At 44.5% G+C, this 60,948-nt stretch overlaps 2 protein-coding genes across 2 annotated transcripts; both read left to right on the top strand.

Moving 5' to 3' along the window:
• The first annotated feature begins 1,205 nt into the window (after positions 1 to 1,205).
• LOC131289695 (synaptosomal-associated protein 29) lies at positions 1,206 to 3,508 on the top strand. Its single transcript, XM_058318994.1, has 2 exons — positions 1,206 to 1,627; positions 1,759 to 3,508. The coding sequence occupies exons 1-2, from the start codon at positions 1,529 to 1,531 to the stop codon at positions 2,866 to 2,868; spliced, it is 1,209 nt and encodes a 402-aa protein (XP_058174977.1). The 5' UTR covers positions 1,206 to 1,528; the 3' UTR covers positions 2,869 to 3,508.
• An 8,076-nt stretch (positions 3,509 to 11,584) lies between these two features.
• LOC131288270 (LIM/homeobox protein Lhx5) lies at positions 11,585 to 49,695 on the top strand. Its single transcript, XM_058317390.1, has 6 exons — positions 11,585 to 11,627; positions 15,320 to 15,515; positions 18,268 to 18,482; positions 31,800 to 32,212; positions 48,958 to 49,222; positions 49,334 to 49,695. Exons 1-6 carry the CDS (start codon positions 11,585 to 11,587, stop codon positions 49,693 to 49,695), a joined length of 1,494 nt encoding a protein of 497 aa, XP_058173373.1.
• Positions 49,696 to 60,948: the final 11,253 nt, after the last annotated feature.

Genomic DNA, 60,948 nt, shown 5'->3' with positions numbered 1-60,948 from the left:
TGTAGCTTGCTGTGTTGATGACTTTGGCGAATGCTGAAGCTGTTCACTTGTATTCACATCTTGCAACTGAAAAATATGCAAATTTGAATGAATTTTAATACCTATTGTATTAGGTCATTAGGTATCTATATCATTATAAAATTATAAATTTGCAAAAATGCGCTTACCTTTGTATCGCTTCCATCATTCCATCGGGAGTTCATGATCGGTATCTCGTCATCGTCCGAGGGTGCTTCAATTTTAACGTCCACATTTTCAACCAAAACTCTTAAGGTTGAATGATTCATCAACGAATCCAACATATTGGACGGGACCTGTGCATTATTGAACTCTTCATCCATTGTGTTGTCCATTACCTTGGGTTCATTTTTCACTGCTGTTATTCCAATATCGTTATTTTTACTTTTTTTACAATTCGAGGGAATTTCAGCATTTTGTTCTGCATTGCCTTCAGGTAGGATACCAGTAGGCAGAGTTGTATTCGATTTATCTGCGCCTCTTCGGTACAGAAGCTCCTGGTTCGATTCCATCTTCAAACTAAACTTACAAAAGTCCACCATAGTTAGTATGCAAGCTGAGCAAACCTGCTCCGGAAGGCCAGGAGAGTCGGTTCTCTTAAGCGTCTGGGAAATCTAGTTATCAGAATAGAAAATTATTGTCGGTTGCTGGCAATGGTCAAGATGTGTTCGACTTACCTTCGCAGGGAACACTCTGTCTATCACCGCGCACAACCGTTTGCCCGTTATCAGGGAGACATAGATACCGGAAGTTTCACTCAAGCACAACCGACAGCAAGCCATTGCGACGAAACTTATGAGATTTTAGTTTTTAAGGATATTTTTCCTCTGGTCTTCTGGAACAACAATCGCATGTATGCTGCTGCCACCTCGGCTCGCCCACAATGTTTGAGGCTGTCATCATGTTGGGAATGTTTTGTAAATAAACAACGTGGTGTCTATCAACCTTGGAGTTGTTTGTAATAATTTGTTTGTAAAGTTTTTGTTAAGGAAGTTCTGTATAAGGTAAAAGCAATTTAACTTTTTTTAAGGGTAAAACGAAACGATTGACCTATTTTTCCAAAGAAGAATTTAGTCTTTGTTGCTGGCCATTTGATTTGAGAACCACCCTGTAAAGCACATCTTTTCTAAATAACCTTGTGCATGTCATTCGGAAAAGACAGCGAGTGACAAGAAGCGAAGAAAAAAATACACACATCACACCCCCAAAGTATCGTCTGAGATTTGAGGACATTTATTGCTAGAGTAAACGTAAAACAGAAAAGATTTACATCTAGGCAAATACAGAATTCAAAGTGCAAAGTACACCCTGCGCCAAGGCAAATAGGAATTGCTGCTCGCACGTTCCAGCGTTCGTCATCGGATTTCCATTATCGACTGTTCCGCGTACCTTGTAGCGTGAAAGAGAGCTACCATTGCAGCATTCCAACAGCAGTGGTGGAGGAGAAAGGACTTCAGCACAGCAATTATCCACGGTATCGGCGGTACGGGCCTGGTGCGGTGATACGGTAATGTCCGGCCATCAATACGTACCGAACCCAGCGAACCTGTTCACGGACGATGACGACATTGACGATGAGATGTTCCTCCGGAACACCCCCCGTCGTGGCGTAAGTAGAAGATGGAAGAAAACAAAGGAGCTGAGTCAATGCATGGCAGCAACAGTGTGTCATTATCGAATGTTGCTTACTCATTGATAGTGCTGATAAATACAATTTCCCTGTTGTTGCTTCGTTTTTAGGACGCTTATCTACCCGGCGAGGACAAGTACGGAGTGTCGAAGGTGAGCGGGACGGCGTACACCCGTCCAGATGTGCTCGGACCGACGGTCGGTTTTGACGTGTCCGGTGGGCTTGCGTACGCTGGGAGCAGTGGAAGCGGGGGTGGCGGAAGTGTCATTAGCGTGGGACCAGGCGGGTACGTGATGGACATGCCGGCGGCAGCAGCGTACGGCGGCTATGGTGGCGGTGTTCCTAGTAAACCTTTGGCGTACGGCAGCTCGGGAACCGTGTACTCCAGCCTCGGTCCCGATTCGGCCGGTGCCGTGGACGATGAGATTGCACTGCAGCGGCAAACTTTCGAGCAGAGGCGCCGAGAGCTGGAGGAAAGCACGCTCCTTACGTCCCAGCGGTGCCTGGGGGTTTTGCGCGAGACGGAGCAGGTAGGCATTGCGACGGCCGAGGAACTGCACCGGCAGCGGGAGCAGCTGGAAAAGACCAAGAAGCAGCTGGACGAAATCAACAACTCGCTCCGGTTCAGCCAGAAGCATCTGAACAGCTTGAAAAGTGTTTTCGGTGGGCTGAAGAACTATCTCTCGGGGCGAATGGTGGCGGGAGCAGGCGGTGGCGCTGGCAGCAGCGGCGGGCCCGCTGCAGGTGGCGTCGTGGCGCAAGGTGGAATACCCCGTCAGAACATATCATCCCCGACGCCAACGGAAGAAGATGATCTCTATCCGAACCCGCAGGACTATCGCATCGCGGATCCGTACTGGACGGCGGATCAGTCCCCGGTGCCGCCGCCGTCGCAAGTTTCCGGGGACTATCAGCACCATCATCCTCACCATCCACACCACCACTCACAGCAGCATCTGCGTCAGCAGCAACAGCAGCAACAGCAGCAGCAGCAGCAACAGTTAGCAAATGGCAGCGGCGGAGGCTTCAGCCATCAGCTGGACCAAAACCTGGATGAAATGCGAGGTAATCTGTCGCGCCTGAAGAATTTGGCTTTGGATTTGAATCAGGAAATCGACAGCCAGAACGATCTGATCGACGACATCTCGGATCGGGTGGAGGATGTGGACGTCAAGATCGGCAAGCAGAACAAGGACATGAACCGACTGTTGCGGAAGTAATCGGAACCACATCGTATGTGAGTTTAATTTTTGCTTGTGAAATGATCGACCACCCGAGAGGAGATTTTGGGAGCTGATCGTTCAAATTTAATTGTTGAAAAAGGGCTACTAGATGTGTATTCTGTGTACAGTATTTTCATCGGAAGTGCAATCGCATCTACAGCAAAAAATGAACAAACGGAAGGAACTGTACGGATCTGAGTTTGCCATGAGGTAACGACGGTGACGGGATGAAATTGTTATTGTTGCCAACGTTGCTACAGGTATCGGACGTAATTTGAAGGGTAGAAGAAAAGATGGCTGTTATGTTTTCCTAGGGTGATGTTTGCTTTTTTATTACGTTTTTTTAGTAGAATCATCTCGAACGATGTCGGAATGTTTAAATTTAAGTTAAGATTTAAGTTCCTAGTTTCTTACTCCTATGTCTCGTAGAGCACTTCTCGTGCACGGTGCATCTTAGGCACGAATTTTTTCGACCACTTAGCGATAGGGAGAGAAGAAGACCATAAAAAATGAAGAAGAAAGGAAAACTAACGAACAAAAAACAAAAGACGTTACAAGTATATTCTAATCATATTGCATGAAAATTATACACAACAAAATATATCTACATCGCAAGAAAAAAAACCAAAAAACCAAACAAATGGCAACGTAAAATCCATACGAATATTTTACTATCTTGATAGATGTAAATAATCAGCTGGTGTTGGGGAGCGGGGAGGCCACCAGGGTAGAAAAACAGGAAGGAACAAACGAGAATTGAAGCCGAATGAAGGTTCAACTACAGAAAGCTACATCGTCATATGCCAACGATTTGACTGCGGAACTGACCATGCTGTTCGAGTTTCTGACCCTCTCCTTTACAGAACGCTCTTGTCTAACTCCTGCGACGAACGGAAGATCGTACAGAATGTTACAAAAGCGCCGTACACCGATCAACCCGTTGGTTAACTCCGTTCTAAATGTGCTGGAAACCTAAGAAATAGCCACTGTCTGACTCACTAGAATGCAGATGCTTATATACGAATGATCCAATTATCCTACTAAATAGAAGAGCAACAGCGTGAATTCCAGCCACTCTTTCCAATCTCTTTTCTACACCACAATAAAAACAAATGAGAATAGACGAGAGAAACAAAAAAAATACACAACCACACGATGATAATATTGTTAGATAATCCGATTGAAATGGTAATGATAGATGAGAAATGAAGTAAAATAAAATAAAGTGTAAAACAATACAAACAGAAAAATATTACAAAGTAAAATTTACACGGACGGAATTAGATAGAATGCAACAGCTGACACAGGTGTCGGCACTTTAGCTTTAGCCAGAATCAGGTTGAAAAAGAAGCAAACACACAAAGTAATGCATCACAAAGTATCACTCAACAAATCATATACAAAACAAATAAATTAATAAATGAAAAAACAAATCATATATTTGTAAGGGTGCGTAGTTGATCGTCATAAAAGGGTGTTCGAACACCGGAGCGAACACCGGAAGCCATGACACGAAGCAACCGAATGGAATCAGTTGGTAATCATGGGTGGGAAGCAGGCCAGCAGAAGCGCAGAAACGTTCGGCAAGGGCAACGCTCAACTAATACCACTCATCCCTCAACACTGGATTGTTTAGCAATAATTATTACAATTATTACGATTATTATTACCGGGTACCGGGTGGCCGAGACAGAGGGCGTAAAGGCACGAACGGGAAAAGAAAACATCGTTTACCGATATATTTGAATAAAGGAGAAACCGTTACAATTTAGCCAGAGGAGAAATTCACACTTACGGTGTTGTGTGTTTTGATTTAGTGTGGAATAGTGGGGATTACATAATTTTCAATTTACTAACCGTTCGCAGGAAACAACAAATATTTAAATTGAATTTTTAGCAAACATATGTTGGTCTCGGAAATATTTATGTTTATCAGCCGCTCTAAACAAAATACAAAATTTCAATTATTTTACGAGGGCTAGAAGAAATTGCTTGAGTTTAGGAAATACTTTGTAGTTTTTACATCTTTCCATAAGGGCTTTTTCAGAAAAATACGTAAAAGAGATGCTACTCTTCAGCAAACTACTTTGCAGTATCGTTTTGTTTGAATTTCCTGAGAATAAGATTATCTTAAGTATGGTTTTCTTATGTAAATCATTCAATTAATTCAACAAATAATCCGCAAGTTGAATTTGCACGCATGATATCACGTATTGGGATTCGGATTCGAAGATCCGGATCTAGAACCGGATTTGAATAGACAAATTCGAATCCCTACAAAGATTTGATTTACCCACCACTAGCATGATAAGTGTTCGGCGTTACACAGCGTTACGTTGCGCAGTGTGGGATGCAAAATAGATTTTGGACGTTGCTCTATTCGATTTTGAGTTAATACTAAGTACATAATTTATGGAATTTTTGTGAAATAGCGCATGGTGGGGTCAGTAATCTTTATGGAGTCAAAATATCCTGCAGGACAAGCGATTTCCATGCATTCGGAAATTATGAGTGGCAAAACTTCTAGTGGCTTCTAGTTTTGCCAGGCTACTTCTGCTTAACTTATTCTATCGAGCGACTTATGAAAAATTCATATGCCCACAAATTTAAATTTTATTAGTTTGACTAATCTGATTATTGGTCTAATTTTATCTTAGCTGATACTGAAGTTGTTAGCTAAGGTTTCGAAAAATAAATTTGTTTCATGTATTATTTAAAAGTATGGAGACGATTTCTTGAATTTTGTATTCCTCAATGAAATGTTTCTTTACGAATTCTGTTTTGCATAATATGACAAGCTCCAAACAAGAATCATATTAAACCATCAGAACATCAACCGATCGTACGTGTGCTTGTCTCAGATTTTTCAGCTTAACCCGGTTTAATGTTGTCCCTTCTCGTTTACGATGTTGACTTTTTCCTCGGCAGTTTCTTTTTTTTCTTCTAACGAGACCATTCCCGTATCCCAACGCTCTGTTGCCGAATGCGGCCATTCTTCGGCTCACGAGCTGTCTGTTTAATAATTTCATGGTTGTGATCTTTTGATTAATTGAGCACAATTATCACCGGCATTCGAGTGTTGCCCAGTTCTTTTCTTTTTTGCTGGTCCCGAATGATTCCTTCTGAGCCTTGCTTCGTTTCGTTAGGATTCCGATTCGTGGTTGGCTTGGCGTAGCTTCCGTTCGGATACGCATATGGATGACTTTTCTTCCTTCTCCGCCTTCCGTCTCCACCTTTTCCAGAGGTGGCCATATGGAAAAATTGAGCTCACGGCGAGGTTGACTTTACGCCCACGGTTGCGTGTCACTTGCTACGTCTTCATTCTGTGTTCACCTGCTCTCCCTCTCTCTCTCCATTCATACTTATATCTTTATCCAATTTTTCCCCATTTTCGGTTATGCTTCCGGTGGAAATGGCCAATGTGGAACGTAATTTTACGCACATGTGCGCCTCGGGTCACCGCCCGACGTGGATGATCTGTTGCTGGCGACATCGTCGGGTCCCAGTTCAACGCGCGCGCTTCGATGGGATTCCTTCCGCTGCCGCTGCTGCTGCTGATGACGATGATGATGATGGTGCTGATGATGCTGTGTCGTTGCTGACGGGGCATGTAATTGACAGTAAGCGCGAAGCAAAGCGACGAAATATTCCCTAGTAACTTAATTTCATAGATCCATAGATCGCGCAGTTACGCAGGTGGAGGGAAATTGGAAATGAAGCGCTGAGAGTATGACCGTTTTCCGACGAAATGTCAAATTTTCTCATCAGCGATGAAATATGAACCGCAACGAGGACGAGGAAAATTCCACCGACACCGACTTTTTCTTCCCTCGTAAATTCTTTGATGTGGTTCCGTTTCGGTTATGAATTGTCGTTAGAGATTTATATCGGTGTTTTTTTTCGTTGCTCGCAATCCGAAACAAATTGAAGACTCTTGTTAATGTGCTCTGTTACCGTCGAGCACGTGTAATTATGATTTGTCGTCCGTTTGTTTTCCCCATTCCTCCATAGTTTATCTATCCTTTCTTGAAAATTAAACTCCCTGAGAAGGATATTTTGAAAATGGGTCAAAAAAGAAGCTTTAAAAGAGACATAGAGGGAAAAATTAACTTCTTCACCGTAGATTGGAGTTTGATTGAGATCAATTGATTTCATCTTTTTACATCGTAAAATGAAGAATATACAGGTTATACTTTTCTACATGGTTAAAATGTTTTCTTCTGAAGTTATTTGATATTTTTTGAATGAATTTATTGTTGACGTTGTTTTACATCCCTTACCCCAATCAAAAACCGTTAACATTACCATTTACTTTAAGTTCTACACTGCGTCTGCTTAGCGAATGTGCAACTTTTGTTCACGAGAAGAGTTATTTTAAAGTTAAAATCTCCACCAGCTTGAAGTGGATGACTTTTAGACGTAAACCTCTTGGACAAATAAGGAAATAATCCCCATATCTATATTGTCTGATCGGGATCAAGTCGGTCCAAGCAATGATTTTCCCTTCGAGTAAGCAAGGTTTAAAACATCTGTAATTTTTTCAATCAATTTCAATCTGTTGACACCTTTGCTTGTGTCTGTAACTTTTTTTGGACAAGAAGAAGCAAAGGTAAAATTGATCCCCCTAATTTCCCTTTGGAACAGGTTAACAATTACATTACCAAGAAATTTAAAATGATGGGCAAAGAAAACACTACTAACAATGGTATAAAGGAAAAACCCTACTAACGAACGAAAACGCTTTTAGGACGAATCGGTTTGCTCCGTAATTCCTTAATTGTAGGTTGCACGAACCATTACCAGACTTTGAAGGGAAGGACTTTTTTCAACCGGCCGACAAGCTCGACTCGAGTAGCAAAGTAGAGATAAATAAGACAAAATGGCAGCTCGTTGTTTGTAGACGCGTTGTTTTCCTTACTTGTAACTTTTTTCCCGTTTCAGCTCGCTCTTCATTCCTCTGCCAGTGAATTATGCAAATTTCTGCATTCACAAATTTGTGTTCACCTTCCGCTCTTCCATCCGAAGCCGAAGTCCTGGTGATATCCCTCCAGCCGGTCCCCTCCCAGCCGGCCGACCCACAGCGCGAGTGTGCACACATTAGCGATTATTAATTGGTATTTAAACGGAACGATTTAGACATGCCGAAACGGCTCTTTTAATGACTCTTTTCCATCCTTCTCTAGCTCGCTATCGTCCTTTTTCCCCGTTTCACTCGCACCCACGGAAACTGCGACTGAGCTTTTACTCGGTTAAATTTCCTCCTCGATAAAGCTGAACCCGGTTATGTTTGGCGAGCTTTAACTGTGTTCTCACATTTTCAGTTGATTTTCGTCCTGTGACTGTGGGAAGGGGCTGAGGGTGTTGTTGTTCCGTTTTCCGAAGCCGTTGTCGCGCACTTTAATGTGTTTGAATGTTCTGTATTAAATTAAAGTGTTCTGCACGCTTTTCCCATGGCAGAGAATGGTCTCGTTTGTTTTGTTTTTTTTTTTTTTGATAGATTTCAATCTACAAACGATCTTATCCAATGTTGTGTGAGATTGAATGGCTTTATCTGCTTTCGTTTTAGTTGCAGTGTTTTTGTTTTGTACTGTTCGGGTTATTTCAAATGCCGTGTAATTATTTAACTTTCAAATTGAGTTGTTTGTTTGTTTGTTGCGTTTAAGAAATATCCTTTCATGTTCCTTAGCTTTTATAAACACATTACGCATACACTTTATTTAAAACTAGCATCGGAATGTTTAAGCGATCCGGTGTAAAACAACTTATTAAAAGGAATTTTTACTTAAACTGTATAGAATTGGTTAAATTTATCATATATTAAAAGGCGATTACAACTCCCCCACCGTATTATGTAGTGCAGTAATATACTTAATTAGTAATTTTTATGTCCGGTACGCACCAGAACGACCCCCTCTCTTTAATAGCCGTTACGAATGGTTGTCGTACCAATGTCCATGTCCTTTCGCATCCGAATGCCGACAAATATTTTATGAAGCTTTAAGCGCCATCCCTGTCGTCACATTTAAAATGCACACTGGTCGTCTGGGCTCGGGGTGTTGATATTTGGTGCTTACGTGAAATGGGCAATAAAGAAGGACACTACAATGGGCTACACGAAGTAGCAAAGTAAATCTGCTTCCCCTCGGAACGTATCGATTTCCAGTGTTTCCCGCTTTCGGATCAAACCCATTTATATACTCCGTTTTTCCACTTAACTGGCGGCGAATAATCGGCCGGCCTTTTCAAGGGCACCCCGTACGAAACGACCGAACAACAATTCATTCACAATAAAAATCACACACACACACACACTCACACAACGTGCAACTTTGCCCGGCAACAGACAGGACAAAGCGGCGTCTGGGGCCGGCTGTTGGAAAGAAACTTTTCCCATCGCCCACGGTCCAAGAAAAGTGTGTCGCCAGCGCCACGGCTTCGGGCTCGTTGGGTCATAAATAATCGAAAATACGCAATAATTAATGCATCATCCTTAAATTGCACACGCATTCGTCGTCGTCGTCGTGTTCGTCGTAGACGGCGTCGTTGTCGTTTTTGCCACCAAAAGAAAAAGGAACACCCAAAACACCACCAACTGGAGCGATCTGTCTCTGGGAGGAAAAGTTTCCACAGTCCGGAACGGCTGTGCTGAATGGCTTTGGGGGATGGAAAACTCGGCCGAAGGAACTTTTTCCCGCCCCCCCACGATGTTTGGGAAAAACGAAGGAAAAGGAAGAATCGCTGGGTTGGAAAATCAAAGTTCACTGGATCAATGGTGTTTGTGTTTGCTTGCGCCGGACCTTTTTTCCCGACCCATACGAGCCCGTCCTTGTATGTGTGCCTATGATTCCTCTTTTACGGTTCCTCTCAAGTCCACCATTGAGGGGAGTGAAAAAATAAATAAACAAACTGTCCCCATCAGGCACATCCGGTACCGGAGCACCCCCCGTTGGAGGTGTTGGAAAAGGAAAAACCGTAAACCGAAAGAGGAAAATCTATTTCCCTGGCGTGTGCAACAGCTGCTGGGGGTTTCGAGAAAAAGCTAGTAAGGAAGCTCTTTAAAGTTGGACTGTTTGCGGCGCTCGCAGTAAATTAGTTTGTGACTCGCAGGACCAATTTTGTTCAGTTTCGCGACGACATTCGCATCTGCTTTTGTGTGCCATTGGGAAACTGGGCGTGTGTTGGTGTCGGTGGCGTTGGTGTGAGTGACCAACACACTGAACGGAGCGCTTCGATTGGTTCACCAAAACGGCAATTACCGTTTGGGAATCGGTAAATTACCGATTGAAACGGGTTTCGCACGTGCGAAGGACACCGAATCGGTAACGCGATCGTTCACCAATGGCGGAGGCGGAGTTAGTGCACGTTCTCTTTCCCCCGCAGATGGTGTACCTGCTCTCGCACGCTTTTCGAAGGCCGAGAGCCAATCAAATGCCTCGCAACACAGGGTGGCGACCGGACTCTCTGATGTTGCCCTGTGTCACCCTGTAGCTCCCGGTGCGCCGCTGTCGGGATGTCGGAACGGCCAGCAATGTGTCAGTCGACGTTCGTTCACTGTTCAATGCGGTTCGGTGTAGGTAGTGGAGCGTACGGAAGAGCGTGAGATTGCGTGTGAGCGGGTGTGTGCGGTTCTTCGATCTCGTCTTCGAGATCGTCTCGATTTTCCAACGTCAGTGGCCCTTGCGGTGGAGTGGTAGAAGGGGCAAACAAACACAGCGCCTCTGGTTCGGTAACATTTTGGCTTTATTTTCCTGCTCCTGCTGGCCAGTTTTCCGGGCATTGTTTTTCGCGTCTGGTGATTTTGGTGTGCGTCAAATAAAAGGGAAAACCCCGCGAAAGGAGGTTCCGGTGACGTGCCAGTGATAAGAGGAAAGCTGCTCCTTTCCGGGAAAGCTGTGTCTGATGTGGGTGGTTTGTTCCTTTTAACGAAGTTTTGCTTGGAAATCCGGAGAAAAGGAGGATGATCTTCACGCAGGCATCACGAAACAGATCGACAGTAAAACGACGAAACAACACCATCGCTTAGTTTTCCCGGCGCCGATCGGCAAGTGCAGTTCGATTTTCTTTCCCGAGCCGACGGGTTACGTTGCGTGCCTCCCATGGTTTGTGTCTCACAGAATGTGACCAGTTTGTGTGTGATGAAATAAAATCTGAGGAAGAAGAGTGAAAAGAAACAAGTGTGCCATCGGAAAAAAACACCATCGAGGGCAATGTAAACCGAGGAAGTAACAAAGGATAACAGAGTTGAAATCATTATTCGGTGAAAAAATGTCTCTCGTGGAAATGGAAAAATAGTTTACGCGGAAAAGAAGAGTTGAAGCAAACAAGCAACGTGGTGAGAAGTAAGGAAAACCTGGAAAAGGTGATCGAAAGGCTGAAACGCCCAAGGACCTCCTCAGGGTAGGTCGTGGTGGTCGGCTTCTGAGTCGGTGCTTGAGTGACCACGTGCGTTGAACGTAAACACACACACATACTCACGCACGCACAGCACCGTCTTCCGGCGACGGCGTACGGGGAAAAGCCGGGGACGAGTCACGCGGTGCGACGGCGTGACGGCGGGACGAGACGGATCGAGGCTTCGGCGCGGTCAGTGAAAACGGATTTCAAAATTTTAACGGAAACCACCAAAACGCCCCCACGGGCAGTCGCGCTGGCGTCCTTTCTCGGGGACAGTTTCGCAGCAATCGGTGCCCGGGCACCGCCGGCGAAGGACCTGATGGCGTTCGGTTCGGTACTGCAGCACAATCAGCACAATATCGGTTCGTTCTGGTTTTATCACTCCCTCTAATTTGCTTCCCAATGTTAGTTATCTAATGTAAACTACCTCAAATCAAGTGATCAGATGTCGTTCGGTGGAATACTTTTCATTCACTGTAGGATAATTTAAAATGTAAAATTAACGTCTTCATATTGCAATAATAAAGTGTTAGAAAAACGTTTTAAGTAACCATGAAAAAGAAATCCTTCTATTATGCATCACAAACCACTATTGATTAATCTTTTATACTAAACACAATGTTCTAAATGTTTCTTCACTTGAACTTCTTCATCAATTATTAATATGAGTTGGAGGATGAAGCAGGATGTTACAAGAGATGATAAAAGGTATCAGAATCAAAATCAAAAGAGGAAACAAGGTTTGAATTTCTTAAAAGTTGAAACATAATCGCTCAGAATTTAAACCTCAAATGTTAAGGAAGTGATCTTAAAACATAAACATTATAACTACAAATATATTTGTTTCGCCTTTACACTTACTTTGACACATAAATAGTCACCCGTCGTTAAAATTAGGAAGTTTTGAAGCAAAGTTAAATACTTTAACTTAAAAACAATGAGAAAGAGTGACATTTCTATACATTTTTCTTCTTTTAAATTGGTTAACTACCAAAGGAAACTCTATGGTGTGGAGGTGAAGTTCAAGTAAAATTAATGATAACATTACTTCTGAGCTGTAAACTTGATAATTTTTTTTTAGTAGGAATCATTGTACTGTTTTTCGATGATTGAATTCAGAAAAGAAACATTTTTCGTTTCTTTTACTGTGACGGATTCCTATTTCTATTTAAAAAATTATAAATAGTATAGGCTTCAGTTAAGTGTTTATCACTGACATCGTGTGAAAAATAGGTCACTTTTGCAAATAGTGAATCGAATAATCCCCTACCAAATTGAAAACACCATATCAAAACTAAGATAGTTCGTTTCGGAAATGCTCTTAATAGATAGTGTTTGATTATTTATCACCCTGAGGGTAATGGAAGCACTAATTGAAGTGATGGTTATGGCATAAAACAAAAACCGGCTCCCAAAGTTGTGTCCTTCCAAAAACCCGACCGCCTTGTCCAATTACCTGGATGCAAACGTTGATGGATCCGCCAACGGAACGGACAACAACAACACACGGACAGTACAAACAGTACGCTCGATTAGATCGGAAACATCCCGTCCGAAGCCCGCGATGGTACGGGTTGGACACGGCGTCTTCGAAAGTGATAACGATAGTCATTTGCTTGTGCAATGTCTCGGAATGAAATGTATGTCCGAAGGATTGTCCTTTGCGTTGCTCCGCTCCCGAGTCCTAAGTAAACGGAACGCAATGAGTCGGAAGGAGGACGATTTGCAACGTAAACGCAAATCAAGACTAGGGATACGGTAATTAGCATATCTAATTTGAAATGAAGGGCCTTTGAGCATTTCGGACATTATTTTAGCATGTTTTCATTTGGTGATTTTGTGGAAGTAGTTAGTAAAAATTACTCCAGACATTTCGGCTGAGGGAATTCGGCAATGCTTGGATGACGGAAGCTGTGGCCATCTTTCGGTTCATTCAAAGAGTACGTTTCGCAATTGTTATTCCAAAGAACACAGCGCCATTTTCTCACCACGGATGCAATATTCGCACGCCATAGGCCACCGTGTTGTCGTATCGGATTTCGAGGTGCTTGGCAAAACAAACCGCACGTCAACGAGGGACACGAGAAGGATCAAATCAACACCAGCACATCAAAAAACCGCCGCTTTTTCCCTACCAAAATTCACCGGCAAAGGGGATCGTTTTCCTTACCCGACACCATCCGAAGGGCCACTTTCCGAATCCGAGTGGCTGTAAAAACAACCTGGTGCGCTTCCTTTGGCACCGCTTCCGAGGCCCCTTTGGTAGCTGTAAGTACGGATTCCGGTAACCGATATCGTCGTCCTGGAAAAACAAGCCGGGTAACCCGGCCACCGAAGGAAACACATTCCCGTGCGGCATTTGATGTGCGCAAATCCGTAACGCATGTGTGAAAATGCACGTTTTTTCCCGTGGTGTGTATAACGTACGGTCACGAGGGAAAACAATCTCCTCGAAAGTCCGCCAATCGGGGCGCGCACGCTGAAACATGATCCTTTTGTGGTTCCGTGCTTTTTTTGGCGGGATGCGCAAATCGAAACGGGAAGGTCCTTGGCGGAGGACCGCACGACGGGAGGGAAAGAGTGAGAGAAAAAAAAATAGAGGGGAAAACGAGAAGGCCCGAACAGCAATTGGCGATCGCATTTGTGGCTTGTCAAAACAAAAGTCAAAATTGCGTTGCCTGATGACGGTTGGCAGCTTTTCGGTGGTTTGTTTTGCTGTGGACACGGATTCGGCTGATCTTTATATTCCCTCGGTTCAGCATCGGACTGGCTCCATGTGTCTTTTTTTTCCTAAATCGCATTATTTTGATTGCGTATGCCCTGGTACTAAGTAAATACTGTTGCCTTTAAGGTAGGGTTTTCAGTTCACATACCTTTCTTGTTTTAAAATAAGTCTATGAACCGTTTCTGGTAGAAAAGTCCAAACAAATCATTCCAACGGGGATGGTATTTTGTTGTTAAAAGATAAAAAAACCATAGGAAAAGCAAAACTACAAAGGAAGGCATTTAAAAGATACTGTAGGTAGAAGTAAATAAAGCTTAGTATACTACTAATTTCCTAACCACAGAAATATGTCACTTGTAAACTAATTTTCTAATAGTAACATTAGTGCAGGAAAAATAAGTCATGACAAAGTATAAGCAAAAAAATAATCGGCTTTTGAAACAAACTAGTAAAACATATTTAACACAAACTGAAAAGGACACTAAAAAAGTGTTTAATAAAATCACCAACCTATCATAAATGTCTTTAAAATAAGAATATCAAGTTTTATCAAAGTGGTTTAACCGTAATACAAATTCGCATGATAATAACCGTATTTAGAAGTGAAGAAATGATCAAGAAAAAAATATATGACCATTTGGCAACATTACAGAATTGGTTTTATTTTATAATTTGGCTATGATGTAAACAAAAAATTTCGATCTGTTGTAAGGTTGACAAAATATTACGAATAGGCTAGTTGCTGTTTAATATAACAAGAGAATTTGTCCTTAAAAATTACACAGAGCATCTATTCTTCTACTTCATTGTTCTTTTAAACTTCATCTTTTTTACAACTTCGTAAATACCATTGACTAACTATTCCAATATTTAGTGTTACGCGTTTCTGGAATACGTAAGAAGACGAAAATTGGATCCTGGCGAAAGGAAATTCATTTAAAAATGTTAAACCCAAACAGTAACAATTTTAGTTTAGGTTAGAAATCAAGTAGGTGAAAATTGAAGATGAAAAATTGAAGCAAAAGGCTTTAAGTATCATTTACCAAACCAGGAAAGTTGTTAGTAAATCTTAGAAACGTAAAAAACCCACCTGTTTTTATTTTTTTATGAAACATCATAGGAAACTTTAAAAACACCCCTATTGACAGCGTAATAATTTTGCATTAGTATTCATTCGTCCTTCCCCGAAAGGAAATGAAATAAATTGCTTGCATGTGATGTGCAACAAGAAGTTATTAATGGGACTTCCGATGGTCGTCCTACGAAAGCGTCCCCCGCGTCCCGATGTGTCCCATTTCACCGTTTTTCGTTCCCCTTCCCCCAACGCAGGTCGCGGCGAGCCACCGTCCGGACTGGGCGATCCGTGCGCCGGCTGCAACAAGCCGATCCTGGACAAGTTCCTGCTGAACGTGCTGGAGCGGGGCTGGCATGCGGCGTGCGTCCGGTGCTGCGAGTGTCACCAACCGCTGGCGGACAAATGCTTCAGCCGGGAGTCGAAGCTGTACTGCCGGAACGACTTCTTCAGGTGAGTGAGGGGAGCTGGGTAAAGCTGATCGATCGAGTCGCGGACGGGAGCGCCCCGGGGGGGCCCCGAGAGGGCGGCTACCGGAAGGCGCAAAATCATGGTTTTCGGGGCACCCCGAATTCAGCTCGGGGAGTGGCCGCCGAGTGGTGCAGGGCTATGATTTACATACAATAACCGCCATTTAAACGGTAGGCAAAACAGACCCGCCCGACTTCGGGGCGTCATAGCCGCGAGGCTGGAGGGAAGCGAACGCACGAAAATAAATGAAAAAATAAACGAAATTTATGCGAACCGAACGGGCTTAAAGCCACGAGAAGGTGGAGGTGGAAAATTGGCCTTCTTTTCGGGCCTTGTTTTGGTTCCAGCCAACACTCGAAAAAGCTACGCGAGAAAATAAAAGAATTATAATTATCATCTCGCGTTGTTGATGATGGTGGAGGGGTTTTTCCGTCGGCAAATTTATCTTTTCTCATCCCTTTTTACTTTTCGGGTGGTAGAGGGAAACAAAAGTGAGAGAAGAATGGAAAAATGGGAAAGAAAATCGTGCTCCAAAGCATGATAGTGGAAGTAGTTTGAAGATCTCTTTTGTAGAAGCTCGAAACGCACTGTGTGTGTTCGTTGTGATCGAAGGAGGCGTCCTTTGAAGAAAAACACCGAAAAAACAAAAGCCCCATCTCCGGTTTGTGCCCTCGGTAACCTCGGGGAAAAGTGCCCCAAACCACGAAAGTGCACCGAAAGCCGGTAACGCCTCGATTTCGTTGCGTTACAACCCATTTATATTCGCTGATTTTTACCCGGTTTTTTTTCCCATCGAAATTGTCTCAAATTGATCCTTGCGGACATATTTAGTCCCGGTGAAGACCCACCCGGTGCAGACGGGCCATTTTGAGTCCCTTTAACTCAACCTCCCCCCCTCGGTTTTGCCTTTTCGTTGGGAGATCCCGGTTCCGAGATTGATCGTCTTCCGGCTGCTGCACCCGCTTCTGCCTCCGGCTGATTGTTTTCTGTGAGTTTGAGTTTCGGGTGCGTCCTGACACAACTCAACTCTCCATCACGGAGGTGTTTTGGCTCGGAGGAACCCGGACCCGGCGGTGGACAAGATTCATTGGGTGCGATTTTTCTTCCACTCTCGACGAGGAGAGGAGTTCAATCATCAGTCTCGTTTTCGTCCTCCGCAACGAATGGAGTTTGTTGGAGTGGAGGCTTCCTCTGCGCTGCGTTCAATTTGGTGGCGAGCAAATGCGGCAGCAAACATTACTACACTCCACGGCCGGAGGTCACATTCAATCATCGTCTTTCCACCCGGGTATCCTCCCGTGAGCCTTGGAAAGTGATCGATAGACGGACGGGGAGACCGTTCATCCTCCTCCACTGATGAGCGACCATTGTTGCGACGGAAGGATCACTTGCGAACAGTTTTTTGGTAGAGGCAGCTTCCTTCAAACCTTCGATCATTTGGTTTTGTTTTGAATAATTCGATTACAGCTCCTTGCGGCCGTTTTTTTGGCAAGAGTTAAAGGTTCGAGTACCAAAAGTACAGCAGGGGGTCAATTGGTGTTAACCCTTCCCCGGCCGACATTTTAAGCCAAATTGGACCAGAGATTGGTCGGGAGATAATTTTTTAATGAAATCTGAACAGCTCGAGTCTTATCAGTCGGGCGTTCCTTGAACGGCACAATTAACAGGATTGTTAGATTTGTTTCTTTCCTTTTCTCCTTAATCAGGCAATTTATATTATCTATTTTATTTTTAATTTAGGGTTTTACTGAAATTAACTGAGAACAGTTTTTAATGTTAGGCTGTGAATGTTTTTTACTTGTATCTAGTAAAACTCACAATTGAATAGGCTGAGAGAAACCAAAAGGTCAAAAATGTTTGATATCAGGTTTCAGGTTCTTCACTCACAAACAGAAATAAAACTACTGGTATTTTGTTCAGTTTTATATATTTTTTACGGCTTTCGAAAACCTTTAATGTTCCTTCATCTTCAATACACTTTTCGCTATCACAGACTTCTCAAAACTGGAGAATAACTATTATATGTCATATGAATAATTTTGAGGATTGGCTTTAAAGCCGGCGGAGCCACCTTTATATCATTCTTTTAGAGAATATACGGCGGAACTTGAAAAGAGTAATTTGAATAATAGAAAAGTTTCCATTAAGTGGAACTTTCTGTTAGAAATGGTAATTTTTTCTTGCAGAATTGCAGAAAAATGATTAATTCGATTTCTCAAGAATCGATTTTTAGATATTCTAGAACTTTTATCTTAAGTTTTCAAAGTTGAAGGCTCACCAAATTTAGTTTGTTTTTCATAACAATAAGAACAAATTACGCGATAAACTCGATTGAAAACTATCGGTAATAAAGTATTAGATGGTTTAAGACTAAAACATGACTTAAACCAGATGCTGTTCTTAGTTTAGACGTTGTACAAAATAAAAAAAACGAACAGCTGTTGGATAATGATAGCAAACGGATAATTTTGGCAGAAATATGAAAACATTTTCGCTAAACTTAGTAGAAGTCTGCAAAACAAAAATGAACGGTCATAAAAATGGCCAACTTAAGCCCAAAAGAAGAATGATGGCCACCGTGGGTAATCTTTGCGAAGAACTTTTCCAGTAACTCGCCTGTATTCACCTGAAGACAGGTATTGATGGTCGATGCTATATTTTCCCATACACTAACATTGTTCTCATTCTCTCGCTCTCTTTCTCTCTCTCCCTTCTCTCCTTCTGTCACTTTTAGGCGCTACGGTACGAAGTGCAGCGGGTGCGGGCAGGGCATTGCGCCATCGGATCTGGTGCGGAAGCCGCGCGACAAGGTGTTCCACCTGAACTGCTTCACGTGCTGCATTTGCCGGAAGCAGATCAGCACCGGCGAGCAGCTGTACGTGCTGGACGACAATAAGTTCATCTGCAAGGACGACTACATCCTCGGCAAAGGACCCCACCCGATGACAGGTATGTGTCACTTTCTCCGTGGGAGGTGGGGGGAAAGATGAGGGACAGGGATAAGGATTGAGCCGTATCTGAAGAAATCCATCTTGACGTTTGTTGTTGAGAAAATCGATTTTCCGTCGACGCCGACGCCACGGGGCGAACAAAAGTTGGGAAAAGTTCCCGCAAGTGGACACGGCGAGAGGGTGGTTTGGGGAAGGCTCAAGAACACACACACACACACATATACATAAACGTGCTCGAAAACAACGTGCGCTCCATTTTGGGGTTTTTCGTTGTGTCGCATGCTCGACCCGTCCTTCGAGAGACTCCATCTTGCAAAACCATGCGCTCCGCTTTTCCGTACGGTTTTCCGCGTGTTGGTTGGCTGGCGCCGCCCGAAGGGGGAGGGTAGGGGAGCACGCGTCCGGTCGCGGCTTTCCTCATGTGGGAGCATGCGCACCGAAGCGGTGGAAACCGGGCGCTCTCGTTCGTTCCCATCTCGTGTGGGTGGAAAAGCGTCTGGAAAATGGAGCAGTAACGTGTCTTCCGTCTCGTTTTCGTTCTCTTACTTGCGCCAACCGGTCTTTCCCCCCAAACACGTACTTTTCCATGGAAGCCGTAGTCTTCTTTTTATTCTTCCCACCATCCACCGTACACATTGCTTTTGTATTGGTGCGAGAATTGAGTTTTCATCCCGTAACACTGACTTCTTTTGACTTTTTTTCTTACCAGAATTCGTTTCCTTTTTCACAAGAAGATGTACCCGGCCATGATGGTGAAAACGTGCATATTTTCATTTGTTTTTTTCCTGTTAGTGTTTCGTTTTCGTTTTGTCGACGGGAAAAATTGATCCAAAGATCCGACCTTTGATGGAAAAGGCAGCCCGAATGGGAAATTTCCTCGCTTGGTCGGTAATCACGTTCTTTATGGATGACATTTTGGTTTTCCGTCCCCCCCAACAAAAGCGTGGTTTTGATGTGCTTGTCGTTCTTTCTCGTTTTTCCTTTTAAGACAACATTTACACTGATGAAGAAAAAGTCAAGGATTTCAGAGTAAATTTATTTGTTCTTGGCAATAAGAAATGCTCTATTAACTGTAACTAAGTTGACGTCTGTTAACAATTTGTTTGTTGTCTTTTTATGAAGTTTATGTGTTCCCTCTCACTGAAAATTAAAGTTTAGTTTCTATATTCGATATATTTTTGTTGTTAAATAATAGTATTGTTTGTAGAAAAACCTTTTAAACTAAACAGTTCAAATTGATTAATCTTCCATGAATCGTTAGTTTCCTTAGTGTATTTCGTGCAAAGATAAAGTAGAAAAGTTTTCGGATTTAAAAATCCTTTAAATGTTGTACCGTTTCAATTGTCGTATGTTTTACTTTGAACGAAATTGCATTCCCACCATGTTAGAAGAGGTAAACTTTCGGTCCATATCTTACGCTCGCAAGACACCCGACCCCGATGGTGCAGCATTGCAGCCGGGGAAGACATTTTTATGAATTCGGTTCCCCACAGCATCCGCGGATGGCCACCGGGACCGGCACTTAATGGTGCCGTGGAAATGGAAATTTTCTGTCAATAAACAACGCTTCGAAGCATCGTTACTGTACAGTGGGAGGAGGGAGGGGAGGAGGGTGGGTGGCAAGGTATCACCAGTAACGGCTGCATCATAGCTTTTTCTGCACACGATTCGAAACCGGCGTCGTTATGCTGGGCCATTTTTCTCGCAGGAACGCGTCGGGACGGCTTTCGGGGGGAAACATTTCGGCGATAAATTATGTATGCGGAAATGTGTGAGTGCCTGTGTGCGTTTGTATGGCTGGCATGCCACGCTAGGTGGCCGTGGAAAGCATAAAGGCCGCGGACACCGCAGGATACATGGAAGGCAGCCTGGTGGAAAGCAAGAAGGAAAAGGCAAAACACAGTCCAAGCCGCGAGGAAATGGCAGGCAACAATTCTTCTTTTCGTTTGCAATAAATCGATATACAACATTATCGAAGTGCGCGCTTCCTCCCGCCCGTGGTTTTCCTCGCCTCGCGCGATCAGGTGCGAGAAAAAAAAAGTACGGATTTCCGAGGCCACGAACGGGAAACCGGGAACCGAGGAAAACCGGCGAGTGGAACCCAGCGTAAGCTTATGTTTATGAAATAGCCCATATTTCAGTGTGCGAGTATTTTATGCGAATCGTTCGTTGCGTTGGTTTCGTTTTTTGTTTTTGTTTCCTTCTCCCAGTGTGTGAAATTTATTTCACAAACCGACCTCCAGTGCCCGTTTTCCTCCCCCTTTTCCGGTTGGAGCTGTGTCCGCGAAAAGCGCTTTTTTAATGTTTTCCACGTTTTTAACGCGCGTCAAACATCGTGTCGGACAATCCGGGACTTCTAGCCGGGGCGTCGGGTTTTGCTTCTTCCCGATGTTGGCACATTTCGCAAAACCACTGCGCGCGCGCTTGCGTGTGTGTGTGTGCATGTGCATCTTCTTCAGGACCAGCACGTGGAATGCAAATATATTCTTCGGGAAAAGCTTAAAATGGTAATGAGTACAGGGTAATTCAACCACACGAATTGGGAAAAAACCGGGGAGAAGAAACAACATCGTCAAAATAAATGCTGACACGAACCAGGCGGTCGGGCCGGGAGGGAGGATTAGCATATTTAAAGCATAATTTATGCTTCTTTTCAACGGTGTGGTCAAACGCGCCAACTCTGGACATGGGGGAAAAGGTTCACATATACTAAAGAGAAAGAGAAAGAGAGAGGTTTTTGAGGAAAAGAGGAAGGAAGTAAGGGAGGAGGGGGGAGGGGTTGAAGATGGGTGGATTGTTGTTGTTGTCGCGCTTGTCGTTTGCATGTTCGCTACACCGCGCGTTCATATGAGTGTGTGACTTGCATTGTTTTCTTTTCCTTATTCAATGGCGTTTTCCCTCCCCATCGTCGTGCTTTTCACACACCCCACACACCACCCTCCTGAGAGAAGGCTCCCGTCCCGTTTTTATTGTTGCCGCAGGGTGGCTATGTTGTTGTCACTTTAGGCTCCAATCGCGCTCTTCGTTTGTTGGAGTGCGGGCTTGCGAGTGTTTGTCCCGGGCCCTTTTTTCTGCGACAAATGAGTTAAGTGTGGGTTTTTGTTATCCTGTGAGTCCTTTTGTGTGTAGGTGCGGGCGCGCGTCGGATGCCGACAGCGTGTGGACAATAAATCCTTACGCACAATTGTGCGGTACAATTTATCGGTTTCTGTGCATTTGATTTTGCTTTTTATCGCACCCATTTCGGATTCTTTTATTCGTGCTCTGTTCGCGTTTGTTCGCGAAACGGTTAAGGGTTTTTTGTTTGTGAAAAATGGAAGCAAATATTAGAAGGATATCAAACGTTAATCCTTTTATTGCCCAACCGGTCGGATTTAAATCGGATCGCCATATTTCAAGGGCCAGTTAAAGCGAAGTCCTCCCTTTTGGAAGGTTCCACAAATGGATTTAGTTTACGAGGGCATGATTATTTCAGCGAATTCATACGAAAAGAAATAATGAGGAACGAGGCAACAACATCCAGCAGGTCCTTGCAGGTTTATGACTCTATGCTTCCACGATCGGTGCAGTTTCCATGGGTTTTTGAATGTTTTTATTTTTATATGTTCTCCGAATCGAGACTTTGGCGAGTTTTTAGGCTTTGGTATTTTTTTTTCGGTGGTTCTGAGTTTTGCCGTTCCGTTAAACGAGGTTCGTTTTGGTGGCAATTCAATGCAACATAGGTTTTTTTTTATCTTTTCCTCCCTATCTCGTCAACGTGATGCACATGGAACTTGTTTCTGGAGCTTTTTGGTTTCGCGCTTCGCGTTTCGTTAACTTGTGAGCATATTTTAGATGAGAATGCCAAATTTTTACTCAATTCCCGACTCGGAACGATTCTTGCGAACCATCGGAAGCGAAACGTGACGAAGTTTGGAAGAGATAAGGAAAGGGGAGACGGGTGTGCGGGGAGGTTCGAAAAAAGATAAACCAAGGCGAAACCCAAAACGCAGCAGGGGAGCCTCGGCGTGGATTTGGTGATTAGTTTTGTTTATACATTGTTAATGAATGTAACGTTCCGTTTCGTAAGGGGGAGAAGTAATGGAGTGAAAAAAAACCAAAGACAGCAAGAAAAACGCACAAAGTGGTAAAAAATCGAAGCACAAACCCTCCCCCCAAGCGATGGGTTCAATCATCACCACACGGCTCCCTCCCCCCATCCCCTTGAACTGAACTCGTTAAATGAAAAATGAGCGAAAAACGAACCATTACGCCACCACGTGCTATTTTCGCGTTCCCTTTTTTCGGTACGATTTGGTATTGTTTTTGTTTTTTTGGATGTTTTTTCGCCAAAAAAGGGTTAATTTTGGCAACTTTTTGCCCCTTCTGGAATGCACTCGCGCGCTTTGAAGTGTTACGAATGCATTCGAAGAATTTATGTTATTTTAAACGTTTGATGTTTTGGGATTGGTTCGGGTTTTTTTTTGTCTCGGCTTTCAATGTGTTAGCCAATTTGTTTGGAATCTTATCTGGGATAGAATTTAATGTAGATGACTTGTAGGTGTGAGTTGGCCGGCATAGACATTTTTTGTTTTGCACAAATCCTTGTTATAATCCTCCTCTTTATCACATATCATGAAATAAATTCAGAACAAGAAATTGATTCATCTCCGATGGTTTTACATTTTTTTAGCATTTAGAAATTACTTTTAAGTTTAAATTTGTTTTCTATAGCCTTCCAATGATTATACAAATTTTATGAAATATTTTAAATTGAGCTTGGTTTGGTTTAAAAAGACTTAATTAAAAAAGGTTTAGCCTCAAATAAATTAATTTAGATTTCGTTTTATCCCTTCTTGAAAATCATAACTTTATTCGAATCGTTGACTCTTTTTGTTAGAAAATGTAAATTTTAATGTGGAAACCATTCGATTCAACTTAGTGAAAACTTAGTTTTAAACTAAACTTTGGTTTCTTGCATTTCCTCGATTGTAAACATGTGTTTTCTGTTTGGCGACTTCTTTCGGCCAAAAAACAACCTGCCAACCGTGACTAAAGCAATGAAATGAATATCCTAGATTATCATTACCGTTGAAAAAACAATACCTGCCCCTTCGGGAAACCTCCGGGAACGACATTTGCTAACCGAAAGCTGCCTTCGCTTAGGTAAAGCCTTGCTTCCCGGTGGTATCGTGTCGTTTTATTAGCTTAAGGCCCGGATTGCCATTTGCATATTGGATATTGTGTCGTTAAGGCGTCCGGCAAATGCGATCATCCATCCCGGATTGATTTTCCTTTCGCGAGGCCTTTCAGGTTGTGTCGTTTCCTTTTATTTTCCGTAAAAGAACCAGGAATTCGTACTGGGGAAGGGAACAAAGCGTTCGTCAAATTGGCAAAGTGACAAATAAACCTCGTTATTTCCGCAAAAACCCCAAAGAAGTAAGCCGTTTTCGGAACGATTGTCTAACACGTCGCTCGGATACGATTTCGGAAGCAGAATTAGGATGGAAAAGGAAGGTCCAGTACGGAGGGCTAAGCAAACACATCAGCAAACGTTCGGAATCGTTTGACCGATCGGAGAGAAGGGAAACGAAAAACAACGATACCATTTTCCACTGGCCATCAGGACCCGCGCTCCCGATCGTCGACGGAAAGCTAACCAGATTTACATGTGTAAATCTCCGCCAAGACCCAAGGGAAAGGAAAGCCGCCCGAAGGAAAACCTTCGGTGTAGGTGACACAAACGTCTGTTCACACGCTTGCCAAATCCCGGTGGCTAGCTCGGTAATCCAAACCGGGCCGGGATTCCGATACTTTTATCCGTTTAGCATTAGGATCGGCTTTTTCTATTGGCTTTCGGCCGAACCTTGGCAGATTCCGATCCGGGGAGACTTTCTGCTCCGAAAACCGATCGCAACTGACCCTTACCTTTTTGCATCTGCGATGTTCATCGTCCAATTGGCCACTGCTCATTTTTCCCAATTTCGTTTTCCCTTTCTTTCGCCGCACGAAAATCCGCGCCACTGTAAGCGTTCCTTGATCTTTTCCGTTTTCTCCTTCCCATTGTCACCGTCTTGCTTCTCATTCACACTTTCCCTTCGGGGAGGAAGCAAAGGATACCTGCTTCACCCGGCAGAGCCCTTGCTACGTACAGTTTGTCACCATTTTGACTGGGGTTTTCCTTCTTTAGATCCAGCTTTCATTCATTGTCATACGCAGAAGGCTGCTCAACTTCTCGTTCCTTGTTTCTTTTGCATATTGGATGCGTTACTACTTCTCTTTCCATCGGTTGGATTAGCAAACCATGGTTGCTTTGTTATTTTTTCCTCATCGCAGCTTTCCATCCACCTTTTTTTTACCTTCGCAACCGGATCATCTCCTGCTGATCTCATTTCGCATTAGCGAAACGTCAGGCTAATATACTTTTCCTTCTTTTTTCTGCTTGTTCCTGCGCTGCATTCAGTCGCACGCCAATGCCCCCGGGTCTGGCAGGTACGCGGGGGAAAAGGTGGAAAACTCCCTGCCGGCCACACGCACGAATGACTTTCGCCCGGCCCACACGATGCCTGTCCCGAAGCGAAAGTCGATAAGCCACTACCCCAAATGTGCTTAGCGTGTTGATCCCTTTACCGGAGCGGTGGACTCACCGGGAGGGAAGGAGGCAGGCGAGGGGGTTTTTCTTGCGCCCGTGCACCTGCATCCATCCCGGGGTCCCTTGGTCCGATTAGAGGAATGTTTATGCGAGCATTTAGCATACATTATGGACGGTTGCAAGCGTCAACCGTGTTTACCTTCCGACCAAAAGTTCATTAAAATAATCTTCGTTGCCGTTCGGTCGGTAACTTATTTTGGATAGAAGTATTACTTTTCCCATGTGGTAACCTATTTAACGCTTACATAATGGAACCATGTTAATTTTTAGATAAATTTAATTTGAAACTTCATTTTTCAATTGAATTATAATTAAAGTACTTAAAACTTGACAAACATTGCTGTTTGTTTTGATGCAACTGTAATTAACTTTCTTGAAAAGAAAATTCTGTAATCGTTTCCTTTTCAATTATACTTCGTTTGTAGCTAGTGAGAATCAAATTAAAACATTTGGTTTGTTTTCATATTTCACTGCAGCTAATTTGTGTTTTCTTATTCAAGCTGCAAACGATAAAGAGCTACATAAAATGCAACTGTAGCTAGCAGTGCGGTACAACAAAAAAAAAATAGAAAATCAAGGTTGAGGCGGGTCCTTTTGAAGATGTGAAATCGTGTTGCTCTTTCAAATAAAAAGAAAAAAAAAACCCACTGAAATGTAAAGGAAGGAAGGAAAAAGACATGAAAAACCAAACCCACCGAGGAAAAACATCCACGCTTCGTAGGAAAACTTGGTTGACTATTTCACGCTCCGCTCATATTACTTCACCTCTTCGGTTCGGTACGGATGAAATGCGAGTGGTTTTCTAATCTTTCTTTCATGTTCTTACACTGCGCCGGTACTGAGGTTCGCGGTTTCAAAGTGCTTTTTCCGCGTGCGGCGGGAAGTGACGATTCGCCACGCCACCGCTTATCATCCGAGGCCCGGGTGTGTGTGTGTGTGGTCTAGGCGGCAACATTAAGCAAGTGAAAAATGCCACCCAGAAGAACGTGGAACATCCTGCACTGAACGTTGCACGGTGGTCAATGCTATGGCCAGCGAGAAAGGGACAAAGGAAGGCTTTCATATTTTTTTATACTTCAAGTAGGAAAATATAAAATACACCTTAGTGTTTATTATTTTGAAGCTCAAACTAAATTGTTCGTAAGCGATGTAAAGTAAACGGCTTAAACATTTTAGTCATGAAATAATGTTTATGAGGATTGAGTATTCCTCGATACCCACTGTGCACATCTCGATGCCCACTGTGCACAAGAGGTTGGCATATTTTCTATGAAAAGTGCACGGCTCCACGAACCGCATAATCGATATACAATCTACATGAGGCGGCAAACGTAGACCACCGGAGAAGAAGTTTTGATATTTTTTTTACTCCTGTTCAGTTTTGCTTTCCTCTGGTTTGCCCTTGCGCTCGTGTGACATTCAGCTAGCTTCAGTTTTCCCTTTTCCAAAGCCACCGTGCACACGAGTTTATGACGCCCTCTCATCCCGTTCCGGGAGAAGTCACACATCGCACGCGCACCATCGCTCTGCTACGGGTGTGAAGATTAGCCATAAACTATTCTCGAACCCCTCCCCATCGGTTTTCCTTCGTTTCCCGGCCGCGTCACGGCGGATGGCAGCGGGAGATAAGACGTTTCCCCAGCCGTCGCTGCTCGGACGCTCATCGAAAGCGAATCAAATGCGCATTGGAAGCTCGTGGATCTTTCTTATCTCGTGCAGCCACAGATCACCGCATGCATGCGCTCATCCCACTCCACTCTCCCCCTCTCATGGACCAACATCGGAAAAGAAACCACCCGGCATGCCCCGGGAAAATGTACCGTTCGGTTCGGTGACCGACTCTGCCGAACCGACCTCCACGTTGCGCAGTTTTGCCGGGAATGCAATTGGCGTGTTGGAAGTTTATTTCGTCACCGACGTCAGCGTCTTCCAAAAGAAAACATGTACCTTTCCCGCTCAGGATTCGACGGATTTGTGCAGATTCGTTTTGGCCATAAGCCGCTTTCGTTCGGGCTTGAGCGACACTGTCACCGAGAGATATGGGAATGGAAAAGCATACACCCCGTGAGGGTGTGTGTGTGTGTGTGTTTTACTATTCCTTCGTCTTCGACCGCCGGCCTTAATCCATCCGTCATTTCATGGACATTTGGGACATGGTGCAATCATATCCGTCATGGGTGGAAGACGTGCCTTTACTGGAGGCTTCTTACTTTACGGTTTTTTTATGGGTAATATTAAGATTCTGTACAGACGTCGTACTGTTCGATGGATTGATTAGAGGGCCACTAAATAGTAGGAGAATGTAAAATAGAAATTTCTAGGACAAGTGAAGGGATAGTGTAACCCCAATACGTTTCTTTTCTACTGGTGTGCAATTTTTATCCAACTTCAAGCTCTGAAAGAGTGGATGAATATTTATAGTTGAAATTAAATGTTTGAAAGCTTACAGTTGAATACCATGCATCCCATGGATGGGTTGATTGGAAGGCAAATCAAAGGAAAGAGAATGTAAAATAGAAATTGACGAAGTTCTTTTTTAGGACAAGTGAAGGGATAATATTTTCCCTACAAATTCATTTGCGAATGGTGTGAAATTTCAAAATTTGAAAGGAAAGATGAGTGTTCTTAACATGAACAACCATGACGATGTTAACCTTACCTAATGTGGGACTCTAAATGTACAGTTGTCTGTGAAAAAACGTATTGTTCAGTACCTTTTTGTTGTTTTTACGGTTATTATATAGATAGTATTTAGTGTTCAAATGATTCATGTTAGATACCGTGGTCAAATGTGTTGATTGAGAAGATACAATATGAGAGGAGAATGTAAAATAGAAATCTCTGGAGTTCTTTTCTGGGACAAGTGAAGGGATAGAGTAATCTCCTCTAGGTGTGAAATGATTATTTTACTTATAGATTTTAGAAAGGTGGTTGAGCGAGCTTACTTTGAAGAAAGATGATAGTTTTAAACTTCCGCAGTATGAGACTCTAGATGAATAGTTGTGAGAATACATTGGAGGCCAGAAATAATTTTATGATGAGGAATTATACCAGAGTAGATAAAGATTCATGGTCTGGATGAAAGGGAAACATTAGGTATAGTCTAAATAGATAAAGACTATTTATCGATTTAACAATTGTCCATGGGAAATGTCTATGCCTTTAAAATAAAAACAGTATCGTAACAAACAGTTTTTGAAAACTGTTGTGTAAGTGCATGAAGATCTCTTCACAAACCACATCGCAGAGGGCAAACCGAAACAATACAAATAGATAGCCTGCTGCTGCTGTTGCCTCCCAAATCCCCATTGTGAACAACTGCCGATGACTGTCCGGGGCAATTAATCTTCGGCCGCTCGTCGATTTGTTTGGTTTTGCTTTCGACACCTGTTGGAATCGATTTCAGCCAACGGCAGCGGATGATGGTAGCAGAAGCTGCTTGTGTTGTTGTGTTAGCTGTAGCTGATGATCACGCTGATCGGTTTGCACGTACTCACCGTCGACATATGTGATGAGATCTGCGCATACCTTCTTCGTCAAACAAACGCACGTCAGACGTTATGTAGGTTTCGCGGCGGTTTGGTTTCGTTCCTTTTTCTTCGCTACATTTGGCCTGGAGTTGGGTTTTTTTTCCCTTTCAATTCGTCTGCCACGCTGAAATGAAGATTTTACCATTCCACCTCATCAATCATCATCTCGGGGCCCCGTTGCGGACATTATCCGGAGGGCGAAGTCTTCGTTCGATAGGTTAGTGCGCGGATCTGACCTTGCGCCCGGCAAGGAAACGTCCGCAGAGGAAGTCTCTGATATGATGGGGTTGGGAAATGACTCGTGAACTCGTGGTGGTTGGGTGTGGTGAGGTGAGGGGAGCGTGCTGAGCTCCGAACAGCCTCGTGACTTATTATTGATTCCATCGGCTAAAACAAGGTGGAATGGACAAGGACTAGGAGTTAATGAATGCCTTCGATTGTTTGTACCTTAAGAGTTCGAGAGATTTATAATGTTTAACAGAACTTGGCTAGACTTTGAGATAGCTTTTGGTTTCAAATTACCTCATTCTCTTATATCTTAAACCTTTAGTTATAGTTCTATGTGCTATCAAATGAATCATATTGATGGTGTTGACCTAAACAGAATGGAAACTAGTTCATTAGTACTAGATATCCAAATATCCATAACGTGTTACGAGATCTGGTTTGGGAAGTTTAGAATCCGCTGACATTACGTTTAGTAGTTCCTCCAAATTATTCAAATTCTAGTGACTAAACACCGCAGCACATTCTAAACACTTGTTCCAAGGCATCGATGCCTAAAACTTATGGAGTATCAACATATCTAGTCAATCCCAGGGCTAAAGTTTGGCATGCGAAACATTTTAAACGCTTGTGCTTATGGAAAAGTGCAAAAACAACAACATCAACGGCTACAACGATGGTATGTAGGGGAAGGGTTACGATAGGCTCACGTGCACGCTGAGCATGACGGGTCAGGGTTTCCCACCGGTCCTCGCCCTCGACACCCGGTACGGGCCGGTGTGCGTGATCCTTTGCGAGCAAGGATCGCCTGCCGTGTTCCACGTTGGGCAATCGCGCTTCGAAACAGAAGGAAGTAAGAAATGCTTACGAAAGCAAAGCCTTCGTGGGAGCAACAACAAAAAAAAAACACATACAAAACAACAGACCGACCGGCAACTGACAGACAAGCCGCCTGCCATCGAACCAACCCCTGGGCAAGGGGATACCCGGGAGTCGTCAGTCATACTGCGAGGTCCCGGCGACGTGAACCGGCACGGCACAACCTGTCAGTTAAAGTAGGCGATGGTTAAAAACGGGGAAAAATACAAACTCGCCACACAGGCAACGTTACCAGAAATAGCGAGTCGCTAGGATCAGACGGTCGGTAGGTACAGGGGAACTCCCAGGGCTTCGGGAACGCGTATGTGCACCCTTTTATTTCCGTGTAGGCCCGACCCAGCAGGCGACCCCTGTGGCCGGCGGCGGTGAGGCAGAGAGAGCGAGTGTGTGTGTGCGAGCTGCACTCGCTAGACAGCTGTCAAAGTCTGAACCACGCCACCATCGCCGGTGCTGCCGCCGCCGTCGGTGTGTACTCCAGGATAGCTGAAGGTAGATATACTAGAGGAGCTGTCAATTGCAGCCGATAGGGAACCCCGCCGTTTGTTGTTGTTGGTGTGCCGCTCGGATTCGGACTTGAAATGCCGGTGTGTATCACCGTCGTGCGGAGGAAGAGCGAGTGACAGTATCATCGCAACGCCGTTGCACACGCAAAACCTACCAAAAAAAAAAAACAGCAGCAGCTATGAATCGGGAGCTAAAAAAAAGGCACGAAAGCGAGCGGGTTGAGGCGATGGAGCAGTCGCAAAACAATACACCCGCTGGACGTGCTGTCTGGGAAGTTTCTCGCACGTCACGTCATCGGCGGAGGAAAATAAACCCGGGCCGTGGATCCCCGTATCTATTGCTTCTGCAAAATGGCGGTGCAAATTGTCAATCCTGCTGTCTACCTGCTTGCTGGTTGTGAGAATGACGCGAGTGTTCGTGCTCCGTAGCACCAGCATCGGATCGATGGCGTCGGTTCCCAGCGAAGGAAACCCTAACCTCACCTTAAAGCCGGTGTTCCACAGCTGCAACTGTGGTGCAATGCTTGGAAAAGTTGGCAAGTGCAAACAACAACTGTTTTTACACGATGTTGTTGGACGTTTTTAACCGTCGGGCGTTTGAGGTCCACCTCCCCCCCTCGGGAGAAGGTGTTCAACCGTGGTGGTTTCGTAAGCCTCGGGTTAGTCCTCGTAGCAAAATTGCGCGAGTTCCCGGGTGCTTTAGACTCTTCTCTGTGTGTTTGTTTTCTGTGTGCCTTGAAGCCATCCCGCGCGGAGTGTGTTGTTGTATGGTAGCACAGCAGAAAAACAAGGTAAACAGCGGAATACACATCGACCCCGAGGCGTTCCGTCCTCGGCGGGAAGTCCTTGAACGGCGTGTACTCAATTTATTGTAACAATACGGCCAACAATACTCAACCGACGACGGGGGATCGAGTGGCTTCGAGAGTTTTCCCTCCCCCCCACCCCTGCCAGAAAAAACGCTTCGCAACCGGAGTGCGTCCAGATCAAGTACCTTGCCATCCTTCCTCCCTCCAGGATGGGTGTTCTTTCTGTATTCGGCGCGTGTGTGTGTGTGTGTGTGGAGCTGTTGATAAAGAGATTTTAAACGGATTCCATCGGCCCTCTGTGGCCGGGGAAAATTTCGGGAAGTTCATTTTCCTTTCGCTTTTCCTAGGGACGGAAGATGTCGGAAACCCGCAACGGCTGACATGTCCCCTTCTCGAAGACGTTGAGACTGGGGGAAAACGTACAAAACACACAAATAAATACGAAATGTAGCAACGAGACGGGAAAGGGAAATATCGCTGACAAAAGCAACGCAAACGGGGAAACTGGGTAAACATTCGTACGCTTTGATATCGTTTTTGGGGGAAAGAACGATTTGGTTCGTTTTTCCGGGGAATCAGGGAGTTTGTTGAGGGAGGGAAATAAGGGAGGAAATCGATTTAGGGATACGATTCACTTGTTGTTTTCCCCTCGTGACGGGTGTCCTAAAGTGTCCTTCGCCTTCGTTCACTGGTTTACTGATCGGTAAGATGTTTCTCCCACTTTCTTTCCTTTTTCAGACTCCCTCATGGGTTCGGCCTCAGAAGACGAAGACGAGGAGGACCAGATGAGGCCCGGCGTGCTGGCCGGTCTGGTTGGCGGTGGTACCGGTGCGGCAGGACTCCACCACGGCGATGGACCGCTCGGCGCGTCCGACCTGTCGGTGCAGAGCATGAGCACCGACAGCAAGACGGGCCACGACGACTCCGACCAGGGCTCGCTCGACGGCGATCCGGACTGCCGAGGGGACTCGCAGGCGGAGAACAAGAGCCCGGACGACGGCGGAGGCTCGAAGCGGAGAGGACCCCGGACCACGATCAAAGCCAAACAGCTCGAGGTGCTGAAGAACGCATTTAGTCAAACACCAAAACCCACTAGACACATAAGGGAACAGCTGGCCAAGGAGACGGGACTGCCGATGCGGGTGATACAGGTAAGTTTTGGGGAACTCCTCGGCGAAATCCCGGGGAGACAAAAAAAACGGACCCACCACGTTCATAGTTCAAGCCATCGTTTCATATCTTCCTGATGACCGCTCCGTAGCGCCTCACGTTTCAATATCCCCAGCGGAACCCAGCGCTTCGGTTCTCTCCCAAAACCTTCCGGCCGGTCTATTTATCATAGTCTGGAGGGATTTCAAAAAAAGGTTCATCTAGAGCTAGAACCTCCCGGTCCAGGCTAAACCTGACATCTAAAACCTCCCGTCTCGAAGAAAAGTCGATACCAAATCGAAAAAGTAAAGAGTCAGGCTGTTCGGGCTGAGAGTGGAAAAGACATCAAGGGGGAGAAAAAGCCCAGGAAAACACCGGGTAATAAATCATGTCCCGAACGCTTTCGAAAGGGCCCGAGCATTGGGCCTTCACCCGCTCTCGCCCAAACTCGGGGGGTACCTTTAAAGTTTCGCCCAACACTGACACTGGCCACATTGACTGGTCGACTCACTTGACCGGGTCGGTTTAGTTTGGTGAAGTTTTTTGAATAATGATAATTATGATGAAGATGACGCAGTGGATTACCACGGTGTACGGTGTACGGGTATGGTACCTACCACTTCTTGTGTTCCTTTTTTTTGTTTTGAACCTTATTGGAACTCATCGGCTACAGTGACGAACAAAAGTGGCGCAGAGAAACCCTGTACACCCCGCAGGGATTTGTAGGGGCGGTTCGATGAAAGTGTTCCCAACGCAGTAGACCATGACGAAAGGATGCTTTTATTCTTCCCTTTCTTTGAACTATTGGAAAGGTTTTTGGCAAAGGTTCCTTTGTCAATGTTCGGTTTTGCGAATACAGTAATCTTTCCGCAAAAAGGGCAAATTTAGCCTCGAGAACCAACTGTTGTGCCTTGTGACCCGCCGGGACTGATTGGGTTTCTGAAAGGAAAAGGGTCAATTGCTCGTTTGAAGCACATTTGATTGTTGTGATAGTGAAATGATATTGCAATTGCTGCCGCTCTTTTCCTGTCAGCCACTGTTCAAATGAGCTTTGGGTAGAACGATCAATAGCTTGGGAGATCAACCATGGCGTTATGATCGAATTAAGTGTAACGAAAAAACTAAGAAAAGACACTGGTAACATACACACACACACACACACTTCAATGACACGCATAAGGAAAACTAATTTCGTGTACGAGTACTGTAACCGCAGAAGCAAAAATACAAAAAAGGGAATCAACAGGGCGTAAAAGAAACCTGTGGCTAAAGACAAAAGCGGTTGCTGTTGAGAGAGTGAGAGAGAAGGGGAGAGGTGGGGGCAAAAAGTACAGCCAAGTCTGGAGTGTCTGGCAGCGAGTTTTTCGTCCGCCGAGTCTTCATAGCCGGGCCCCGAAAAACTAATGGCGCACAACAGCAGTAGAAGCCAGTAGAAAATGGGTACGCATTCATACGAAAACCATAACTCATAACGAACGAACGAAAAGGTCATTACAGTGACGCCGGTTACTGTTGTGTCGTTTGGAAAACGGGGAGAAAAAACACTGCTGCTTGGGATTTAATGTTTTTTGCGCTATGGCGGGGACCACCACCTCGAGGGGAGACCCCAAACCCGGGGTGGTGGTGGTGGGGAATTGGTCCAGGCCGTTCCCGACGGGGATGCTGGATGGGTGCTTTCATCATCATTTATTTGATAAATTGCATACGGAACGCGTCCCTGGGCCCGCTCGGGACGGATGGATGCGTTCGACGAATTTGACGAAAATCATTCATGCTTTTTCCCGGGGCCCGAGATTTCATCCATTCCCGGGTGCCCCGAAGACACCGGACGAAACCCGTCGGAAACCATAAAGCGACCTCATTTTCGCTTCGCGGTGTGGCGTCGGTTTTTCGGGCGAGGGTTGCCCGGGACAGGAATGGCAGGAATAAATCGTCCATCACGTGGTCGATTATCTCGTTTGTCTCAGCCTCCATTGCCCTCCTAGCTGTCGTCGTCAATGGAGCGCTTGTAGCTCCGGACGTGCGCCAGCGTCAAAAGCGGGGTTTGTTTTGGGACAGCCTCCCGAAAAGCAATAAGAAGCTGAAAACGAGCTGGTGGCTGGCGTGTACGTGTCCAATTGGTATTTTAACTGGAACAACGTCGACGGTAGCTGAAACATCATGTCGGTCTTGCGGGCGAAAACCTTGGGACTCCGCGTTCCGATCGCGTTGTCAGCGATCGCAACAATCTGCGACGGTTGTCTCGCGACCAAGAATTAAATAGGAGCGTGTCAGAATGTGGCGTTTTGGTTTTGGTAACTGCCGAATGAATCATTTACGGAGAATTGGCTTATGTCAGTTGAAAAAAAAGAAATCATAAATACTTGAAGAATACTGAATAAAAGAAGATGAGAAATTTCCAAAATCACATGAGTTTAGCCTAAGAAGAAAGTAAAATCTTAGAGATCATTTCTAGAAACATATTAGAACACAATATATGTATTTGCTATCTCAGTTCTATTTCAATTTTCGAACAAGCATATTAAGCCATATCGAGGGATTAGATATCGGATTCCATATTCAAGAGGTACTGCCTCAATTCTCGATCAACAAGGTTATGAGTTTTTATATTTTCATGGTTCAATTACGTTACTGATAATTGAAGTCTTCATGAAGGTTATTATATTTGCTTTGAAAAATTTGACTGAAGAAGTCAGAAGATATGAAACACAGAATAATAAAAATAGGATAGAAACAGAATACTAAACATAGTTTTAACCAGATAGATTATTTTTAAAGGCGCAAGACCTCCGTCAGCCATATTCAATAGACTTTGGCTATAACTTTAGTCTCAGTCTGTTGTGTCAATATTATCATTCGTTGTATACATTTGGTTTCACAACATGCCACCGGTTCGATCGACGTGATCGCTTAATTAAGTTTATTTAAGCCAATCGGCTTAAACCGGAAGAGGAAAGGTGCGCACCTTCCAAAGCCCACGCAATCCCTTTTCACCGGAATGTGTATCGCGCCGGATCGATTAGGATCTTCATTGGACCTCGCATTGTTTCGGTGGCTCACGGCCGATCCCGCAGCTTTTGCCGGTGACAAATGTCTCTATAATCGAGAGCCACACCGAGAGGCCGACCGTGCCCCTCGCAGCGTGCATTCCCCGGGCGGCGTCCGAAAGGTCGACGAAGCGAAAAGAGGCAGAAAGAAGGTGGAGAGAAGGAACCCGAGGTACGGTGGCAGCGATGACAAATCACTTGCCACGTTTCGGGTGTGACACACGACCAGCGAGGGATACTCGGGAACCGGCACACCTCCTTCGCGCGACCCGGACTTATTCCCCGGGCCGGGTGTCAAAAGTGTCACCGTAACGTGATCCTTCATCGCTCCGGAGTCGGGTAGAGAGTTGGGTCGGGGGTAAAAAGAGGTAGCACTTGGTTACTGAAGCTCGAGTGTCATTTTCACCGGCTCTTAGAGGTCTCTTCCCGTCACCGCAGGCACCGAAACCGTTAGGTTGAGGATCTCCCGTCTATCTGTCGGCGTCGGTGGCATTTCTTTTTGAAGTGGCAGAAGGTTGGGCAGCTTCTAAGGAGTCGGTAGCAGAACTACTTTTGCCGCATCCTCAGAAGCGCGTTTTTTGGACACCAACTCTTCAGGTTGAACCTGATCTTCCAGGACTTGCGAGGAACCGAAACTGTCACCACTGGACCGTGCGCAAAGGACATGTTAAGGTGTACTTTTACAACTGTCATGTAATGGGAAATTTACGACCCGAACACCCACCCATTGCAGGGAGTTCCATCGCTTCACCACGAGAACGTTTGTTTGCGCTTCGCCAGGCTCGAAACCAAACATGTGTGCGAAGAGAAAACACATTTCCCAAGTGTTTTTTCGAACCGTTTGCAACTGAAGACAACTTGCACGACCAGTTTTCATTCAATGTGGTGAGCAAATCGTGAGTGTTGGCTTTATTTTTCGATAACTTCACTTTTTTCTTTTTATATCCAACCATGGAGTCACGATTGTGAAGTTTTTCCCTGCCCCGAACTGCATCCGCTTCGATTGGTGGTTGTATTTGGGGGTTCTTTTTCTTCGGGTTTGCTGTTTTTGTTTTTCTTTTTGATTTCCTCCACTGTATCAACCGCGAACTGCAGAAGGGCACCATTTTGTACGTGTGTGCACAAACTCGTGTGCTGCCCATCGGTTCATTCATTGCGATTCTGGCGTTTCTGTTGATGTATCGTGTTTCGTGTCTCAGCTTTTGTATCAGCTTTTTTTCTTATTGCTCTCCTTTCTTAAACTTTATCTCTTCTCTTTCTTCGTTGTGTTCGTACATGAACACCTCTCCGCGTTCGCAATACCTTGTTTTTGCAGTTCTTTTTTAAGCCTTCTCTATATTCCTTTGTTGGTTGGTTCTTCTATCCTTTCGTTGATTCTTTCCGATTGCTTGCGATTATTTTCACGTTTTTCGATATCGTTTTCTTTCCCCTTTTTTTCCTTGCACTTCTTTCCCATCTCCCCAAACGTTTAGGGCAGAATCTTATCGTATATAATTTCACGCTCCAATGCACTTCTATCGAGCTTTCCCCAGCACCTCAGATCCACCCCCCCCCGTTCGGGTGCAGGCGGGTTCGTCCCATCCCCCGTGGGAGGAGGGATTTTTCGCTCGCCGGGAGGACTTTTTTCATCTTATTTATTTCCCGATCCGATGAGGCGAACAGACAGACCCGGGTTGCATCTGGCGCGGAAAGGAAAACTGAACTGAAGCAGGGGAAGCAGTTTTGCCGCCGGGCGGTTTTCCACCCCACGGCGCAAGAGGATGAAGGACACGGTGGTTTTGGCTCTCCACTCTTCCGCTCGGTGGCTCAGGTGGCCCTCAAGGGCATGCGGGATCCCGATGGCAGCGGGGATAAAATTGGGAATAAAATAGAATTGAAAGCAGGCGAAAACAGAAAAATACGCTGGAAGAAAACAAAACCGGAAAGGGAGAAGAAGTTTGTCGAAAACGACGAACCTCCCCGCCCCAAACCGGGACGTTGCTCGGAGGTGGAAAAGCAAGAAAAGCGCGCGCAGCAACGCATCCTCGGGTGGGTTGGTGAAGAACGTGTTTCGCGATGCCATCGCTCGTGGTTCGCTGTCTTGTTGTTGTGCTGTTTCCCGGGGTGGTGGTGTTTTCCATTTTTTCCCTCTTTGGCCCGCTGCAATTCAGGTCCTGCAACGTTCACGCCCTCCGTTCGTGAGTGTCTTGCCGGTCTTGTCTTCGATTCGCGGCGCAGCGAGAAGCATCAGGGCAACAGCAGCATCATCATCAGCAGCAGCAGCAGGAGCAGCAGCAGCAGTCCCCGATTGCACGGAAGGATATAATTATATAGAAGTTGCTCCACGCTGCAATGGCGGCAGCTTCCACGCTTTCCATCGGAAAGTTCGCTGCGGGATGGAAGATGTTTACATCATAATCGTGGGTTTGGCTCCGCTTTTTTTCCTTCTTCTTCTTGCCCACTCTTTGTTTGTCGTAAAAACGAAGCCGGGCAGAAGAAAAAGCGACGAGTGGAGACGAGGAGTGAGCAATTTTTCATTCAACCCATCGTCGTACACTCACTGTGACCTGATGTTTGTTCCACTTTTATGTAAGCAACGCTTTTCTTTTTTCGCTCTTTGCAAGTTTCGTACTCGATGCTGGTTCGTTTTTGGGCAGTCAGCCCCTGTTGTCCCAGCTTCAATCAATCAAATCAATGTATTTGGATCTTTACTTAACGTTTTCATTCGTCGACGGGTGCACGTTTTGACTGAGCTTTAATGTCCCTGCTTGTCGAAAGGAACACCGTACCTCGTAGTGTTTGAAAACAAAGGAGTAAAATGATTTTTTTCTTAAATTGTAATACAGGTACACAATTTTTCCTTTGTTTTCAAGTTTGTTTTCAAAGGAAAAGCTCGATATATCTTCACAACTTCATATGGCTTCATTTTGTTTAATTTTATAAATGTCTAGTAAGAGCCGATTACGCGTCTCAGAAATGGTAAATTTATTTTATGTTGTATCGGATTTTACACATTACTTTAATACAAAAGCAAAATGTTGTTGTCTTAAAATGATAAAATATAAGACAATACGTCAATACTGTCAACACAATCTTACTTTGAAGGAGTAATAAGATGTAAACTTCGTTCAACAACAAGAATGATTTAAATAAAACCATCAAGTTCTCTATTCCATCGGTCTAAAACCTCAATTGAAAAAGTAAAATCATAAGTAGGTCTATTCTTTGAGAGTTAGTGATTGAAATTAAAATAATCCTGATGGAAAAGTAAGAGCCATCTGAACCCGTTGTGAATAAGATAATTAATTACCAAAAATAGCAAATTAAATGTGCTTTATAAGTCTAAGTCTTCTTTTTCAACTTATTTGAATCAAATCAAAGCATTAACACCAAAGCTAAGGAACGAAGAGAATAAAATAAATCTTAAACTAGCTGCACATAAAAAGTGGAAAAGTAAGGTAAAAACTAAATGTCAAAATCGATCAGTTCAACTTCACACAACGGTTTTTACATTAACCTTTTGTAATTGATGCAAACGTATAAGAAGCCTACCACGTTTGAAATATTCAACTCTGCAGTCGCAAAAAATAAGGCAAAACCTGTGGTTGACTCAACAATTTATGGCTGTGAAAGTTTCCACAAATTGTTGTAACATATTTCACTTTGCACGTAAAAAAAACCGCTACAAACTAGCAAAACCATACATCACTGGCGGAAACTATGTAACGCATCACTTTGTTGGGTCGTTTGTTGTCGTTGCTCCTCGCCAATAGTGGTGACCTTCTCGTTAGGCATTTGGTATATTGGTGTGCCTTTTTTCTTAATAAAACTCACATTTTGTTCTTGCGGTCCTTTTGAGACCGCGTACGGCGCAGATTTGTTGTCATAAATTTTGACATCAGGAATGCGCGCCACACACACACCCAATACTGGTGTTGGTGTGTCTGAGGCAGATAAGCCGAATCTGGGACATCCCGCGGGATGGACACGGGGAGTTTGGCAAGCCGAACACGATGTGGGAAATGTGACGGCCTCACGCGTGGTTTCCGCGCACGTCAGCGTCGGTCCGTAGTTAACGTTTTTGACAGGTGTTACAAACGATCGCCGTTTCCCGGAGCCGTCCGGGGGGATTCCTTCGCCCTTCGGCAGCGGACCAAACGAAACGAAACGAAAAAAAAAACACATAAGGGAAATAAATAAAAGGGGTTAAACGGGATAGACAAATAGGAACCGTGCGGGGATAAGCCACTCGATGACGCGATATCCTGCTGGGTTTCGTTCCGTGAAGGGCGTGTCCGACACATGTCACTGTTTCTAGAGGGTTTTTTGCTTCCTCGGGACCAGGTCTCCTTTTGTGTCTGTGTGTGTGTGGGGAAGATGTGTTGCATGGCCCAAAAAAAACCCACCGGTCGCATCGGTCGTCGGAAAGGTGCACCAGCGTAACGCACCGACACCGTTGTTTGTGCCGAGTGCGTATTTATATTTAAATTCCCACTCATCTCTTCGTGCGGCAGCGAACTGTGAAATTGAAAGTGGCCAAGGCGGTCTCTCTTTCTGGTGGGGTTTTAACATGATTTTGATTAGATAAACTGTGCGACGCTTTGAGCCGATGCCGTAGGTCCGGGAGGGAGGCAAGCAAGCAGGGCGTGAGATAATAAAGAAACACATCAACAACGGCGACAACTGACGGAGCCGAAGGAAACCCACGGAGCTACTGCCGATCCTGACGCGCAAGGTTACTCCTAGAGAACGACACATAATTTATTGATCGTTATTATAGGCTGTCAAAATAATGTGAGTTTTACACTTGTAGTGGAAAGGGTGGGAGAACGAGAAGAAAAGGATCGTAGAGCTGTCTCTTTCCCCCTCCCGTTGCATATTTTGGTTGGATGACTTTTTTTTGTTCAACCAGAGTTATTGTTGTTCCCTCCGAAACCCATCATAGTCCTCCAGCGGGTTCCGGGAAGTTTTTTGTTTTACGCCAAGAAGATGAGATGGGCTTTAAATCATCATTAGACATGCACAAATTCCGCCCACCCCTCTCCACCATCTGCCGACGCTAAAATATGTCAAGGATTTTGAGGGCAATAATTCTTCCCTCCGCCCGTCGTCGTCGTCGGGAAGGTTGCGAAAAGGTGGCGGTTGGCGATTTTCATTTCTTCTCGCAAAAGTTCGCGATTGGGTCCGGTTTTTGCAAAAAAAAAAACCTACGCCGGTGGCAGATCAAGGTGAACCGAGGGCACTGGGACACCGACCGAGGGTTTTCTCCGGCTGGAAAAATCTCGGACTCGCGCCCAAAGGGAAAGGTGAATGAAAGCTGCTGGTAGCTGCGGAAAAGCTATAAAAGTACACTTTCGCAGCTGAAGAACCGTTCGGTGGTGGTAATTCCGTGCAGTTCGCTTTTCCCTGCCGAACGAGATGGAGAACCGAAAGGGAGGCGAACGTGAATGAAACGGTGGACTCCGTTCCCCGGGACTCTTCACTTCTTTAGGGCGCATTTTATGGTCCGAAGGGGTGATCGGTTCGAGCCCACGGGCGATCGCCGTTTTTCGCAGTTAGAAAGCGCCGGCAGGGAAAAAGGGCTCGGGGGAAAGGCAAGAATTAAACTTCGCCGTGAAACTGCACCGAAAAAGGTTAGCACCCGGGGTCAATGTGGGCTGGCATGGTGTAACTTTTTCTCATACTTCCCCGCGGATCCGCGATCCTTTCCGGCGAACCGGCAGTTGTTGTGGGTTCGGTTGAGGTTGGTCGATTTTCGAATTTATGCCTTCGAGCGCACCTTCGAACCTGCCCTCGAAGGCTCTCGGGATCGGTACGGTTCGATCTCGCGCTTGCCGCCGGGAAGGTTGCGGAACGGTTTATGCTCCATTTTTTTTTTTTGTTCGTTCTCTTACCGTTGTTCGGTGGGATTTTCCTCTCCGGTATACTCCTTTTTCCGCGCACAGACCGACGCCGTCGTCGTATGTTTGTGATGGGAATGGAAAGAAAACAAACTCCTGCGGGAACGGGGTTCTGTTTCTTTTCGTTTCGTTCTTTTGGTTCCAATTAATTAGCGAACGCTAGCCAGCCTCGCGAGGGAAATCTTTTCTGCACAAGTATCGCAGCGAAACGTAACGAGGGTCAAACATTGTGGAGATGTGTGTTGTCTGTTTAAGAGGGTTTTTTTTAATATGATAGTTTACGGTGTTGTTTTTCAAAAAGTATCAAACCCATCTGTTTTCAGTTCTTTACTATTTTGATGTTTTTGTTTGGACTAGGTTTTAAAATACTTCCCAATATTTGAGTGATTCACCAGTCCAGTCAAACACATAATTTTGATTTCTTATTCTCATCAAACATTGAAACAAAACAAAAGTCTAATCTATATTATTCCATATTATCCTGTAGATTGATACAATTTAGCGTATCAAACCCCTCTGTTTTCAGTTCTTTACTATTTGGATGTTTTTGCTTGCACTAGGTTTTAAAATACTTCCCAATATTTGAGAGCTTAGATAAGTAAAGTCAAACAAATAATTTTAATTTCTTATTCTCGAATCGAACATTGAAACAAAACAAAAGGCAAATCTATGTTATTCCATATAAACCTGTAGATTGATATAATTTATCAAAATTTGATTCAAAGAAATCAGACATGTCTATTGATTGAATCTACAGTGTAAAAGTAAAAAACAAAACGTATAAAAAAAGGTAATAAGTGACCAGTATTCAAATGCACCGAATCTATTAAGAAAATCTCACATAATAAACGATCGACAAATAAGTTGAAAAGAAAATTTACTCCCCATGTAAAACATGCTGCAGTGAAAGTAACGATTTTCCGGTTTTTCGTTACTTAGTTCATCTTTCTTACCCATAAATTTTCCCCCTTGAATTGATTATCGTGTCGCTTCGCACATTAGCGCGCGATAGTTTTGCATCTTTTACACAATTATGGCGGTTTTCAAACGTTCATAACACATCGCATTAAAGTCATTAGTAGCCATTAGCCCGCAAAGGGGGGGAAAATAAAGGATGCAAAACCACAATGTGCCTGTCATTTTCGGTGCAATAGACGTCAAAAGTGGCCTAATGGATACGGGTGCACAATTAGATGTAAATCAGGTGCGTCTTAGGCTTGTGCTCACTTCCATAACTCCCGGATATTGCCCGGCGGGAGTGCGGGCTTAAATGTCTCCATTAGCATTCAGCGTGTAGAGGATTGATTGGTGATAATAATTCACATGCCGCTGTACGCAACAAAACAGTTGATGGAAGTCGTGTGATAATGGTGAAACCTTCTCTTCTCTAATTACACCTTTTTGTACCTTGCGATTAATTGAAGAGTAGCTGAACTTTCAAGCCAGTTTGGAACAGGAAGTTCAATTGGCGACGGCTTTTTGCACCATTCCCGGAAAGGCTCCCACGCTTGAAGGGTTCGCGGGACTCTCGAGAGTGTCAGAAATTTGCCATCACCACTTACAGATCATTAGCGGACTTTTTCCCGCGAGCGAGAGAAGCTCCACGGGAGACTAATTCCACTGTTGTTGTTCCGAATGCTGTTGCTTTGACATTACAGAACCGATCAACAGAACCGATCGGTATATTTGCGTCGTCGTTTGTGTTTCTTGACTTCCCATCCACATTCTCTGGCAAGCGCAGCGAGTGTTTGGAAGGCAATCACAATCATTCGATTGAAAGGTGTTGAAACTCATGATGCTTGAAGGCGAGTGCGACTGCTGACGACGCAGCCGAGATCCCGCCGGCCAGATATATGAGGTATAGGCGCGCGAAGCCCCGGGTCCGAAGCGTAACATCGATCGTTCGATAACGTCGTCCAGGAGGGGGTGAGGCCTACCCTCAGGAGGTAGCAGGCAAACGGTCGAATGTATCATGCGCGGTTTCTGCAACCTCACGATGGCGACGGGGTTTGGGATCCCGCGTCCCGGACGCGAGGTTAAGAAGCTCGCCGGATATCCAATCCGATCGGAGGAGTTCGCTCGGACCTCGCAAGGCGCATGTAGAGGGAGTTCGTGTACCGCTTCTTACGGTCTACGAAAACTGTAGCAGTGCTGGGTCATGACGGTGGGTTTTCCTTCGGGTCCAGATGTTAGTACCAACGGAGTCATGACTTTACTCTGCTACCAGACTCTGGACTGCTTTAGCCTCTAGCCATTTCTCCCATTCGCTCCCTGTGCGCCTCGCTGTGGAACTAGGGACTCTTGCGGCGTAACCAATTCTAGCGGGGCGATACACACAACAACAACAAAAAACTAACCCACTGGACCCCCTCCCGAGATTGGAAAAGAGGCCACCGGCGCAATTCAGCAAACTCTGTGCTCGATGTTTGTAACTCCCGGCACTATGTCGGCCATTCGCACCTTTTGCTTCGATCGATGTTTCGGTTCGGGAGGTTTCGTCCGAGAGCTGTTTTACTGTTTTGTGTCGTTGTGCTCCAGGGTTCCCGGAGGCAGACCGTACCTCGCGATGACGGGACGATTTGTGTTCCGTTTTCGAACGTCCAGCGATTCATCTTCTGGCGTCCTGCGACCCTCACCAAGTTCACCGCTCTTCTCCATCGCTCATCCAGTACTTCTTTGGCGGATTCGAGACAACAAACAGCTCGTCTCGTACATCTCGAAGCGGTCTTCAGCATCGGAACACAGCAGTGGTTCCATGTTTTTGGCCACCAGTGGCTGTTGCTGTTGCTGTTTGGCTCCCTGTTTATCCCCCGGGCAAGGGCTGGTGGAGCGAGTGGGAGGTCACATCCCCAATGTGTCCCACCGGAGGGCCGATCATTGTCCTACCAGACGTTGCGATGTCAAACATCGTGTGATTCGACGAAACAAACGATCGAACGAATGTGCTCGCAGCGCCTCCGACTGTCGTCCGGCGTCCGGTACCGTGTCCAATTGGGATGAGTTGACTGTGTGTGTGTGTGTGTGTTCATATATGTGTCCCGCAGGGCTTTGATCTTTTTACGGCATACCGGTTAAGTCGATGGTGGCCGGGGCGTGCTGTTTTTTAGTGCACAATGAATGTTTTTTTAGTGCCCAGCACGGGAGATAAATTGCGAGTACAATGTGTAACATTATGTGTTTTCTAAAGTGTGAAGGTTAACAGATTTACTGACATGAAAAAAAACCTGTTAAAAAGCAGAAAAGTTGTACCAAATCAGCAAAAGTCTTAACTGACTTGCTTAAAACTTAAAACGTTTGAGAGTTTTAACATTAGAAGCATCATTTAAAGAGTTAAGATATTTGACATTAAAGTTGGTAAATGATGATATTATTGAAGGAAATCAGACAAATCAAGGCATAAGCTTTGCAATCGGTAAAACTTCTAAGGAACTCTACAGAAGCGTTCAACAAAAATACGATTCAGTTTCGAATATAAGCGATTGGTGTTAGGAATGTTTCGAAAAAATTTCTAGGAAAAACTTTCACATTAAACATGAGAATAAATCATACTCGTAATGACGACGTTTTAAAACCTTCTTAAAAAAAAACCACGTTATGATTTTTGCCAAAACGATCGAGGAGCCAATTTGGCCACTCGAAGTTCGCATCCGTCAAAGTTTTGCCAGCAGTTTTGGTCGACGATCGTAAATCTTCAATCAGCGACGCAGGTTTATAATGGGGTGGTAGTTTTTCTCAAAATTATACATCGTTTTTGCCGTTTTTCGAAACATTCGGTGCCGATTAGTCACACTATCGGGAGACTCGGAACCGTTTAGCAACTAAACATTCGATCCTTCCCCAATTTTAAGGGCATTCTTGGAGCCGCGGTTTTTAGTGCGGGAAGGGTGGTGTTTTTTTTTATTCTTAAAATCTTTCTCACCGAAGCAAAGTCTCCGGAAAACCGCAAACCTTTTAAAAACGAGAAAATGAAAATCATCGCCGAAAACGATTAAAAAGTGTTCGGTTTATTTTTTCTTTTTTCGCCAAACTGCTTGTTGAGGAAATGCTGGACTGGCGTTTAGAACCCGCCGCGGACGCTGACGACTTTCAGCGAGTTGGGTCGTAAATAAAAATTCTTCTACACTCATCTCGGAAGGTGCTTTCGAAATATGAAAGAGTTCCGGCGGGAGTTCTCTTTCCCTCTCTCTCGCTCTTTCAGTTTCATTCCGTCTGGAGACCGAAAGAAAGCGGTAAAGCGCCAAACCGTTCGGGTGATGTCCAACACCAGGCACCGCACCGGGGCCAGTCCGTAACGAAAACGTCCAATTTCCCTCCAGGGTGCTTATGTTTTCGATGATGTTAATAATAATCGACAACAGCAGCATCGGGAGCAGCATCGGTAGGAAGAAACACACCACGGCCAAAGGCCCAAAGGGGGTTTTTAGTGGTGTTGTCTGAAAAATGCCGCAGCCTTTGCCGGCGGATAAAAACGCGTCGTTAAACATGTCCCCCAGGCCTCCCTCCAACCCCTCCCTCCCGTTTCCTGCCCGGCTCGGGTGGCGGTGTCCGCGGACTCCCAACTCCCACTGGGCGAAGAGTCATCATTTCATTGATTTTATTCACGCTACTTCTACACGCCGAATGGGAAAAAAGGTGGCCAAGGGTGGAACCAGTGGGAAAAGTGGGTGCCTTTGTTGGGTGGGGGGCGGAGAGGTTCGTCAGAAAATTACGGAGTGGATCGTTTCGTTTCGGATGTCCACCGCGCGACGCTTTACGACACTGTGCAGTGCACAGTGGGGTCGATGTGGGACAAACCTCAATATATGGATTCTGAGCAATGTTCACGTCGCTTTAGGCGAATTCGATAATAATTTATGTAGGAAGGTTTTCTCTATTTTGTGGAAACGTGTTTCTTTGGAAATCATTGTAAACAATCGTTTTCAGTTGCAAAGATTTGTTTGGAATACTTTAAAATAATTTTAATAAATGCTTTCATATTGAGCAATATTATCTCCCAGGTGGTTTCATATCAAACGAATATTAACCGCAACCAGAAATAAAAACATTGCTTTTCTCGTCCAAAATGGTATATGAGCGATGGTTTTTCACTCGGCACGAATGATATTAAACGCCTAATTGATATCAAACTTTCTAGAATACAATCAATTTTAATCGGATAAGACAGAATATTGTTGATAAAGCGCAACACAACAACAATACAGTTGATTTTTACGAGACCTACAAATGAATTTATTCGGGTGGATTGACCATTCGAGCTATCAAACCAACCTGGGTTTTAAAGCGTTTAGGAGAGTTGCGCTAATGAAACATTTAAGGTTACCATGGAAATGACATTTAAGGTTACCATGGAAGCTCTGCTTTAAGTTTCATGAAGCGTTTGATAATTGACAATAGCTGGCATTAAAAAGCCATTAAAAGCCGAATATTAAAAGCAGAAACAAATGAGTCTTGAATGTTGACTCGATCTGGTTTGTAAATGCATTGCTTAGTGACATTGGTTTTTTGTCATGATTTCAAATTATATTTATCATACTAAACTCATGCGATGGTTTCTACATTTATCCGAAGCTTTACACGAGGCATACCTCATGTGCCTTCTCGGAGATGACACACACCGACACCGGGGCAGTTTATGCCAAGCGGTTGCGCTCTGTCCCCCCGGTCGGCGTTCTTTACGGCGTGCAGGCATTTTCCCGATTTTTATTGACTCTTTGAGACTTTTTATTGATCGGTCAGCCCATGGACATTTAGTGCGCCGCGCGATATGGCTAAATGCCGTTCTAAACGAACGAAAACGATCGCTTTGGTCACCCGGCGATCCTCCCGGCGGCATCGTTCACACACACACACACGCGCGGCCCGTGCGTTCTTCCAGCCGAATTATTCGGGCGGGCGGAAAAAGGAGTCGTTAAAAATTAGTTCCAGTTCCCTTCCCTCGCGCGCGCGTGACTCTCGTACCCACGGTTTTTTGTTATGTAAATTTTATTCTCTGCTTGACAAGCAACCCGCGCTAATCCTCTCGTTCGAATACCGAACCGGGATCCTCCACGATCGCCGAGGTGGCTGGTGAAGCGGCCAGTGGTTTACCCCGCGCGGTCACGACGTGATAATGTACCCGGTCCCGAGCCGGGTGGGAAGGTCGTTTGCGGAAAATATGGAAATACAAGTACAAAGGACCGCCGTCAAAGGCGGGGGACGCCGGGTGAAAGGGTAAATTGTGCACGCGGCACGGAGTACTGTCGCCATGCACAATGTTCGGGAACTCAAAATACCACCCATTAGTTGAATTTAGTTTACTAAATTTACCTTTCGACACTGTGTTCTATCTTCTTACAAAATATTTACAGTTATATCGAAACAAATCATGATCAAATGTGATATTTTGATGATTTTTTAGGTATTGCACCTGATAAACCTTTCAGGTAAAGTGACAGAGATTCTAATCCTTTGTAGGATTATGGTTTTACAGTTTCAAATCACTCACTCACTGATTTAATACCTTAAGGTTTTTTTTACAAGCTGTGAATTATTGTTATCATTTCCGTTATAAGTTTCAGCAAAATGTTCAGTGATAATTTAATGTTGCATGCAGATTGGTATTGTATCATTCAGCATAAATATTCAGCATAAAATTTACTTTTCTTTAGAGTGAATTCGTTTTTTTCATCCACCAGTCAATTTGACGTCAGAAACTTCCATAAATCTAGTGTTATCGGACATAGATTCATTTTGCTGAATAACAATGTATTGAAATGCTTTTTGATCATGCTATACTGCGGCAAGTAAGATCACCTGAGAAGAATTTGAACGATTAGGACGCTTGTTATATTTTGTGTTCCCATTTGTATGAGTTGAATATACCTTTTTCCCATCGAACTTGTTTTGCACCAATTCATTTCATCAAACACTTTGTAGTTGAATTTTATTCGTAAGACAGATTTCCAATTCTTGATTCCTTTCGTTTTGGAATTTGATTTTCTTACAAAAAAACTTAATTTATGGTTTAGTTCTGAACTTGTTTTCTGAATTTATTTGATTAAAAACTCAATTGAACTATTGATGTTTTATGTTACAGTTGACATATCTTACGAGATTTGGATAAACTTAAAGCAGTTGGTTACTTTTCAATAAAGCAAACAATTATCCACTAAATTTCGAAAAAAAATAATAATTCGTTACATTCATATATAACACTTAATTTTAAAATAGTCCAAGTTTATACTTTCACGAGACAACATATTTATTTTCCTAATTTTAAACCTCTTTCACTTTTGAGTTCGTTTTCCATTAAAAACTGATGTATTTACATATGGTGGTGTTTTTCAGAGAACTTCTAAACATTACCCTTTATATAGTTAAATGTTTTTGCTGCAAAGTGCACATTTGAAACAGTTTTTTTTAAATAATAGAAATGTAAGGATTTAAGCTTGTTGTTAAGGTTTCAGACAGGCATTCTATTTCTCTCTCTGTCCGTATGTTCTTTAAGAATGTAACATAAACTTCTCTCAAGAGCAGTGCAACAAATTTATGACGCAAAATGTAAGCCTCTTTACATAAATTTAACTTCGCGAGTGGTTCGCCTCAACAGCGAGTGAAATATGGTTCCTAAGCGCTGTCCACAAACGATATTGAGACGTCGCACGTCGGGTCAGGTCGATCAATTTCCGTCCAAGTTGGCTTCGGTATTTAATGCGATTATCACAACGGTCCGGATTATTAGATTGGGAAAATTGCGTGCTAGAGCCGAGCGCCGTTTAACGATCAATTTGCGATAACTTAATTTCTCCTTCCCTCTTCTGCCCGCCCTCCCGCCCTCGGCAGGTTTGGTTTCAGAACAAACGCTCGAAAGAGCGGCGGCTAAAGCAGCTCACCAGCATGGGCCGGGGGCCGTTCTTCGGCGGGGCACGGAAGATGCGCGGCTTCCCGATGAACCTGTCGCCCGGCGGCCTCGACGAGCCCGGCTTCCCGTACTTCGCGACGGACGGCAAGTTCGACTTCGGCTACGGTGGCCCTCCGTTCCATCCGCACGATGCGCCCTTCTTCGGCGGCCATCCGGGCGCTGGCCCGATGCCCTTCGGCGGACCCGGTAAGTTCCATTTCCCTTACTCTTCCTCCGCACCCCCAACACCCCGCCCAAATTTCGATTCGGTTTGCAAATAACAGTGCGGTGTTAATGTCAGGCTTTTCACCGATGCAGGAGGACCCATGGATCACCCGGGACCGATCCCAATGGTAGGCGACTTCGGCATGGCGGGCCCGGACGGTGGCCCCGGCATGATGGGACCGGGTGGGCCCGGCGGCGGACCCGGTGGGCCGGGTGGAGGCGGTGGCGGACCAGGTGGCGGAGGACCCGGCGGCTTCATGGGGCAGCAACCACCGGGCGGACCGGGAAGCAACCAGCAACAGCAGCAGCAGGGACCCCACGGGGGACCGGACGGGGTCGGTGGGATGCTGGGCGGAGGGCCGCGGCCTGGTGGCGGTGGCAGCCCGGTCGAGTTCCTGACGTCCGGCAATTTCTCCGAGTCGCAAAACATGCAGAACGAGGGACTTGTGTGGTAAGTGGGACTCGCAGGAAGAGCAGGAAGAAGAAGGACGAAAGAGGAGGAGGAGGAGGAGGAAGGGGAAATAATGTAAAGAGTCCTCCCAGAGGAGGCACACCTTATCACGGTTGTTATCTAGTGCAGGCAAGAGGGTGAAGTTTTATTTATTTTAAGTACAACTCCAAGCGGACTACAAGAGGAGACCACAAGAGAAGTAACTCAAGCAGTGACCTCAAGTGTCAAAGTACGTGATCGTTCCGTAACCGAATCTCCGAAGAACAAAGAGCATGCAATATTTGGGCATTCCTTTTCTCCACTTCTGCTTCCAACGATCGTAACATTTCATCTCTTCATTGATGCCTCCCAGAAGGCAGCCATTGCGCGTTTGACACTCGTTTTTTTTGTTTTGCAACGCGCGTGACATTTCGTTGACACCGAATTGTTTACATCGGTGATCACGCACCAACCTCAAAGTGCGTGCCAAATTGGATATCCACACACTCACTCACAACAAGTGGCGCCTTTTCATCATTTTATGTTCTGGTTTCGTTGGGTTCTTTATTGACGAATATGATTCCCTGCTGGAGAACTCTAACTTCGAGCGAAAGGAAGGTTTGGTTTTTTGTTCCCCACTCCCCGCCCCCAGCCCTCCAAAATGGCCTTCATTGGCGCCGCGGCACGATCACGTTGACAGATTTGTATTAAAAATTTCCTTCACGCGCACACGAACTCGTTCGAATTATTAGTCCCGGCGGGCGAAAAACACATTGGGGGGGAAAAAAAAACATGAGCACATAAATCAAAACCGCCGTGGCGGGCGGTATGGACAATTGGACAATATCCAGAGCGCACATGACGTAAGCCGTGTATGATCTGCACGATCGTTCGAAGGAGAAGAAGCGGAAACCAACAAGGCAACAACAAAAACACAGTGAGTGTCAGCAACATTTTCCCGTCGGGGAAAAGCATCCAGAGCGTTCGACAGATCGTTTGACAATAGCCAAAACAGAGGGTATTATTTGTTTCCCATGTGTTTCGTTCGTTTTGTTTCTGTTTTTCCACGTGCATGCGCCTCCCGAACGAACGCATAACCGATCAGTATTAACACGGAGCAATCAGCCCGCAGAGGTTCAAACAGCACAATCGTTAGTGAACGCAATTGACACTCAGAGAAAAGCCTTTCTATTTTCCACACCAAACCCCCGGATGGGTGGCCACTAAGGAATCCATTTCACACAGAAGAATATGACGTCATGCACTGGAGGGTTAGTTATTTTTAAGACTCACGCCCTGGCGCCAACATTCAACGGTTCAGGCGATCGGCAACCGAGACGGGAAGCAGGGATCGAAAAAGAAGAAAGAAAAAAAAAACGATAAAGCCACACGAAAGAAGAGAAATATTGTTGTTCTTTTTAATTATTATTAGTAATTTTGTTTTATGAGTAAGTTACGGTAAATTAAATTATTTCACATCCACCCAACCGTGCGCTCGAGTGTGCCCGGAATGAAGTGAACACGCAACGGACTGCGTCAGTGTGGATGTGCCCTATTTTTCTTTTTTTCTGGCACTTTTCATTTTCCGATGTAAGAAATACCTCTTTTGGTTCTAGAGTCTGTAAATTAATTAATCTAATAGTTAATCGATTGAAATCGAAGGAAGTAAACAAACGGTTTATGTCGGTGTGAATGTTTGTAGAAAGGATGTGGCCACAACATGTGAAAAACGGATCACCAAGGCACTTTCAAACCAAGGACAGTAAACGCGACGCGTGTGACGTACGTGCTGCATTTTAAATAGGAGTATTTTTGCGATGTAGCCGAATAGGAACTGTTTTCCCATTTTTTGTTTGTTTGATCTGGTTGTGGGCTTTACGCTGAGTTGGTCGAAAAAAATGAGGGGAGGGGGGGCGATGTTATCAGTTTATTCCAACAAAAACCACCCACCAAAATCCGGTCTGGACTATCGGGAGGCACGATTCTTGCGTCAAAACGGGCCAGGCACACAACTATCAACCAGTATTGACCAGTAGAATGAACGCGCACGAATATTATAGTATGTTTGAGTGTACATAGGACCGGAGGTTGGTTGGTTGCGAAAGAGATGAAACTAAAAAACAAACGTAATCTTACGGACGGTGTACATATGACCATGGAAAGGGACGCTATTGAATGTAAGCAAGCCAGAGGTTAATAGAATTGTTTGTAACCCACCCATTAACGGGTGAGAGTGACAGCGAACCAGTCGCTAGCAACAGCAAGAAACGAGAATGGAGAAAAAAAACACACACACAAACATGAAAATCATTTAAGAGGAATCCCTTTCTGTGCTTAGCCAGTTGTAAAATTAACTATTTTAGGGTGCGCTCTAAATGGGGAGAAGCTAAAACAAGGAAACAAAAAAAAATGGGCATCTCTTCACAGGAAAAAAACAAAAACAAATCTAAACCAAGCAGAAACATCAGGTTGAAGTACGGAAAAAATAAATCATCCAACACAATTCCCTTGTGCGCTAGCGAATCGGTGGTGTAGGTGCAGGAAATATATATAAATATAAAAAAACGGGGTTGTGGAACAAAACACAAGAAAAATAAAAGTCTCTGAAAGTTAAATGGAAACGAAAGAGTAGCGATTTAAACAAAAAACAAACACACAAAACAATAGGACAGAAGAACAAACTAAAAAAAAGGAACAACTTGAATGGCAACAGTAGCAGCAGCAGCAAACCCAATTGTGTTATTATTTGTTTAAGGACACCTTAAAGTTAGCGAGGAATTAAACAGAGTAGTAATGGGAAGGAATGAGAGCAAGTGAAATAGAGAGTGTGAATGTGAGAGTAAAGTAAAAAAAAGTGAATTTCAAAAACAAAAAATGGAAAACAATTAGGTGGAAGTGGAAGAGAGAAATAATAAATGAAAATAATAACAACAATATAAACGGGTGGTTTTTATTCGCACGATGGCAAAAGCGAAATGAACCGATTTGTGTAACAAAACACGAAAGAAAGGAGACGGTTGATGGGTTTCTAATGCCGTAAACTTTGTACACCATTTGGTTTTGTGTTCTTTTTTCCTGGCTCTATCCAGGGGCCAATTCCCCAGAATGGTGGTACCGATGGAAAAACTCACCAGCGTTAATGGAGTTTTCAGTTTTCTTAATTTTCACTCACTTTGTTGACCAGTTTGCAGTCGATTCGCGCGAACTTTGGTCCCAATGCATCGCCCCAGAGGGAACGGCAGGGTCCGAAGAACACAAAACGAATACTGAACTCATTCGATGAGTTTTTCCAGCAGCAAGTGAAAACTCCCGGGATCATATCCCCCAAAAGAGGGTGGTCAGATAAACTTGACAAGAGAAGAAATGAAGTCATTTCAGTTGAATTGCTTCATATCTGCTGCCGGCGGTCGATTAGAATCCATTTGAGGGTATATTTTTTTGAGTGCTTCTCACCAGGTTCCAGCCTTCGTTCTCACAAGTTTCTCACCTTGCATGGCTTAATTAATGAATCATGTTGATCGGAGGACATTTGAATACTCTCGATACGATGGAAATCCCAAGTGGAAGTTGAAGGAAAGGCAGGGAAGATGCGCGCAAAGGAAGCCAAACATGTGTCCGTGCGGCGTGAAGTAATGTTCGGACGTTCCAATGATCACGTGTGAACATCGGTGCGTGAAGCAACCCGAATACGGTTCGGTGAGGTTATGTCTTCATACATGTTGCACTCCATCGTGTTTTTTTTTTTTATTAATATCTCCTTTGATTCGAGGTTTCTTAGGCCTGAGTTCTCCCGAGGTGCATGCGGCGCACACTTTGCATGTCGGGAGTTAATTAGCACCGATGGTGCCGACATTTCAAAAAGCCACCGAAGAGGGAGGGCACAAGCAAAGGGGAACGGGGCTGGTCGAACCTTCCTCAAGTCCTCATTATTCAAATTAGGGCTCGTTTGGCGAGCGGACACGTAAACATTATCAATTACGATATGTTTTAACCACTTTCGCACGACCAATCCTGTCCTTAATATAACCTGCCGGAATGGAACGATGGAACTAATCATAATAATAATAAATTCGAAAAACGCAACAAAACATCCCCGGCCAACCAGTGGAACAGATTTTCCCTCCTCCCGTTTGATGACCTGCCTCCTCCTTGTCCTCTCGAAGCTGAACCCATCCGTTTATTCCCCGGGATGCGGACGAAGGACGACTAAACTAAAACTAAATCAGCCGCTAATTTTTCCGCAATTTCTGGTAGAATAATCGAATCAGGAAGAGGCCAAACTCCGGGCGGTTCACCCCCGAGGGGTGTTTTTTCCCCCTCCTTCGCCCGGTGGGAGATCTCATGCGGAAGATGAAACATTTTTCAAACGATCGCTTCTGTCGTTTTTCGTGCGCGCGAGGGTGAGGGAACACACCGTTTTCCCGGAAAGGGCCCGGAATGGGGGTTCACTTTTCTAGGGCGCAAGGGATCAACCCTCCGCAGGGTTTCGGTTCGGGTTTATCGAGCGGGACGCAGGTCGAAAACAGATTTACCATTTTTCCCGCGTGTGGTGCGGAACGGCGGAAAAACATGTCTCTTCCCTTTCTCCGATGCGTCCCCGTTGCTCGCTGTTATCGCCGACGCTCCCTTCGCCGGTTTGGTTTGGAGGGGCTTACATTTGGTTGGCTGCAGTTTTTGTTCGATCCCGATAAGACCGGCCAGAGCAATTGTGTCCCTTTAAACGTTTAGTCCGGGTCTTCTTGACGTTCTACAGTGAGAGACGAACATAATACATCAGCTAAGTTTAATGATATGTCAATCTGAGACATTTAAGCCATTTTTGTAACTGTTAACTCCAACATTAAATTTAAGTAAGAGGGTTTTAGTTATCTTAAAACTATTTAATGGTAAATTCAATAGTCCATAATAACAAAATTGACCAGAAAAACTCAGTTATACATCTATTTTTGAAGTATTTCATTCGTTGAATGAACTTTTGTACAATATTTGTTGGTTTTTCATCTGTTTCTATTAAGTATTCCCTTATTTTCAATTTTTAAAAACTTTACTTCATGCCAATTACATCCACGACTATTCTGTTTTATTTATTTGCATTGACAGTTTTGTATGATTTACTGTATCATCATGTCTTATAATCCTCTAGTAAAGTCTTTACATATGGTATAATTATTAAATTCACTGTAAAGTAACCAAAGTGAACAATCGAACCGAAAAAGTAAAAAAAACAGAGTTGAACTCATAGCTTAAATGAGCTAGAAGCTATGATCTATCAAAATGGAATAAATGTAAATAACAATTATTTAAGAAAACAACAGTCGCAACAATATCCACATCTTATATTATTCCAATGAAACAAGACGTTTACTAAAACTCATTTCAAATCCATAACTTCCCCGTCGCTACATTTTTGGTACGCACTGTGTGCGGCAACGAGACGAACGCATGCACTTCCCATGCCCCGGAGCGTGTGTGGCCTACTTCGATTGCTGTTGTTGACGTCGGTAAAAAGTTATCCACGCATCGGTTACTACGAATCTCTCCCTTGATCCTTTGGTGCGCCCGAAGGATAGACGCGAACCCGGCAGCAACCAACCCCTCAGCGCCCTTCAGGGCTGAGGGTAGTGAAAAAAGCGATTAAAGTTGCCATTTTTCAACGCACTCCTCGGGCAGGACCGGTCTGCTGGTCTGCCTGATAAGGGGAAGCTGCTTTATCGGGCCGAGGCGCGCACGCCGGTACCATCGTGTACCAAGGATCAATCATTCCCTTGGCTTTAGCGTCGGACGTAAGCGGGCGAGTGTTTGTTTGGTGTCGTTTAAATGATGACAGATGCGTCGTATTTGAATGTTATCTGTGCGCCAACGGCTGAATCCCGCTCGAAACACAAGAGACGGCTCTCCAGGGACGACCGACCGGGGGAGATCAGTTGGTCTGAAAGGTTCCTCCGGGAGTTGGAAGGACTTCCCCCCCTCTCCGCTGTCCTTCACTCCGGTGAATCTGGCCGTGAATGAGGCTGTACATGTTGATTTGTTTCCTCCTCCTCCTCCTTTCTTCTACTCCAGCAGGTTTCCCGAAACCCTCCTGCGTGGAATTCTTTCACGCTCGACCGAAGGACCAAGGAACGTCCGGAATTCGGTGTGGCCCCGTGCCGAAAGGCTTAGTCACGGAAGGCAAGAGGGGTCGCAAGTGTCGGTACAAAAAAATTTTGCAGTCTCACCAGCACAGGAGTTTCCCGGCACGGTGGGTTTTATGGTGCAGGGATTCATCGCGCTCCCGACACGCATCGTAACATGGTTAATTACCCTGCAAAACTATGCGCGTTTATGGTGAACAGGTCGCACACGATGCGATGATGGTGATGCTGATGATGATGATTGGTGGCTTTAACGCGGAACCGTACGGGAGAGTGTGCTTGACACGGCCGGGAAGTTTCATGCGCTCCTTAATGAAAATGTCCCTTTTAAGGTAACCTGTCGTCACATTGTGTACTTTATTTCATTTTTATTTTATTTTATATCGTGTTACAAGATCACAATTTGAGGCCATAAGCACACAGTTTTTATGAGTTTGCTAAGAAAATAAATAACATAAAATACCTCAAAGTAACACTCGACACATGAAAATAAACAAAGACTTATGCTCGGTAGTAAGCGACGAACCGGCTTTAATTTTAAACATATTAAAAGTGTTAAAAAACTGTCCACACCTACACTTTATCATCGGCTGCCAACGCAGAATTAGTGTCACGCTGTGAGACAACTTTATTTAGAGGACAGTGCCTTAAATGGTGTCCATAATTACCTCCAAGCGTCGGACAGGACATCATAATAATCGTGCCGTTTAATGATTTATTTATCAATATGAGCACCGGTCAGTCGAACCTTGCTTTACCATAAAAAAAAACTACGATACCAAACTTCGACAACTGCCCTTTCGATCGCCATCCAAACAAATAGTTGGTGAAAATGAGCACACAGGAGTTTGAAAAAAGTTTGTCCGCCCAGTTTTCGCCCACTTTGGCCCAACCGTAATGTTGAGTGAATGCATACATATGTGTGAGTGTGTGTGTATTGGTGTGCCAGAAAGCATCGAAAAGGTTAACGCTAACGAGTGACCTGTTGCACCGGTGAGCCACAACTGCAATTTGCATATTTGCACCGTCCACGGTCCATTCCGATTAGGGCAGGGAAAGCTTGGAGAAAGGGAGGTGGCAGCGGCGAGGGGTGCGCAAAAGTAGGTGTGAGTTGAAAAATGCATTGCACCTGCACCCAACACCGAAGCCAAAGTGGGATTTGTTTCACTTTGCCTTCCCCTCCTCGCGCTTCGAAATCGTTTCGTGTTTTGGCATAGAAACGCTTCGAGAACATAAAGAAGGGATTTAACAGCGTTTGACCGATTGAGCACAAACGCTGTCATTAAGGAAGGGTAATTTATTACTTAAAGGAGCTGGAAATACATTTCGGCAAGACGGGTTGGAAGCAGTGGCTAATTTGGTACCTTTCGCTGGTGTTTTATCTGTTTTTCGGTGTCGTTACATCGACGAAGTTAGTAGCCATATTAATGGCCATAAGATTAGTTATATTAGCCTTAATATTATACGCTTCTTGAATTGCATTTGTTTTACTTATTGTTAGAAAATTTTTATATGAAAGCGGGTTCCTTCAAATGCCCGAATTAAATATTCAACTCTACTTCTGAAATCGTAAAACAATTTCTGAGTTTGGGAATGAACTGAAAAACTTAACATGTCACTTAGATAATGCAAACGAAAACATAACCTTATCAGACATCAATATTAAGTATACAATCTAGACGGACATATCGGAGAGTCTACAATCGACACAGAAATATGTAGATGAAAAATGTTATCGAAATATTTTGTCTACAATTTTTGTTAAAAGAATTCCGTTTTGACAAATTTGTTATAAGATTTAAATAAGGTGTGCATGAATTGGAAAGGAGTCGTATTATCATCATATAATAAATTCAACTGTTGGGAAACAATATTACACCCAGATATGGTACGAAAATAATGCAAAAGAGAACTTAAACTTATTAGAAGTCGAAGTTATGTATTCAATCAGATCAATTCTCATGGAAACTGTTCAACTTTTCATCAAATAAATTCTTCTACAATCTTTGTTAGGAAGCTACTTTTTTACCAAACTTATTTACTTTAAAAAACGGACTGCCAAAAAGGTTTAGACACGTTGTGAAAATAAAAAAAATGTAAGGACTAACAAATCAATGGACATAAAAAGAAAGTTAATTATGCGCCCGACGATTTAATGCCACCGGCAAACTCCTGTCCAAACATTTTGATGACAATACAAACAGCTCTAAGGACTTCATGCCGATTTTTATTGGTTTTCTTCCGACCCACACATACACACACACTCCGTTGGCAACGTGTGTTTGGGAAGAAAAGAAGGTGTTGATTGCGTGCCAACAACGTAAACTCTGGAGCCTTTCGTGTCACGATATGGCCGTCCGTGTCTCGTGACGACGCCCGGGATCTGCGGTTCGGTCGGTCCGCTCCTCTTATCTGCTGCCCACATTGTATCGATGATGAGTTGTTTGAGGTTTACATTCTTGGCACGCCCGGCCCGGTCGTTCTTCTGCCGTGGGTAAGCATGTAGTATACGTACGTATGTCCTTTGCGGACGATGATGGCGTGACGGAGGTTCATCACTCATCGACTACTTGGCGAGTATTCGTCGTCTTTCAGGGCGTAAATAGTGAGTCCTTCGGTGTGGTGTTTGTTTCTCTTCCGGGGGAGGCGTTCGGGAGGTGGTATTGCGTTTTCAGGTTGCCTTCCGTGCCCGAGCCGGCCAGCTAATTCACACCACGTATATTCCTAGGCCATTATTTTCAACGGCAGTTTATAGTTTTCCCTCGTGCAGGACGGCTCCCTGACCGCTCGGGTCAAACCCGCAGAAGAAAATCAATCATTTTCCTCTCGAAAATGGAAAACCCCCCTTTTGTCGTTTCGTGGTCGTCGTCCCTATCGGTTGTTTGTCCACCTCGAGAGCTCCGTAGAAGCATCGAGAGTCGTAGCAGCGGTTGACGTTTTATGTGAAAGACAGATGGCGTTGGTGTAAGGGGACGGTGCGGGACGGTACGGGAAAGGGAGGAGGTGATGATGGTGATGGTTGCTCCCGCGCTGTTGCTGTTGTGGTTGCTTCGATTGCAATAAAACATCGATGCCTGGCCGCAGCAGGACCACACATCCGAGCGACGACACAAAGACCAGAAGCCGTCGGAGTCCGTCCCGTTCGCATCCGTTTTCCCCTTGCGGCCGGTTCCCCTTCGCTCAAGTTCTCATTCTTCGCCGTCGTCGAACGCATCACAACGGAACGAACATCGGCTTCGAACACAGTGGCAATGGCACCTGCCAAACAAGATGGCCTGACGGGATGACTGATAGCCGGGCTGGCGAGAACGCTCCAAGCAGCTCCCAACCGTACACTGCCGAACACAACAACCGCAATTGGGGAGGGTTTGCCAACGTTTCCCACGATTTGGTAGCCTTTCAGCAATATTCAGGTGCCAATACAATCTCATTTGATTTAGGTATAAATTTAGTTTTAATATATCTGCTGTTTGTGCAAGAAGATTTATTTGAAAGAAGATAATTTTCAGTGACCCTAAAGAAATATAAGATCAAACATTAATCTTTTTCTTCTTTCTTGATGATTATAGTGGTTTTATGAGTTTATCGTATAAACATTGTTTTTTTCTATTTATACTTTTATTTAGCTAACCAACGTACAAACTGTACATTTTTTCAAACAGGGAAGCATACTTTTCAAACAATGTTCAATGTTATTGGTGCTTCTCTAAGCCTTATTAGTTGTGTGGAAAGATTTTGAAGGAATACTATGGTGATACAAGAGAACCAATCATTTATTTATTTCTTTTACTTACAACTAGCGTTTGTAACTAACGTTGTTTGTTTGTTTGTTTTCGCTATGCCGTATGGATGTAAAATCGCTTATAAAGGGAGTAAGTTTATATCGCTTAACCTAAAAAGACCAAAGTTTTGTTGGCCCTCTTATTAGCAGGAAGTGGAAACTTTACAATGTCCCCCAGCGAGACGAAAAACTCATCGCATTGGTAAAAACCACAAATCTCTGTTTATGAATAAATTAATTGATGAATGTTATCGGCAAATAACCACAATCCTTAGACAGAAAGTGCTATGTTTAAGAATGAAAAAATCTGAAATTTCAACTGTTTGAACTGCGAAACATTTGTAGCGTGTTGACAAAATGACGAACACAGTTCGATTAACAATCATTATTGTGTAAATTCGCTTCCTACAATGAAGCGCTTTGGAGTTTCAAAAACAAGGTTAAAGTAAAGCAGAGCCAGAACTCCTAACAATTGCTATAAACTTGACAAACAGTGTTTGCATTGGCCTCACGGTAGCAACAATAGTATGACAGACATGACAGACGCCTGTGGCCGGGGCTCGCCGGAGAACAAAACGTAATACGGTGCACACGGTAGCCCAACCACAGCAATAGAGACCCTGCACAATACGACCCGGCGGCCATATTGACCACCCGAAGTCATCGCCATCGTCGTCGTCGTCTCTTGTTGTTGCCGTTCATGTTCCGTTGTTGTCGTTATCCGTCACCGTATATCATCGAACCGGGAAGTAACCGCATGACACACACGAACACACACATGAGGCTTGAACCTGGGGCACATGTCATCCTGATGTATCGCGGTTTTCCCGTGCGGTGCTTTATGGTGCTTCCGATACAACACAGCCCACATATAACCAACTGAAGCCGATCGGGTTCACCTGCATGTCAAAGGTACGTTAGTTCTGATGGGGCTCTGTTCTCTACTCTGTTGTGTTTCTTTTTGTTTTTTTTTCTACCTTCTGCCTTTCTCTTTGATAGTTTTCTTCTCATATTTTATTCGTTTACAACCTACCAACTACCGATCTAAGAAGTTAAAGCTCACGCTAAAGAACGTGAACCCTTCGGTTCGTGAACCCATTTCCGGAAACTGCTGCGCCGGGAATGACACTGACGACAAGTTAATTGTGCGTAATTAGTTCCTTTTACTTCCCTCGTGTTTTGTTTCTACCTCGGCTCTTAAAAACACACACCAACCCATCGAAGGCGCCAAGGACCTCGTTTAACAGAGCGGGTGTGGAAAAAGCGTAGCTCCGGTGTGTAACCTTTAGAAGCGGGGAAAAACAAACGCAATCGTTTGAGCACAACCAACACTGATCCTGCTCGAATCCTTGTGTTTGGACATCGC

This window comes from Anopheles ziemanni, chromosome 3, assembly GCF_943734765.1.
Source record: "Anopheles ziemanni chromosome 3, idAnoZiCoDA_A2_x.2, whole genome shotgun sequence".
Taxonomy (NCBI): Eukaryota; Metazoa; Arthropoda; class Insecta; order Diptera; family Culicidae; genus Anopheles; species Anopheles ziemanni.
Note: the sequence above shows the minus strand (reverse complement) of the source record. Positions and strands in the feature narration are given on the sequence as shown.

Bases quoted from the DNA above. Each gene is read 5' to 3' on its own strand.
- LOC131288270 (XM_058317390.1), top strand. From the start codon at position 11,585: ATGGCGTTCGGTTCGGTACTGCAGCACAATCAGCACAATATCG. The intron at 15,516-18,267 runs GTGAGTGAGGGG...TGTCACTTTTAG, and splicing joins TGCCGGAACGACTTCTTCAG to GCGCTACGGTACGAAGTGCA. The intron at 32,213-48,957 runs GTAAGTTTTGGG...CGCCCTCGGCAG, and splicing joins TGCCGATGCGGGTGATACAG to GTTTGGTTTCAGAACAAACG.
- LOC131289695 (XM_058318994.1), top strand. From the start codon at position 1,529: ATGTCCGGCCATCAATACGTACCGAACCCAGCGAACCTGTTCACGGAC. The intron at 1,628-1,758 runs GTAAGTAGAAGA...CTTCGTTTTTAG, and splicing joins GGAACACCCCCCGTCGTGGC to GACGCTTATCTACCCGGCGA.